The 71200-nt window shown below is 44.6% G+C and overlaps 3 protein-coding genes and 1 non-coding gene across 14 annotated transcripts in view; 2 read left to right on the top strand and 2 right to left on the bottom strand.

Annotated features, from left to right (window-relative positions):
• The window catches only part of NR2C2 (nuclear receptor subfamily 2 group C member 2), an 88479-nt gene extending 80185 nt beyond the window's left edge, over positions 1 to 8294 (top strand). For 10 of the 11 annotated variants that reach the window (XM_059663690.1, XM_059663696.1, XM_059663692.1 and 7 more), the window contains one exon: positions 2005 to 8294. In XM_059663690.1, the coding sequence (XP_059519673.1) occupies positions 2005 to 2179 (175 nt within the window). In that variant the 3' untranslated portion in view covers positions 2180 to 8294. Of the gene's footprint in view, positions 29 to 2004 lie in introns of those variants that run through there. The other variant, XM_059663695.1, reaches the window with a different exon arrangement.
• Positions 8295 to 10982: 2688 nt separating this feature from the next.
• MRPS25 (mitochondrial ribosomal protein S25) lies at positions 10983 to 22765 on the bottom strand. Its single transcript, XM_059663705.1, has 4 exons — positions 22494 to 22765; positions 17210 to 17316; positions 11950 to 12037; positions 10983 to 11264 (listed from the first exon to the last, which is right to left on the bottom strand). The coding sequence occupies exons 1-4, from the start codon at positions 22625 to 22627 to the stop codon at positions 11072 to 11074; spliced, it is 522 nt and encodes a 173-aa protein (XP_059519688.1). The 5' UTR covers positions 22628 to 22765; the 3' UTR covers positions 10983 to 11071.
• Positions 18411 to 18513, top strand: LOC132215979 (U6 spliceosomal RNA). The gene has a single exon (XR_009448668.1). It is a non-coding gene; the product is annotated as a U6 spliceosomal RNA (small nuclear RNA).
• Positions 22766 to 27628: 4863 nt separating the features above from the next.
• On the bottom strand, positions 27629 to 55878 carry RBSN (rabenosyn, RAB effector). Its single transcript, XM_059663706.1, has 12 exons — positions 55724 to 55878; positions 52778 to 53096; positions 47726 to 47866; positions 45917 to 46017; positions 44702 to 44747; positions 44424 to 44585; positions 42309 to 42550; positions 41052 to 41122; positions 34468 to 34554; positions 33441 to 33543; positions 32103 to 32213; positions 27629 to 31464 (listed from the first exon to the last, which is right to left on the bottom strand). The coding sequence occupies exons 2-12, from the start codon at positions 52923 to 52925 to the stop codon at positions 30337 to 30339; spliced, it is 2340 nt and encodes a 779-aa protein (XP_059519689.1). The 5' UTR covers positions 52926 to 53096; positions 55724 to 55878; the 3' UTR covers positions 27629 to 30336.
• Between the last annotated feature and the right edge of the window lie 15322 nt (positions 55879 to 71200).

Genomic DNA, 71200 nt, shown 5'->3' with positions numbered 1-71200 from the left:
AGTTAATAAAGCTATTTAAAATTAAAAACACACACATACAAAAAGCATGTTCACTGTAGGAAAAGATTAGAACATTCTGAAAAGCAAAAAGACATTTTTTTTACTCTGTAAATACCACTGTCTAGATCAGCCATGGGCAAACTACGGCCCGCCGTTTGAAATGAATAAAACTAAAAAAAAAAAAGACCGTACCCTTTTATGTAATGATGTTTACTTTGAATTTATATTAGTTCACACAAACACTCCATCCATGCTTTTGTTCCGGCCCTCCGGTCCAGTTTAAGAACCCATTGTGGCCCTCTAGTCAAAAAGTTTGCCCACCCCTAGATTAACATTTTATGTATTTACTTCCAGAAGTTTTGTATGTACCTGTAATTGGAATCATAAAATATAAAGTAAGGTTTGGTAACCATTTTTTAAAATTTAATATTCAATGAGTATACATATTCTTCATTTTCCAAGGCTGAGGAAATGCTGTAATTTAACATTTCCTGCTGATGAGAATGTAGGTTTTTTCCAGACTTTGTGCAGTGGCTATGGAGTGACTCTAGACAGTGGCCCATGGCCCCATGGCAAGGTCATGGTATGCCCTCCCATCCAGGGTTTCTTCAAAAGAAAAACAATTTTACTGTTTTATTTTAAACTAGAGGCCCAGTGCACAGGGTCCCTTGGCCTGGCCTGCGGGAATTGGACTGAAACCAGCTATCTAATATACCCGGAGGGGTCCTGGATTGCGAGAGGGCAGTTCTCGGGTGACACACCACAGAATTGGGCTCCCTCCTCTCTGGTTCCGGGTGCGTCACCCAAGAACTGCAGCTGCCAAGTCACCGCAGCTTGGCAGCTTCTGTGTTGAGCATCTGTCTCCTGGTGGTCATTACATGTCATAGCTATCAGTCAGACGGTTGCTTAGGCTTATATATATATATAGATTATAATGTTAAATACTGGAATATAGGAAAAGTTTTAATATGTAAGATCACTCTAAATCCCAATACCCAGAGGCTAACCATTAGCATTCTTGGTACATATCCTCCTGAGTACCATTTATGCATGTGTGCACAAATAAATACACACAAGTGCAACTGTGCTGTACTTGTTGCTTCACAACCTCCTTTCGAGTTTTTATTCAACTACATGTCATGGACTTATCAATGAATATGGATCTTTTTTTAATATATATTTTTATTGATTTCAGAGAGGAAAAGTGAGAGGGAGAGAGAGAAACATCAGTGATGAGAGAGAATCATTGATTGGCTGCCTCCTGCACACCACACATGGGGGATCGAGCCTGCAACCCAGGCATGTGCCTTGACCTAGAATCGAACTGTGACCTCCAGGTTCTTAGATTGAGGCTCAACCACTGAGCCATGCTGGCCAGGCTGTGGATCTTTATTACCCTTTTTAAATTTTTTTTAAATATTTCTTTTGTTTTTTTGTTTGTTTTTTGTTTTTAATATATATTTCAGAGAGGAAGGGAGAGGGAAGCGATAGAAACATCCATGATGAGAAAGAATTGATCGGCTGCCTCCTGCACGTCCCTCACTGGGGGTCGAGCCCGCAACCCAGGCATGTGCCCTTGGCCAGAATCGACCCCGGGACCCTTCAGTCCGTAGGCCGACACTCTATCCACTGAGACAAATCAGCTAGGGCTTTATTACCCATTTTAATGAGTATGTCTTGATCCATTATATGAAGACAACATTTTTTTAACCTGTCCTCTATTGATAGATTTCCACATTTTTCTTTTGGTTGGGGGTAGATAGCTCCACCCCCACCAAACAATGAAGGGAACATTATGTGTACATACATCTTTGCACTTTTTAAACTTTTTTTCTCATGAACTCCTACAAGAGGAACTGCTAAAATCAGAAAAAGAAGAGGTGGATAGTGGATGGATCTATTGTTAGGTTCAATTCTGAGCCGATAGGGCCCCCGAGAGCCTGTCCAGGATGAAGTCTGAAGGGCAGTGAACCCTCCTTTCTCTAATGACCCTCCTTTTTACAGATTGGCCCGGATTCTTGTCCGCCTGCCAGCACTCAGGCTGATGAGCTCCAACATAACAGAAGAACTTTTTTTTACTGGTCTCATTGGCAATGTTTCGATAGACAGCATAATTCCCTACATCCTCAAGATGGAGACGGCAGAGTACAATGGCCAGATCACCGGAGCCAGTCTATAGTGCACACCACACACCTGCTGAGGAGCAGAAATGGCCTCCCGGGACCGCTCAGAGAGAAAGAAAATGGAAGTAGTAGTATTTTGGTATGTGCAAATATTTCCAGTATGTCCATCATTTCCTACCTGGTTCCTTTGTATCTGTTAATCCCAGGCAATAGCAACTAAAAGACTAGTAGGATCCTTTCCTGCCATAAGAAATGTTTTAATGCCTTTTGATGAAGCAGTAGATTTTGAAACAATCTTTTAACTCAATTTGTATTTAGAAATTCTCAAAGGGCAAAAAACAAAGTTTTATAATGTCAGAGACTAGTATTAAAACTAAAAGAACCTAAGAAAACAGTATGTGTGTGTATATATTAAAAATGTCCTTGGAATTAATAGCTACTAATTACCAGGGTAATAATATTAGCACTTTCTAAGCACTTCTTACCAATACGTAATGTTAGCAACATCTTGTCTATGTGCAGGGCAAATGGAAAACAGTATACGTCTTTTGCCGAAATGCTAATAATTTCTGTGAAAATGCAATAGGGTATAGGAGACAATCATTTATGTTTAAGAAAAGGCATCATTCCAAATTATATGCATACTTTGATGGTATTGAACTGAATTCCTGTGAGCAAATGAAAATGTGGCTTATCTGTATCATGCAGTAAGTGGGAGTGTGCTAGCACAGTTGGTGGTGGCCCAAACCAGAAGCTTCCTGAGTCAAAGAGCTGATGCCTGTCAGATTCCCTGGTCTCTGGTCCTGGTCTGACAGGCATCTTCAGGCTCCTCAAAACCTCAGGCATCTTCGGGTGCCTGATGCTTAGAATTGGATTGCAACCAGTTAGACATTGCCAATTCCTGCAGCAATTAACATCCCCAAATTACCTCCACTATGGCAGATGGAGCTTTCTCACCAAAAAGTGCAATTCAGCATTTTGAACCCTTGACAGTAGTACTTCCTGAATACAATCTGGGTGGCTGCAGTTTTCAGCTGGAGGGACATGGCCTTCCTGGAATGTGAGGGTTCCTCTCTGGGGTTTCTATTCCAAGTGACTCTATGGGCCTGTGTTCCTGCAGTTCAGAACTACTATGGGGGTGGAGTATGTGTACAGGATCTTGCTTCCTGGCTAGGGCAGTGGTGGTGAAGCTGAATGGAAGGGTTCTCTGTTGATCTTAAATATCAGGGTTTTCCAAAATGTCTCCAGACCCAGTATCTCTGTTGGCAAGTTTTTGAATGGCACTGGCCCGCCGTGCACTTTGATTCCCCTAGGTGTGTGCCAGCAAAAACCCTGGAGCATTTAGGTAACGGATGCCGAAGCAGGCTGCCTGCTCCTTAAAAAATAACCCATAATTCCCACTTATCTCCTTTCTCATAACTTAGAGAAACCATCGTATACAAGGACAGAAAATGGTTATAAGGAAGTTCTATCTAGAGAAGTGCACCCATAAATTCCCATGGATGTGAGTTGCAGTGAGTATTTCCTTTGGGAAAAGTGGTGTGCCCAAGACTGAGTCAAGTACTTTGCATTTTCTTTTTTGTGTATATCAGAATAAGCAACTACAATGTAAGGTTAAGCTTGCATCTCTTTAATCTTTTGATCAGATATCCAAAAAGATCCCTGGGCACTCCCTGCCTCCCAGGCACTCCCTGGTCTGGGCCCTTAGTCATAGTAGGCACTTCACAAGATGTGCATGGGTGTTGGGCAAGCCAGCCACAGGCTTACAGCAAAATGGGATGCTTTAACCTGAAGTGTTAGCAGCACTTTATGAAAGTCATTATTGAGGATTAAGTGGGAACAGTTCAATTCTAGTTCATATCTTGCAAGCAAATTTTGGAGAATAGTGAAGGGTGCCCATTATAAAATGATGGAAAGGATAATGTCACCATCTTAAATGTTTGGTTTTCTAACTTTGAGTGATTTAAATCTTAAAATTAAGACCAAAAATTGGCCAAGACAAATGGAGTTAGGGCAAGTTTGTATCATTTCTGCTTGTGAAGGATTTTAGCAGAGGGCATTTTGAAGCATGTTCATGCATCTTACACAGCTAATTGTCTATTTTTCGCTTTTTAAATATAAGCATGTTTGTTGATCATAGAGTGGCTCCCTGAAAATATATATTGTGTTACATCTTTCAGATCTGAGTTCTGTGTTGGTGAAAAGGTCCGCACTGGCCAACTCCCACATTCCCAGGGGCAGGCCCTGTCGAGTCCTGTATCTATCAGGCTTTAGTCTCTGGTTGCCCTAAGATATTGGGGCAGCTTAGCTAAGACCTAGGCTGCAGTCCTGACAAACCCACTGCTTAGATAGGTTGGGAAGAGAAGGTGATAATCAGGAGGAGGACAGGGAACACTTGGATAGGGAAGTGTCATACCCCTAGCAAGGTAGCCCCTGAGAAAAGTCGTTTTAGTTAGGAGGCTGCTGGTTCGAACCTGGTCCTTTTCCTTGAGTCCCTTTGCTGGTGGTGGCTGATTTCCATGGACCATTTTGGGGTTTGTACACTCCTCTTTAGTTTCCCATATCCTCTTGGCCTTACTCTGAAGTGGCCTGTTCCTTCAGGATCGGGTCCCACACAACCTGAATTGTCGCTGCCCCAAGTCATTTCAAGTTTTTTACAGGTCTATTCCATCTCTTGTCAGATTGGTTAAAAGCGCAAAGTCAAGATTATTTAAAGGGATCCTAAGCAGATATTTGGGCTCAACTTTCACAAGGCTTTCAAACTCTAGATTTAGTGAAGTAGACCAGACCTCTGCCTGCTGAATCTCAGTGAAATAAGGTAGGAGTTAAATTCTTTGCCATGTAGCTATTCACACATACCCTTCTGCTGACTTAGCCAGTCCTCCCTCAATGGGGGAGGCTACACTGGCTAAGGGAGGTGGGGACAGACATACACGGTTGCTTTGTGGCTCTTTTCCAGTGGTATCTCAGATAATGTTGGACAGTTATGTATAGTTGAAATTTGTGGAGTTCTTTATATATAATAATAATAAAAGGACAGGAAGAGACTTAGAAAAAGACCAAATTACTCATGCATATAATACTTTCCAAGTTATTCCTGGAGAGTATTTTTAAGGCGGTATGTTACCGCCTTTCTAATTTGAGATTTTTGTGTTTATTGGGGATTACATTATTTATTGTCTAATCTCTGTGGTTGGGGTTCTTTTTTGGTTTTTGTATTTAATTTCAGGTGTAGTCACTAAGATGTGTTAAATAATATCCCTCGAGGGATTTTCTAGCTTGTCAGTGTCAGTATTAAATGTGGACTCTTGTTTTGAGGCAGTTGCCACCAGTAACGGTGATAGCAATGGACATGTCTACTCTACGCTCCCAAATGTATAGCAACACACTATAGCTTACTTAGCAGTTTTGCTTGTTTGGGGGACAGCCATGGCAGGGAGCCAAGAATTAGAAGGTTCTCTGGTTGTATCTACTGCTTTTATTCTGGGAAAACCACATCCTAATCCTTTGGGGTAGTTTCCAGCAGAGTAGTCTCACTCCCTACCTGCGCTCTGCCTGACAAGCAGCCCTTTGCTGTGGATCCAAGTACTGTGACCTGGTTAGATTAGAGTTTGGAAGTACATGGCCTCCTTTTCAGTGGAAATTGCCTTATGTGCAATGGAGCTATAGGTGGGACATTTGAACCCTTCTCTGAGCCCAGGTCATGAAAAGTGTCATCTTCTGATATTCACCTTTAACTTGGGAGGTCAGTGCCCTTCAGATCCTGGAAAGTCTGAGCAGGCAGGGCAGGTGACCCATGCTTTTGTCCCATGTCCATTCCCTAGACTGCAGGCTCTTTGAAAATGTTTAACTTTGATGTGAATTTGTAATTGAAGACAGAGTGGGTTTGGATCTCTTGTACACAGGGCTTTGGACCTCGCCATGTGCCTCCCACCAGTGTGGCAAAACTGTGTGTCTAGCCCTGAGCTCCCCTCAGCACATTGTGCGTGTACAGATTACCGACTTGTATGACTAAATGAATGTACATGTGTTTATATCTTCTATATATGTACAGTGTATATATATAGTGTGTATGTGTACATAGGTGTATATTATGTATACAGACATGTAGCCACGTATTCAAACTCTCCTTGTTTTAAAGAGAATCTATGATAAGAGTTACTAAATTGATGTGGGTACTCCAAGATCCCTCAGCAGGATGGATTTGCCAAGATTTTAACTCCATTTTCCTTTGGGTGTGTCTGGCTGAGGAAGGCCATGAAGTTAAAATGTTCACTTTGTACCAGGGAAAGTTCCAGACAGAAAGGTCCTAACAATGACCTTGCTATGTATTCTCTAGTGTGAGACAATGGCTAGGAAGCTGGAAGACAGTTTATCCTAACATCCAGAAACGAGGTGGGGATCTTTAACCTAGTTGTCACACACCTCTTTATGGCCTAACTGGAAGGAACTTGGTAGGTCAAGCTGTGGGCCTTCCCTGGACTCCTTGTCATGTGATCAGTTTCAGAATGGTCTGTGTCATGGGGCCTGGCTCCCAATTTTCCCCACTTGCTCTGGACTCAGCAGACGGTGGGCCCTGCACTGTGGCTAAACAAATTCCCATCTAACGCAAGTTGTAGGGGGGAGACAACCGACCAAGTATTCTTTAAAAATAAGCATAATTGTTGATGGCTAATTTTATGGCATAAGTTACAAATCTTAAATTACTTCTCCAACTATAGCATGCAAGTGAAATCCACTGACTTTCTCTAAATTATGATTTTAAAATCTCAGATAAAAATTGCATTTTAATATGGATATGCATGCCCTTAAAGCTACAGATGCCAAATGTCCAGCTCTACTCTGGTGAATTTCCCCCCTAAATCGGACTTTAAACTGATAAACACAGCGCTCGGGAGCCAGGCCCCAGCCCAGCTGTAGTTGCTCATGGACCTGGTAAGCACAGGGGCCTGACTGATGGGAAGGCTGAAAGCTGGCCTGCTGAAAGAGATCACTGGATAACTGCAAAAACATAATCCACAGGTGGTGGTGGTGGGTTTTTTTTTAATCTATTGAAATGTTTGAAAACACTTCATTGAGACCATAGTACTCAGTGCCTTTTGTGAGACTGGGCCATTCAGCCTCCAGCTTCCCCATCTGTGATGTAAAGCTCCTGTTGCTTCACTGGCCGCCCAGCAGTGATTGTCACCTTTCCCATGTCCTTGCCTGTCGTGACAATCACTATTGAAGGTAGCTTTCCAATTCGAATAATACAAATGGAAGCTTGACAGTCTCTAAGTGAATCTTTAAAATAAAACTTTTCATTTGGGGCTATTAGCAGCAATCTAAAACTAAACAGTTTAAAGGGAAAGTCTGAGATATTTTTAATGCCCAGCTATACTTTCGATTAAGCCAATAATTTTGGTGTTTCAAAATGTATATTATATATAATAGAAAAAAAAGTGCTATAAAAATGCTGAAAAAATGCTCAGCAACATTTATCAATTGTCAGGTTGTGGTAAAGCTTAATATTTGGATAACATTTGGAAATAGACTTTACATGAAAAATAAATGGCTTTTCTCTAGGAAAGTATAATCAGTTGTCATTTTAACAAGAGCATTCATGGACTCAATTGCTGCTGCCACGTACAACTCAAGTGCTGGAATATTTTTCTATATCCCCCCAATTATCTTGTAAACCAGTGTTCAACTAGTTTTATAACTGAAAAGCTGCACATTTTTCATAGTACAAACCATAGTTTTTACCTGTAGTTTGGAACTGTTAAAATGTAGCTAAGTATTACCAGCCCTTTTAAAAGACATTAAAGGAAAACTTGGGTGTTAGATTTTCTTGGGACCGTTTCTGTACCCTCTGCCCTTCTCAATATAGAAAATATTGTTTATGCCATTACATTTTAATTCCAGGTTTAAAACCTGTTAAAAGCTGTAGCTTGAAATCAGCTTTATGTGATGGCATTTAAAATAGCATGTTCTTTTTTAATTGAATTTTATATCTAATCAATGTCTTCAGTCTTGAAGAAGAATTTGCATTGTTGTGTTTGTATATAGAGTATTGCAGTGCATGAATTAGCTTTATGCATTTTATTAAATGCTGTTTCAATGTGGCATTGTTGTGGCTTAATACTACTACCTAAATGAGGTTTATACTATTAAAAGTTAATTAAAGACTAATGTGCATCTTGTTTATCCTTTCTCCTCACAATAGTAATAACAATAATGCCTGACCACCAGGAGTCCCCAGAGCCCTCTCACCTAAACACCCAGTAGGTGGTGAGGACGCACCTCAGTACAGTGGGGCCTTGACTTACGAGTTTAATTCGTTCCGAGACCGAGCTCGTTAACTCAAATTACTCTGTCAACTCAATGCAAAAAATCGGCCGAGACACAGCTGGTATCTCAAAAAACTCGTTAGTCGGGACACTCGTAAGTCAAGGCCCCACTGTAGTCAGAACCCTGTAGCTCTCATCTCACCTTAGCCAAAAGCGACTTATCCCCATCCATTGATGGCTCACTGGACTTGTTTCTGGAACAGGGCTTGGGTTGCCAAAACTCACAGACTGCCATCACAGACACAGAGCCAGGTCTCGGACCAGAGCAGACATATTCTTAAAGTTTCAGAAGTCATCTGACTCATTTTACAGGTGAGGATTCTCAGGTCCAAAGTCAAGATTCTTGGCAGAACCCACTGGCAGCCAAATAGCTTTCAAAAGGAAAAGGAAATTGGTCACTTCAGCAGAACAAGGTTGAAAACCATCTGGCGAGCATTGGTTATGTGAGTAAAATTAAGAAACTAGGTGAATTATAAAAATCCTCATAGCGATCATCTCCAATGAGTTCCTCCCATTTCTGTAAATTTTAAAATCTTTTATCATTGTTGAAGTAGGAAATGGAAGATAACTGTTTAAAGAGATAATGCCCCCTAGTGGTGTTCGTTTCATGAATCATTATCTGTCTATGAAATAGCCCATGAAAAAACAGTAATGGGGTGCTTTCCCATCAGGCACTGGACATTTATTCTCTCTCTAAAGAGGGGTCACTAGCTTGGTTTGGGGCAGTCCTGGCTAGCTACCTTTCTGGGCCCTGTGGACCAAGTAGGGAAGGAATACTTCCCTAAGGCCCTTTGTCTCACCAGCTGTGGAGACAGACCAAAAGGAACAAACTCTCGGAAAAGGCTTGGAGGCCCAGTAGGAAGTCCAGTCAGCCGGTGTGACGGCCATGCTGCAGTCAGCAGGTGGAACTGTTAGAAACACTGCAGGAATTGAAACTAGGGATTAGAATGGAGGATAAATTTTTCTAGCCACCCTTCAAAATGGTGATGGGGAGAGGGCACCAAGATTTTGAATTTCAATTAAACAAAATTGAAGTAAACCTGCCAGTTACACATTAGACCCAAACAGACCTCCCCTTCTTAATCCCTCCAAGGCTATCACCCTGAACACAGGTCTGGTGCAAAACCACAGGAAACCATAACCTGAGCATCAAATGTAAAAAGAGCCAGGTTTCTCAATTTAATGGGATAATCTCCCAACATTCAAATAAAACACATTCTACCCTTTCCAGTTTGGCTCAGTGGAAAGAGTAACAGCTGTGTGCTAAAAGGTCCCGGGTTTGATTCTGGTCAAGGGCATGACCTGCGTTGCAGGCTGGATACCCGGCCAGTTGGGGAACATGTGGGAGGCAACCAATCAATGTCTCTCTCTCACATCGATGTTTCTCTCTCCCCCCCCCCCCCCCCACTCTCTAAAAATCAATGGGGGGAAAAATATCTTTGGGTGAGGATTAACAACAAAACACACATTTTAGTTTGACATTCATTTCCCATAACTAACTTACCTCATGGAGTAATGCCCTTATTCCCATTTTACAGCAAGTGTTATGCCTTGACCAAAGCTCCCATCAGAGAGGAACTCAGACCTTAAACCTGCTCTTGTAAGCCCACCTTTTTTTTTTTTATAATCTTTAATTTCTTTATTGGTTAAGGTATTACAAATGTGTCCTCATCCCCCCATAAGCCCACCTTCTTGCTTGCATCCATTGGTCAAAGTCTCCTGGTCTGTGTTTCCACAGGTTTGTTTCCAGCTGGTCCTTTACTTTTGATTAAGTAAACCTATTCTTAAACTGACCCTAGAGGGCTTTGGTGTCGCCTAAGCGCTAAAACCAGCAAAACTCAAGTAGCAGCAATATCCATGTCCTAAGGAGGAAAGGACTAGGCAGAACTACTAAGTAACACCTCACACCCACTTCCAAACTTTAACTCAAGAACTGAACAAGTGCCCTAATCTGTTTGGCTCAGTGGATAGAGCGTCGGCCTGCGGACTGAAGGGTCCCAGGTTCGATTCTGGTCAAGGGCATGTACCTCGGTTGCGGGCACATCCCCAGTAGGGGGTGTGCAGGAGGCAGCTGATCGTTTCTCTCTCATCGATGTTTCTAACTCTCTATCCCTCCCTTCCTCTCTGTAAAAAAAATAATAAAAAAATATATTAAAAAGAAAAAACTGAACAAGCAAGAAGGTGAACAGGCAGCTTCCACAGCCAGGTCCCTCAGGAGGAAAAGGTCAGCTGGCTTTAATTTAAAAGTGAGCACTACACAAAGGTTTGCCCCGGGATTTCTGAAAGATGCCCAGAGAGCCTGAATGGAGGGAACATCCACACTGCCAGCCACAACTAGCTCCAACCAGACTCAACTGAATTTTCAGAGTAGGATCTGGAAGAGGAGTCGAAATCAGTGGAGACAAGGAAAAAGCCACAAGACCAAGATGTCAACAGGCTGTGGCCCTACACCTTCCTGATCCCAAAGTCCTGTTCCCATGCAGGCCTTCCTCCTGTGCCTCGCAGACTGGATACACACCATGCTGCTGGAATTAAGGAGCATTTTATTGGCAGAGTCTCTGGGGACAGAACCAGGATCTCCCTGTGGCCAAGGTAACCCTCGCCCACAGGCCTGGGGCCTTAGTCCTGGGCACTGGCTTTCAGAGTTGCTTTGTACTTCCCTGTCATCTCCTTGGGTAAGGGCACCAGGGCCGGGCAGGGCACCTGCCCTTCCACCTCACAGATGCACTCCCGCAGGCAATACTTTCGAGGTCCAAAGTGGGCTGGATGAGAAAGCTGCTTTTTCTCCTGCTCTTCTTGCTTGAGGGTTTCCCTGCCAAAGAGCACAGACAGCAACAAGGTGTTGGCAACAGTGCTCTGAGCCTCTGCGAAGCACAGAACTTCTCGGAGTGGGCGCCATCCTCAGCCGGGGAGACGTGGATCTCCTGTGTCTCCTAACACGCTTCTCACTCCTCAAACCTACCCCTGCCCTCCACAGGGAAGGCCTTCAGTATGTGAGCAGTGTCAGGCCCAGGGCAGGAGGCACTTGGAAAGCACACTCGCGCCAGGCCAGCACAGGAATAGTCAGCCCTCAGACAGCTGAGGGGCAGCTCCATTTCTGACAAATGAGACCATCAGAATAAAGGGGCCTGGAAATGCCTCCAGGTGCCTTCTCAAAGATATTCCACTTCCTTCCCTTCCCTTCCCTTCTTTCCTCCATGGAGAGAAAAGGGATGTGTCACAGCAGGCCCCAGGGTTGGTCACCTACCATCTCCAAACGGGTATGTTTCTGGCCACACAGTGCAAGTATTTTAGCTGCATCTCAGCTTCCCACTGACCAGGAGGGATGGATGACTTACTGTTACACATCTGGTGAGCAGCCAAGTCAGATGGAATGGACTCTCCAGCCCACACTCTGGTGAGTGTCTGGCTCACAGTCAGAGAACCTGTCCCTTTCCTCTCTCAAAATCTCTGGGCTAAGACCTCTGCTCCCCTCCAGGTCAACCCCAGCAACTCACTCATTCTTCCCCAGGATTTTTTTGATGTGCTCCATGATCTCTTTATTGCTCTTGGTCTCTACATCCACGAGAACCTGCTCACCAGTATCTGAAAACAGAAAGCAAAGGGGGTGTGGCTGAGAACTCAGAAGAGCGTTCCGCAGCCTCAAACGGTGATTTGCTGTTTGCTGAGGAATATTTTAACAATAAATATATTTGTTTACATAACCCATTATATACTACCACTTATTTTCCGATATTTCTTTGTACATGAGCAGATATAAATTTTAGGTATGTACAAAAGCATACTACTTTAATAGAAAAATTCCATGTTCATGGATAGAAAGATTCAATGTCATTAACATGGCCATCCTCCCCAAACTGGTCTGTAGATTCAATGCAATCCCTATCAAAATCCCAGCAGATGTTTGTGTAGAAACTGATAAATTTAGCCTAAAATTCATGCAAAACAATTTTGAAAAGAAAATGGAGGAAGGACATTCATTTTCCAATTTCAAATTTACTATAAGCTACAGTAATCAAGTCAAAAACAGACTACAGAGTGATAGAACAGAATTGAGTCCAGAAATAAACCTTTATATTTATGGTTAATTGATTTTCAGCAAAGATGCCAAAACAATCCAGTGAGGAAAAATCGTCCTTTAAACAAATGGTGCTGGGACAATTGGATAGCCACATGCAAATAAGTGAATGTAGACTTTTACTCCCAACATTAAAAAAAGAAACAAAATACTCAAAATGGACCAGGGACCTACAACTTCTTGAAAATCTTTAGAACCTAGGCAAAAATATGCCATCAAAAACATGATTATAGCCCTTACCCATTTGGCTCAGTGGATAGAGTGTCGGCCTGCGGACTGAAGGGTCCCAGGTTCGATTCTGGTCAAGGGCATATACCTTGGTTGCAGGCACATCCCCAGTAGGGGGTGTGCAGGAGGCAGCTGATCCATGTTTCTCTCTCATCGATGTTTCTAGCTCTCTATCCCTTTCCCTTCCTCTCTGTAAAAAATCAATAAAATATATTTAAAAAACAACAACATGATTATGGAAAAAAACCTAATACACTGAATTTAAAATCCAAAAATTTTGTTCTTCAAAAGGCACCATAAGCAATAGACTGGGAGATAATGTACAGAATGCATATATCTGATAAGACTTGTATGTCAACTATATAAAGAACTCAAAACTCAAGACAATCCAACTAAAAAATGGACAAAATATGTGAATAAACATTTAACCAAAATTAGTCATTAGTCATAACAATGAGCTATTAAGAGTGGCTAAAAAATTTTTAAGTGGGCAATACTAAATACTAGTAAGGGTGCAGAGTAATGGAACCTTTCTTACATTACTGGTAAAAATGCAAAACATTACAGCCAATTGAGCCAATGAATTAAGACAAAAAAAGAAAAAAGATTGATAAGGAAGAAATAAAACTGCATTTGCAGATGACAAGATTGTATATGTAGAAAATTCTAAGGAATTTAGAAAATAAACTATAATGTGTTTATAAGCAAGGTTGCAAGACACATTCCATATACAAAAATCAATTAGCCCTAGCCGGTTTGGCAGCCCACGGATTGAAGGGTCCCAGGTTCAATTCTGGTCAAGTGCATATACGCCGTTGCAGGCTCGATTCTGAGCCCTAGTCAGGATGCGTGTGGGAGGCAACCAATCAATGTTTCTATCTCCCCCTCCCTTCCACTCTCTCTAAAAGTCAATGGAAAAATATCCCCGGGTAAGGATTAACAACAACAAAAATCAACTATACTGCACTGGTCCGAATGTAGTGAGTTATCACAAATGACTGTATACAGTCTGTTACATATTGAAAAATCAACTATACTAACCAAAAAACTGAAACGAAATATGGTATTTAAAAATACCATTTACAATAGTCACAAAACATACTCAATTCAATATTGTTAAAATATCCATACGCCTCAAAATGATCTATAATGTAATTCCAATCAAAATCCCAACAAGCTTTTTTCCAGAAACTTGCCCAATTTTAAAGTTTACATGTAAATGCAAAGAACCCAGACTAGCCAAAGGGAGTGGGGAGCAAAAGCACAAAGTTGGACTTACGCTACCTGATCTGAACACTTATAAGACTACAAAAACCAAGGTGTGCGATATTAGGACTGCACTAGTGTAAGGACAGACATAGGTCAGTGAAAGAGGATGAGAGTTCAGAAAATTTTTAACGGACAAAAGACACAATTATACCCTTTACAAAACAGATATTTGAATAGCTAATAACAAAAAGTTATGAGAAAATGCAAATTAAAATTTCAATTAAAACCCACAGGAATGGCCAAAATTCTTTTGTATATGGTAAATTACATGACATAAAAATCACCATCTTAACCATTTTAAAGTGTATAGTTTGGTGGGTTTTGGTACATTCAAAATGTAAAACTATCACCATTATCTAGTTCCAGAACTTTCTCATCACCCCAAACAGAAGCTCTCTTGCCAATTAAGCAGTCATGTCCTATACCCCACACCACCCCAATCCCATCCCCTAGCAAACACCACTGTCTTGTCTCTATGGACTTGCCTGTTCTAACATTACATATGAGTGGGATCACAACCACATTCTTTGGTTATGGCCCCTTCCTCAATCTTCAAAGCCAGCAGTGTTTTATATCTGGCCATTCTTCATAGTCACATGGACCTCTGATTACAGCCAGAGAGGTTCTCTGATTTTAAGGTCCATGTGATCAAACTACTGCCTGGAGGTGAGATGGCTCAATCATTTTGGAAACCTATTAGGCAGTTTCTAAGAACATGACACATCTCTTCAGCATGAGGCAGAGGATCTGAAGAGCTGAGCGCCTGGGTCCACAGAGACAACTTGTGTGAGAAGATACTACAAGCACCTTATCTTAGTAGCCAAAACCTGGAACAACCCTTCACAGCCAGGGAGGCGCGCCACTCAAAGCTTCCTTTGAGGAAGCCCTCCTGCAAGGAGCAGCCAGCTGAGAGCCCAGCTGCTGTTTCTGGAACCCAAAAGAGCCACGCACAGGCTCTCCTTGGCCGAGGTCTAGGATCTAGCCATCTCTGCTCCGAGTGGAGCTACGACGTCCCCTGGGGCCGGCCCAAACCTCCTAAGAGCTACACCACCATCTTAGGTGCCTCCTGTCCAGACCGCCTTCCTTTTCCCTTTCCTTTTCGAGATGTCAGACCTGCTTTGCCATATGAAGATTTTCCCTACCCACCCCTCTTTTATCTCTAATAAATCTCATATTTCTGTCTTGGTAGTTAATAAAAACGCATGTGTTCATCAACAGGTGAATGGATAAATAAACTGTGGTATATTCTTATAATGGAATACTACTTAGCAATAAAAATGAATTAACTACTGATACACATAACATGGATAAGTCACAAAAACATGAGTAAAAGCCAGGCACAAAGTACATACTGTGAGATTCTATTTATATGAAATTCTGAAACAAACAACAATAAACTATGGTGAAAGAAATCATAACAGTGGTTGCTTCTGGTGGAATGGGGAATTAACTTGAAAGTAGCACTAGAGAACTTTCTAGAGTAATGGAAATGTTCTTCAGCTCTGGCCAGAGTGGTTCAGTTGGATGGAGCATCATCCTGTATACCAGAAGGTGTAGGTTCGATTCCTGGTCAGGGCACATACCTAGGTTGCTAGTTCAACCTCTGGTAGGGGCGCATGCAAGAAGCAACCAATCGATGTTTTTCTCTCTGTCTCTCTCAAAATAAAAGTAAAAAATTTAAAATCAATAAAAATAGCCCAGCCGGTGTGGCTCAATGGTTGAGCATCGACCTATGAACCAGGAGGTCCCAGTTCAATTTCCAGTTAGAGCACATGCCCGGGTTTTGGGTTCGGTCCCCAGTAGGGGGTGTACAGGAGGCAGCTGATCAATGATGTTTTTCTCTCTCTCCCCCCCCTCTCCCTTCCTCTCTGAAATCAATAAAAATATATTTAAAGCACTGGCTGGTTTGCTCAGTGTTTAGAGCCTCGGCCCACGGACTGAAGGGTCGTGGGTTGGATTCTGGTCAAGGGCATGTACCTCAGTTGCAGGCTCGATCCCATGAGCCAGTCCTGGAATGTCCAGGAGGCAACGAATCGATGTGTCTCTCTCACATCAATGTTGCTCTCTGTCTCTCCCCCTCCATTCCACTCTAAAAAATATCCTCAGTTGATAACAAGTACATATATATTTTTGTAATCAATAAAAGTATTTTTCATCTTCATTGGGAAAGTGGTGACATAAAACACAACTGTAGGAACTCATCAATCTATACACATTAAACCTGTGCATTTATTATGAGTAAATTATACCTCAATAAATTTTTTTCAATGCAAACACAATATATACACAAAATTGTCATACTACCCCTACTCTCTTCACCTACTTAGCTTGCTCTATTGTTTTTTCATCACACTTACCTTCTAGCATACTATCTTGTTAAGTTTCTTGTTCTCTCTCCTGCTAGAGTATTATTTCTACAAGGGCAGAGATCTTTGTATGGCTCCCTGACACCCAAGTACCTAAAACAGTACCTGGGTACCTAGCATATTTGCTAAATAATCTGGCCATTTGGGGCCAGAAATAAAATGGGAAGAACATTATTTTGTTCCCCAAAGCATTTCCCATTCTAGACTTCATTTGATTCTCTTAACCATGTAAGGTCGATGTATGCCTTTACTTAAGAAATAAAGCAATGGGAATGTTTCTTGCTCAGGGTCAGAATGACTGAGAGCTGGACCAAAATCTCTGGTCTTCTGACTTGTGGGTACTAAGCCATATTTAACTGAATAAAGTTCACTTGGTCCCAGGTGGACACACACAGACATACTTTTCAAGAGAATGTGGCCAGCCTAAGAGGGGCTTTGGGAGACAGGAGAGGGAAGGTTTCCTGGGAGAGGTGGTGCCCAAGATGAGTCTTAAAGGATTATTTTTTTAATTAAATAAGCAAAGAAAGTAGAAAGGGGATTTCATCAGAGGGCTGGCATGAGCAAAGGTATAAACAAAGGTGTGGCAAGGGAATTTTGAAAAATTAGTCTGTGTGGTGTGAGGCATATGAAGGCAACAGGAAACAAGTCTGGCAAAGGAGAGGGAAGAGGCATCCAGATCTCAATGGCCATTGAAGCCAAGGTGACAGGACAATGTTAGTTCACAAGAGCTTGTACCTCAGGTCACCTGACTGCTATGAAAGGAAGGACGGATGGGAGGAAACAGTCCTGGAGCCCAGCAGAGGCCCCCTTACTCACCTAAATAGAATCGAAGGAAGGGTGATGGTGTCATGTTCTTAAACATCATGATCTGCACCCAAGGGTTTTTGTATTGGATTTGAGGTATGTTGAAAAACACAAATTTCCTGCAAAGGAGGAAAAATTAAGCCCATGAAACAAGAGTTTTTAACCTAAAATTTTGCATACCTATGTATTCATTTTTCAAGGGAAAAGGTCTGGAACTTTCATCAGATTCTCAGAGGACTCTGCCTCCCAAAAAAGGCTGAGAAAAGCAGCAGCTTTCAGGAATGTTAGTGTGTTCTCTGAGTGTGGGTATTCAGACTCCTGGTTTGCCATCTGAGGGAAAAGAAATCTATATCCCTACCTCACACTGCACACTAACCTAAAACTCACCAAAGCAGAAGTATAAATGTAAAAATGGAACTATGAATATCTTTGATCTTTATTTAAATGATGGTTACACAGGTGTATTCATATGTAGAATTCATTGAATATATATACTTCATGTAGATTGTACAAAAATTTAAAAATATACAATAAAAATAATAGAATATTTTTATTATCTAGAAGTGGAAAAACCTTTCAGCTTAGAAGATTTAAAATATAAGTGTAACTACATTAAAACTTATGATGCCGAAGCCGGTTTGGCTCAGTGGATAGAGCGTCGGCCTGCGGACTGAGGGGTCCCAGGTTCGATTCCGGTCAAGGGCATGTACCTGGGTTGTGGGCGCATCCCCAGTGGGAGATGTGCAGGAGGCAGCTGATCGATGTTTCTCTCTCATCGATGTTTCTGACTCTCTCTCTCTCTCCCTTCATCTCTGTGAAAAGTCAATAGAATATATTTAAAAAAAAAAAAAAAAAAACTTTTGCGGTCCTGGCCAGGTAGCTCTGTTGGTTAGAGCATCATCCGGATACACCAAGGTTGCAGGTTGATCCTCGGTCAGGGCACATATAAGAATCAACAAATGAATAAACAAATGGAACAACAAATCTCAATCTCTCTTCCTCTCTCACTCCCTCTCTCCCCCTGCCAGTCTGTCTCTAAAAAAATCGAATTTCCTTGTCATAGAGTTTTACCCATCATTAGTTAAGATTTACAGTTCAACAAGAACATAGGGCAAAAGCCACAAGTAGGCAGACAGCCAAAAAACCTATGATCATATGAAGGGATTCTCAATATCTTTCCAATAGTCATGCAGATTAAAATATAATTGTATCCGTGCTCGCTTCGGCAGCACATATACTAAAATTGGAATGATACAGGGAAGATTAGCATGGCCCCTGCGCAAGGATGACAAGTTCGTGAAGCGTTCCATATTTAATATATATATATATATATATATATATATATATATATATATATATATATATATATATATATATATATATACACACACACACACACACACACACACATACTAGAGGCCCGGTGCACAAAATGTGTGCACTCGGGAGGGTCCCTCCACCTGGCCTGTGCCCTTTCACAGTCTGGGACCCCTTGGGGAATGACCACCTGCTGGCTTAGGACCACTTCCCGGGGGATTGGGACTAAGCTGGCAGTCAGACATCCCTCTGGCAGCCCAGGAACCCTCAGGGGATGTCCACTTGCCAGCGGGGAGCAGGCCTAGCTGCAGTTGGACATCCTTAGCACTGCTAAAGGCGGGAGAGACTCCCACCACCACCGCTATACTGGCAGCCGTCAGCCTGACTTGTGGCTAAGCAGAGCTCCCCCTGTGGGAGCACACTGACCACCAGGGGGCAGCTCCTGCATTGAGCGTCTGCCCACCGGTGGTCAGTGTGTGTCATAGTGACCAGTCATTCCCAGTCGTTCTGCTGTTAGGGTCAATTTGCTTATTACCCTTTTATTATATAGGATATATATATATATATATATATATATAAATAATTGCATTCACCCCTTAGATTGCTAAAGATTTTTTTGAAAGTTATAGAAGTTCCTTGGCTGGGTAGCTCAGTTAGTTAAAGCATCATCCCATATGCCAAATGGTTGCAGGTTGGATTCCCACTGGGCACATACTTAGGTTGCGGGTTCAATCCCCAGTTGGGGCACATACTGGGGTAGCCAATCGATGTGTCTCTCTCACATCAATGTTTCTCTCTCTCCCTTCCTCTTACTCTAAATCAATAAAAAAAAGTTACAGAAGTGAGGAAACATTTACTGAAGAGTATAAATTGGTTTAACCTCTTTAGAGGTCAGTTTGGAACCAGCAAAATTTTAAAAGCATAGATCTTGACTCAATTCTTCTACTGCTTCTAGATATTTTCACATTTGAATGTAAAGATATGGGTGGGGTTTACTATAGCATTATTAGTTACAGCAGAGGAACAGAAAAAACTTAAATGCCCCTCAACAGAGGTCTGACTGAATCATTACAATACAACTGTGTGTGTGGATCTCTCTCCACCTACTCTCCGCATTGAATGGTTAACCTACATGGGCTATGGAAACAGGATTCCTTGCCCTCTGGATTCTGTTGCATTCGGCCAACAGGGAGCACCGGCAAAACTGGGAGGGAATAAAGTCACGGTGTTTATTTCACCAGCATGTCCCCTGGCTGAGTCCCAGGCAAAGCAGCCCTCTCTGACTTCCCCTCACTTCCGCTAGCCTAGACCTGGAGTCTTGCACTGTTCCCTGTGGTTTCTTTTAGCCAATCCTCCCCACACCTTTGTCAGTAGTCCCTTAATTAAAGGCTCCCCAAATAACTGAATTTATTTATTTTTTATTGACTTTAGAGAGGGTGGAAGTGGGGGAGGGAGGGAGGGGGAGGTACAGAGGGATAGATGTGAGAGAGATTCATCGATCAGTTACCTCATCGACTGGAGATCGAACCCACGACCTAGGTATATGCCCTGACAGAGAATCAAACCCATGACCTTCTGGTGCAACCAACTGAACCAAACCAGCCAGGGACCAAATGATCTGAATTTAAATGCACCCTTCGCAACCTGCCCCATACACCAGAGGACAGAAAGATGTGAGTGGTACATAGGACAGAAGGACAATCACCCAACTACTATTTTCTAGCTGTATGACCAGGGCAAGTTAGTGCTCTGAGCTTCAATGTTGATGCCAGAGAGATGACAATGTAAGACAAGCGGTCCAGACTGCAGCCTGAAGTCTATTTTCAAGAAGATAAATTTGACAGAATCAACAGAAAGCCTGACTATGTGACCATTTATTTGGGGAGACTTCCATACTTGGGGCAAAATCTGAGTTGAAACGAAAGAAAAACAATGACAATTATTAATTCCAGGGAAAACAAAAATCTTTACAAAAACAAAAAGGAAAAATAATCATAGTACTCTATTTGGCTCAATTGTATGTAGTGTTTTCAAAATCATATTAATTTAAACGTTGAATATTCTATCCAAATTCTGAAATGACTATGTTGGGAAGACTGGGGAGTGGGAGGGCCGAGCATTATACATGTGTTGAGGTTGGGCAGTGGCAATGGTAGTGAAAGAGCTAAACCCACATCTTCCATCGTGACAAGGTATGATCATGTCTAAAGCTAAGAAAGTGAGAAGGAGCTCTCGAAGTTACTTAACTATATGGAGGTAAAACTCTAATGGTTCAAGTTGAAAGCTGCCGCTTCTAGGGGAGGAAGGGGAAATAGGGTGCTACTTATAAGCCTTGAAGACCAGGAGAGCACACAGGACTAGAAGCTCAAAGACTGAATTTACCTTCCTAGGCTTGACCTCAATTCCGGCCCTGCAGCAGAGAATCCCAACATCGCAAATAAACCAAGACATATACCGGTGTGGAATTTTTCACACCCTAAACTACGAGGACAAAGATTCAACAGGATCGTTAAATGGTTCTTGCTGCAGCATGGGCAGAGACTTAAGAACGGTAGGCAACTTCTAGTTGAGCACCGCACTTTATTCTCAAATCCCCACAGGCAGGGTTTTACAACTAAGGCGGTCAGAAAAATTAAGTAAACTGCCCTCAGTCAACAACTAGTAAGTGAAAGCACCAGGGCTGTGATTAGCATCTGGACTTCTTTACACTGTCCTGTCACTATCAAATTAGCCTAAATCCTGAGGCTCAGGGCAAATGCAGAACTCAATAAATACTAACGGTTGTTACTTCTCTTTCTGCATCTTAAAGGCAAGAACACCTGGCACAGGTGAGTAGGGACTTAGCCCTCAGTGAACAAACCAGTTCCCCACACACCCAGCAGACAGCCCAAGACTATGGCTACCCCGGGGCTGTAGTGCTGGCCGCTAGCACTTGAAATGAAGGGACAGCTGAAATGCTGAAGTCACACGAACAAGCAAAGAAAGTGCAAGTGGGGCTAGAAAGTGCAGGTCAGGCAGGTTCAAACCCAAGGGCACGAAATTACAAAAAGGGCACAGGTGGGAAAGGCAAGCCTTACCACTCGGAGCAAGACACACACATGGCTGGCTGTATCCTATTTACCTAGAGCAGTGGTTCTCAACCTTGGCTGCACATTAGAATCACCTGGGAATCTTTTTAAAATCCTGATTTCTGGGCCTCATTCCGGAGGAATCAGGATTTTGAAAAGATTCCCAGGTGATTCTATTGTGCAGCCAAGGTTGAGAACCACTGACCTAGAGGACATTAAAATACTTGAGCAGGTGAGAATAGGACTTGCACACTTATTTTGAGTGGTTGGCCTTTTAAAACACCAGAGGTTTACATATGAATCTGAACTTCTGGCTTATTGACAAATCTGAAATTCTCCCCGGAGCAGAGGTGGCAGGTTGCCTAGCCTCTCCGTGCATTTCCTGGGCACAACGGGGTTTCTGTACAGACCAACGAAGAGAAGACACACGCAGCTTTCAGAGCCTGCGGCGCATGCAAGACATACAACCAGCAGCTGTTACCGCTCTCACTGCATCCCCGCAGCGGCCCTGGAGCATCAGCACCAGCCCCTTTGGGACACTGACAGCAACGCGCCCAAAGCCAGCAGCCGGTGGGAAAAGGACCGGAACTGGTCCGCCGCCCCTGGGCTGGGCTCCACTCAGACGGCTGCCCCCGCCCCCTCCCCACCGCCGGCCTGGGGGTCCCAGGCGGTTATGGAGGCCGTGGCCCCCCGGTTTAGCCTTGTCCTCCCCCCGGGAGGAAGGTGGGAGGGAGGCTGGTCCTCCGCTCCCGACCTCAGCGGGCACGGCGTGGCCAAGCTGCTCCAGCCTCCAATTCTGTCACATGGACCAACCTCGGGGGCCAGACCCAGAATTCAGCGCTGTCCCGGGTCTCCCCGTTACCAGCACGTTGTTCTAACCACGGGGGACGCCCTCACGGGCGCGGACTGACCTGGCGCCTTCGCCCAGCTTCCCGTGCGTGTTGTAATTCACCGTCATGACCTTCACCGTGTCCTTGAACACCACGTCCCCCTGGCCCAGGTACTGCAGGGTGCGGCGAATCGGGAAGCGGCCTTTCATGGGCATGGCTGCGCTGGTCGAGCCGCGAAGCGAGCGGCGAGGAGTGACCAGAGCAGCAGACGCCGCCGCCGGCGGACCTTCCACAGCAGCTCCTCCGCGCAGTTTCCACTTCCCGCGCAGACTCACAGGAGATTCCTCCCGGCAGCCAACGCGGGTGCCGCAGGGCAGCCTGGAACTTGTAGTCCTGGGCTGTCGGTGCTTTGAGACGGGGTTGGGGGTGGGAGAACGTCCAGATTCGCTTTAGAGCACCCTCTTCCTGAAATGTTTCGTTTTCTATGTAGTCGTCTTCTCCCCCACAAGGAAAAATATTTTTAAATAGGATCAAACTCAATCACAGACAACAAAGTTACAGCAGAACATAAATCAGGAGAGCTGAGTTCCGATACCAAATCGGGGAATAACTTTCTATTCAACCTCAAATAAGTCAGTTTTCTTTCTCTCAGCTTCTCCAGTTTCAAAATGAAAGGTTCGAACTATGCAATATCTAACATTGACTTAAAAAAACTGATTTGCAAAAGAAAAAGAAAACTTTGGGTATACCCCTTCCAGATTTAACCACTTAACACCTCTGGACCTCAATATTTTTCATAAGCCAAATGTGAATGACATGCATTTCTGAAGTACTACTGTTACTGATCTGAGAACATTATTTCTCCTTCACTTTTGAAGGATAATTTTGCCAGATATAGGACTCTAGGCTCGTGGGGGGAGGGGGGGCAGTCTTTCAATGCTTTAAATTTTTCACTCCACTGTCTTTTTGCATAGTTTCTGACCAGTAGTCAGCTGTAATTTTTATGTTTCTTTATAGGTAAAATAGTTTTTTCTTCTAGCTTCTTTCAAGATTTTCTCTGTCTTCGGTTTTTGCAGTTCAAATAAGATACACTTAGGTGTAGATGTTTGGCATTTATGCTGCCCAGTATTCTATGAACTTCCTGGATCTCTGGTTACTGGTGACTGTCATTAATTTTGGAATGTTCTTAGCTATTATTGTTTGAAATATTTCTTCTTCATTCTCTTATTTTTTTCTCTCCTTCTGGCATCCCAATTTTACAGCTTTTGAGATTTTCCCAGAGTCTTTGATACTTTTTTTTCTTTTACACTTCAGTAAGGAAGTTTCTGTTGACCTATGTTCAAGCTCACTGGTTCTTTCCTCAGCTGTGTCCTGTTTACTGATGAGCCCATCAGAGGCATTCTTTGTTCGTTTTTTCCCCCCAGCATTTCCTTTTGACTATTTCTTAGAGTTTTCTTATCTCTCCTTACATTACCCATCAGTTTTTGCATATTATTTACTTTCACCATTAGACTCCTTAACATAATGTTAAATTCCCTGACAACTCCAACATCTGTGTCATATTGAATCTGATACTTTGTCTCATCAGACTTTCTGTTTTGTTTGCCTTTTTTGGCATGCTTGTTGTTTTGGTTGAAAGTCAGACAATATTGGCTGTATTGGGTAATAGGAACCAAGGTTTAAGAAAGCTTTTGGTATGTGGATTTATGATAATCTGACTAGGGGTTGAACTGTTTAATGTTTGCTGTAGCTGTAGGTCAAGCATGTCAAACTCAAAGGCTAACATGAGCCAAATAAACAAGGTTTAACTTTATGTGGGCCGCAAAAAAACAAAAGCTTCAATTTTCATAGAAATGTAGGTTTATTTCAATAGAGACATGCTGAATACAAAGGACTGAAATAAATGAGTAATAGTTAAAATAATACATTTTAATAAAAATTAGTATTTTTCTTGAACATTAACTTACCAGACACTGAATAACTGCACAAAAATTAATACGGGTAATGCAAACTTATTTTTCTTGTACTCCGAAAGTGAAATATTTTCTGTTGTGCACACCAAACAAGTCAGTACAAGACTAATGACGTGGCAATTGGTTGCTAAAATATTCACTGCTAGTATGAGTGGAGAAAAATGGTGCACCTGCACGTAAGACGAGTAAGGGAAATGAATGCAACACAATGATAGTAATCAGTCAATTAGCGAACACTGTAGTTTGTTATTACTAATTATGTATAACAGGATATTGTAAAAATTAAGTTATGAAATTTTTATTAAAACGTTTCTTACATGCTGTTATATTGGCTGGGCTACAAAAATATTCGTTGTGGGCCACATGCGGCCTGCAGGCTGCAAGTTTGACATGCTTGCTGTAGGTGCTAGAGACTTCAAATTCCTCTAATCTTTGTTTGTACCTCCCCTCTTGACTTTGGGCTTCCTTAGTCCTCCTCAAAGAGTTTGTGTTTTGTAGCTCTTTTAGCTATAACCCACTGCTATTACTAGAGCTCTGTTGGTATGGGGGAGAGAGAAATTGGTCTATAGTCTTACGATAAAATCTCAGTATTTTAGTGGGCCTGTGTCCCTGGGCTGTGACCATCATAAATGTTTCTTATCCCTGTGATACCTATATATATACATATATATATACATATATATATATATACATATATATATATATACACATACATATATATATATATATATATATATATATATATATATATATATATATATATATATATATAAAAGCCTAAGCGACCATTATGACTGGTCAACCGAACAACCAATTGACTGGTTGCTATGATGTGCACTGACCAACAGGGGGCAGATGCTTAATGTAGGAGCTGTCCCCTGGTGGTCAGTGTGCTCCCACAGCCAACCTCCCGAATCCGACCAATCTCCCACAGTCCCTCCCCCTGGCCAACCGGCCCCAATTGACCCTGATCAGGACTGGGCAAGATGGCCCCGATCAGCCCTGATCACTGTCCAGGCTGAGGGACCCCACCCATGCACGAATTCGTGCACTGGGCCTCTAGTTGTAATATAATACAATACTAGAGGCCCAGTGCACAAATTTGTGTACAGGTGGAGTCCCTCGGGGTGGCCTGCAGGAATCGGGCCAAAACCTGCTGTCCAACACCACCTGCAGTTCCTACCTGCTGCTACCACTCATCCTGGCCCCACTGCGCCTGCCGCAGGCTTGCGCCCAATCAGTCCTGATCGACGGAGGCTCGTGCCTCCACAGCAGCACTTGCCAGCCCTGAGCCCTGCATCTGGCACCCTCCTGAGGGGAGTGGCCTGTGGGATTGGGCCAAAACCAGCTCTCTGACATCCTCCAAAGGGTCTGGATTGCAAGAGGGTGCACGCCAGGCCGAGGGACCTCACCGGTGCATGATCGGGGCCAGGGAGGGACCATAGGAGGGCTCCAGGACATGTCTGGCCCCGTCTCACCCAGTCCTGATCGGCCAGACCCCAGCAGCAAGCTAACTTACTGGTTGGAGCGTGATCCCCCAGGTGGTCAGTGCACACCATAGGAACTGGTCAGCCGGTTGTCTGCCCCCTGGTGGTCAGTGCACATGCTAGCGAGCAGTTGAGCAGCCTTAGCATATCATTAACATATTATGCTTTGATTGGTTGAACAGTCGATCGTCACAGGAAGACCAGACACTTAGCATATTAGGCTTTTATTACATAGGATATGTATAGTTGGCCGCTGTTCCTCGTTTCCAGCTAGAGCTCCTAAAAGCCTGTAATTTTCTTAATGAGACAGAAGCATCTTTTGTCATAATCTCTGGATTCTGGCCCTCTCCCTGAAATGGCTCTGGTTAAAAGTGAAAGGAGCATCTTTTGTTGTAACAATCCCCAGTTCAAACACACCTGTTTATGCAAATGAAGTGACTTTCAGAAAGCCCCAAGGGATGGGGGCTGGTTACCAGGAGAACCATGTCATTAAAAGCGCTGGAACACTCAGCCCCAGCAATTTGTCAAAATGTTCCTAACAGGTATGGTTCCAATGGCTTTGCTCCAAGTAAGCAGACCTCGGCTGTGACTCTGAACTTACCTCTTTCCAGATTTTGGGGTGGCCATTTGTCCTGCGAAGTCAGTTCTCTGAGGGTCCAAGAAAAGTCAGTAATTTTCAGTTTGTCCAGCTTTTTCTTGTAAGGACAGGAATGACAACTTCCAAACTCTTGGTGTGCCTGAGCTAAAACCAGAAGTTTGTTCTGATAGATTTTTTAAACTGTGCTAGGCCACTGAAGAGTTTTAGGCAGAAGAGCTTTGACCTTAAAAGTCCACAGGGAACGCTTCCTATGGATGAAATACCCCATCCCACATTAGACACATGAGTGTCCATATGCAAAGCAGGCCAAGGCAGTTTGGGTTTTGGAGTCAGACAGACCTGGGCTGGAATCCCAGTGGTATAACCCTGAGCCTGCTTAATCTCACCACGTTCATTTTTTCATCTGTAAACTGAAGTTGTTGGGAAGATCAAGTGAGGTAATCCATGCATAATATGTAGCATTCTGTCTGGCCCACAGCGAGCACTAAATATTATCTCCTCCTGGTTTAGTAATCTATACAGGTCTTAGGAAGTTCCATGTCAAAGGCTCAAGTGATATCAGTATTAGAAACCCACTCAGCAGCTCTAACCTGCCCATCCCTGCCACCTTTGGGCCAGACACAATGCTTGTGCATTCCCACTGTGCCTGGCCCAGATCAAACCCTCCTTGCTACTTAGGGCCACGTGGGTCAGGCAGACCAGGCTTTAAATCCTCATTCCAGCCCTGACTGGCAGTGCGACCTCTTTCATTTGTCAGATGACTACCTGAATAAGTACCTCACAGGCCTGCTAGAAGACCTAAATGCAGACTGTGTGACTGCAGCAGGGCCTGGCACAAATGGCAGCGGGAAGGGTCCTCAACCTTGTTAGGCCTGTTTCTTCCATGGGGATAATAGGATTGTAAAGTTTTACACTGTGCTTGTGCGAAATGGTTCATCTAATTAACGCTGTAGGAGTAGCTGGGGATAGGGCAGAACTGGAACTCACATTTACCCAATAAGAGCCCAGTGACCTTGATTCTGTCTGGAGGCCTTAAGCCGACAGGTAAAACAGGAGCTAGGGCTATCTTCTGATACTCAGGTCATGAAGAAAGTGGGGAAGGTATCTGGTGACTCTCATGCAACACGCATGCACACATACATACACATCTCCAACCACTAATATTTGTTATTTTATTTTTTTAAAAAGGTTCCAATACCAGGCCCCAGTGCATGCAAATCAATGTCTCCATCATTGTCAGATGACCAGCATAATCTGCCACCACAGCCTCTAACCTGGTAGAGACCGGCTTCTCACTTTGAGTCCCAAGCTAACTATGCAAATGTTCAACCTACCGCATGGCTCATGGTGACTCAGGTACATTTTAGTGTCTGAACAACAAAAACACATTGAGTTGCAAATACACTGAATAAGTATCCTTAGTGTATTAGACAGGGAAAAATACAAACAAGGCATAAAAGGAAAAAGCCAAAGTCTCTTCCACATATGATCTGTTTTTGGGAGATCTGCCAATGCTATATCAAGAACTTGCTCGTTTTCTGATGAAGGACTGCAGGAGGTGAAATACCCACATGAGTCAAGAACTCGAAGTTGTGATTATAATTCATAGGCCGTCTTTTCCGATGTTAACCCACCTCTGTAAATCCAACTGTGTGCCTGTGTGAATTCTGGGAAATGGTCTGCTGAGCGATAGCGAATTCTAACTGCTATCATGTCTATGATCATAGGAGAAGAGAGCCATGGAAGGATTAAATTAAAGAATTTGTGGAAGAGTACGGCCACAGAAGAATTCAATCATATCAGAGGGTTTTAGTTTGATCTAGGATACTCAGTGTTTTGGAGGGAGGAGGGTTTGTGTACGGGTTTTTTTGTTTGTTTGAAAAATGTTTCCTATGTGTGGTTCTCAAGGCTTAGTTACGTACAGATTGCTACCTATGGTTGATTTCAAAGAAAGGGTATGTTTAGTAAACTAGTCTTAATTGAAACCAGCAGCTAATTGAAAGAGATATATTCTCATAAGGAAAGTAATTATGATGTCAAGCAGCTTTGGCAGCATTTAGGAACTACCTGCTTTTTGGCAGAGAGCTTCCTCCCCTTCAGTCAGAGAGAAAGGACAGAGTGAGCAGGGAGGAGCGTACAGCCATCCATGAAGCCTCCAGAATTACAGCATGAAGGGCATGGACCTCAAGGGAGAAATGACGCCTGTATGAGGCAGCGTTTTAAATGCCTGAATGCCAACTTCCCATAACTACCATACAGCAAGGTTGGTACTGGCTGACGTTAGTAACCACTCATGTTCCTTTGTGAACAGAACCCAAATGCAAAGAGCCTTCCACTGACTCCCCATTCCCACATCCCTATACACCCCCTTTTCATTCAACCCAAAGATCCAGCAGGTGCTAAAGAAATGTAAATAGTGTCAACACAAATACAGAATATTTTTATACCACAATGTTTTTCAAACATTTCCAAGATCAACAGGAGTCTTCCCAGAATGTAACAAAATGAAGTTTAGCTCTCACATCAGTAACCAGTGAGAGTATGGCCCAGAGTTAGTTAAGGGGTATAAAGTGACTAGTGGTCAGTTATTGTTCATTAATTAACAAGTGTAATTACAGGAACTCTACCCAAAGCTGAGCACACTTGGATATCATGATGTCAGATGTCAGTTAAGGGTTATGTTCCCATAATCCAAAGCACCAGAGCTAAATTAACAATTTCCCTTTTTGCCCTTAGTTGGTGAAGAGTTCAAGAACTGCCGTGTTACTAGAATGGTCCTGGGTTGTGCTTCTTCAAACATTTCAGTTTTTTAATGCTAAACATTGGGAAGAAAAATCTCACCAGCGCCACAGGTCAGGACAGGATGAACAAAAAGGGAAGAAGGCTGATCAACTAGCCTTGGAAATTATTTTGATTTACCTTTGACTTACGGAAGCTTCTATCTGACAATGTTCCACGAAAGCCTCCTGATCACTCATTCCTACATTACAGACAAGGCCTCTAAAAAAATCCCAGCTACAAGTCATTTTGCCAAGCTCAAGGAGGTTTCTCCAGGGTCAGACAATTGTTCCAGTAGTCAGAGAGAACAGACAACATTTACATGGAGACTCTTTCCCCAAATAATACGACCTTGATCAACCAAAAAGTTAACCACTCTATTTTCTAAAAAGCTCATGATCAGACTACAGTGATACCTCAGCACTGGGAGTTTAACTTCCTAAAAGAGACCAATGAGAACTTAAACTGAGAGGGAAACACACTCTGGTGCAACCTCATCCTCTTCACCCTCTTAAAAAAAAAGTGCTGGGATCTCCTGGGTCCAAACTGGCCCCTTCCTAGCATACCTGACCCCTTCCTTTGCACAGGCAGGATGTACCCAGCAGGGCAGAGGAAGATCCAGGGAAAGGAACCCACAGCCTAACGAGGTCAGGCTTCTGCCAGAGGAGAGTGCGGTTTAAAGAAATCCACCTTGTCAGTCTTGGCTAACGGAGGGCCCGCTATAAGGCTGCCCTATAATACTCATAATGACCAAAGACTAGACAGGACAAATGGACCCACGAGGTGCACACCAGGACCCAACAGAAATGCATTTAGTTATATCTCAGTAGTGAAAATTTTAAGTCCCTTCTAAAGGGAAAAGCCAATTTAAAAAAAAAAAAAAAGCCCAGGAAAAACAGCAAATGAATGCTGATTCTTCCTGTTCTAGATCCCATTTATTTTTCAATTGTAGTGAAAAAACCTCCAAGTACACAGCATGAAATAGCAGATTTCCTCCCCTAACGTGTATGCATCTGAATTCTCATCCTGCCTCCTGCCCATCAATTCCACCAACCCGCTCCTGCCAGGCCCCTGGACGCAAAGGTGCTCTACCTGCCCAGTGGCCAGCCAGAGCCCCCCTTCTGTTTGGCCAGGGTACACTTCAGTTCCCGCAGGTTCTCTGTCAGCACCTCCACCTCATCCAGGCGACCGCACTGCTTGGCATCAAAGATGTACGCCTTGATGTTATCGATCTGCTGGAGGAGGAGCTCCTCCTCTATGGGCTCCTCGCCCTCTGGCCCACTGTCACTGTCCATCTCGAAGGGGTTGGTACAGGTGGCTTCCTCAAAGGGGTTGCCAGGAACAGGACGCTCATCCTCCTCACTGAAGGGGTTGGGTGCTGGGCTGTTTGAGTTAGTGAAGGGATTCCCTGCCACTGCCACCTCTTCCTCCTCTTCCTCAAAAGGATTGTACTCTTTGAGGATGCGGGATGGAGGGCCACCGGAAGGCTCTGCAGCACGAGGGCTGGTAGAGCCCTCCGCTGTAGGGCTAGCGGAGTCTTCCTCTTCAAAGGGATTTAGGGAGGACACCTCGCGTTGCTGTGACATGGTGCTCGGGGGCAAGAATTCCTGGCCAAGGGCTGGGGGCCCAGACCGCACTCTGATAGGCTCAAGAGCAGAGCTGGGTGAAGGGGTCTTGGGAGTTGCACTGCTCTGAACTGGTGAAGAACCCAGATCCAAAGCATGAGCAAGGTGGGTGCACGGCTCCGTGCTGGGCTCCAGCTGAAAAGGCCTGATTTCTCGGAAGTCCAGGGACCGGGTCCGTGTGTGCCAGGATGCCGCCTGGAACTGCTCCCGTTCTCGCTCCCACTCCCGTTCACACAGCATCTGCAGCTGTTCGCGCTGCAGGGCCTCCTCCTCGGCCTGCTGGCGGGACAGCTCGATGGCCTTCTCTGTCTGCTGCTGGTCGTACTCATCCTGCAGCTGCCGCAGGTTCTCCTGCAGGGTGCGCACTTCATCTGTCCGGCCTGCGGCCTTGGCCTGCTTTATAAATGATGTGATGTTGTGGATCTGCTGGAGGAGGGGGTCCAGGTCTTCACTCTGCCCCTGACCTCCCGATAGGGGGAGCCAGCCCTCAGCCTTTCTCAAGGGGGCAGAGCCCCTTCGAAGGTACACCACCTCCCCATTGGCACGAGATGGCAGGTCACTCCGCCTTTCCTCGAGCCTTCGCTGGGATTCCTAGGGAAACAGCAGAACCAAAGAGAAAAAACAGTCACCAGGACATCAGCAGCCACACAACCAGCTGCCCTCCGCAGTCTCACTATTCCTGTACCTGTGAGACTCCAACTGCCCACTTCAGGACTAAGACAGCCAACTGCTAAAATCAAAACATGCTTTTGTTTCAGGGGGGGAGGAGGGACAAACCCTGATTCTCAAAAATAAAATAATAGTAAGTTAAAGGATAAAATTTTCTCAATCTTAGATCCACTGGCCATACACTTGTCTTAAAGCACTCATCTACACTAGAAACTCACACAGTATTACATTGAATATTGCATATTCTAAAGTGTTCTACAAAGAACTTCCTAATGTTTGGGTCCTCTGCAACCTGTAATGGAGGGAGGACAGTCAGTCTCCATAGTACTCTGGACAGAAGAAAACCAGTAGCACCTCTGAAAGAAAAATAGGACTTGCAGAGGAAAACAAACAATTCTGATGTCTACAGATGAGAGTGAGGCCAGAACAGAACAGAAGACAAATGGAAACTAGAGAGAGCAAGAGTTCTGGTGCACAACCGCACAGGAGCTCCTGGGAGCATGGGGAGGCCTCTGCTCAAAAGAGCCCCAGAGAGGACGCCAGATGCCGGATCCCTGAGCTTCACTCACCTGTTTCTCTAGCATCTTCTTCCTTTCCATCTCTTCCTTCCTTTTCCTTAGTTCCTCAAACTGTTCTTGGGTTGGCAGTGACATCAAACCAAGCAACTTTTCCTACAGGGATTCGTAGACAATGTTACATTTAAACCTTTAATGAACCTTAGCCCTGTGGCGAGAGTCGTTTAGGCTAAGCCGTTCCATCCGTGGACAGTCACATGAATTAGCAGTAGTAAAAAAAGACTAAACCCCTAAATGGGTCAGAGAGTCAGCTTGCAAATGGGCCTGCCTGTCCCTTATGAAATGACCAATACCAGATATCCCCGTTCTCACCTTCCCCATGCAGCCTTCTCCCTGCCCACCTGCCTAAACGTGTAAGCCTCCACCGGAGCTTCCCACCAGCCCTTCCAGGCTTTGTATTTGTCCGCAGCACTTTCCAACGTAAGCTGTATATTTTAGTTGTTTCTCATCTAACCCCCTCTCTAGAACAGACGCTTTGTGAGAACAGGAATGTTGCCTTTTTGCTCACGGCAGGATACCCAGCACCTAGAACATTGCCTGGTACACAGCAGACACTCACCAAATGACTGTGGAATATAGCCACTAATCAAAAGGAGAAAGGCCTAATTCTCTGCAATACAATGTTGGAAAACTAACCCAATAGGACTTTATTAAGTCTCTCTTTCATGGAGCCCCAAGGTGGTTAAATGTGACTCCCCGAGGAGCTTCCTGAGGTAGAAACAATCAGATCTAACCACCTAACTTTAGTCTGCCCTTGAACAATCAGCTGTTTCCTCCCAATGGCCCAGGAAAAGTCCCTTAGGATCTTATCCCAAGGAAGAAATACTATGTACACATATATCCAACAGGCAATACTCATAATGGCAAAAAATGGAAATCTATCACATGTCCAATGAAAAGGGAATAATTAAATAAAGGACGGTACATATATCAAAGCAGTACTTTGTAGCAGTATTCAAATGATAGCTCTTTGAGGACCATGTAAAAAAAAGTACTATGATATAAAATTCAGTGATAAAAAGAGAAGACACAAATGTGCAAATAAACACTAATTATAACAATTATATTATAAATGTAAAAGGAAAAAATATATATATGTACCAGAATAATGGGTGGTGGTATTGGGGACATTAGGATTAAAGTAGTTTTTCCTTTTCTTTGAAATCCAGATTTTTCTCTAAATGTGGCATAATGCATTTTTAATCTTAAAAAGTAATCCATGTCAAAGAGGAAATGAACAAGCCAGTGGCTTGGTCTGCCTCCCGAAAGGTAGAAGAGCAGGGAGGCAAGTGCAATGTTCCTGCCACCCCAGGATGGCTTTACCTGCACAAAAAGTGTAGCCGAGTATCTGATCATCCTCTGCAGCCGCAAAGTGTTTGGATGTGGTGGAGGGTCCTGGTTCAAGCCTAAGGTTAAGATCTTCTTACTGAATTGGAACAAACACATCAATGTAACCAGCGCTGTCAGCCTCAGAAACAAAGTCTCTGAGCTGCCAGGCTTGCCTGCTGGGAAGATTTGTGGAGGAGACAGATTAGAGGCTCCACCGAAGTCCTTGAAGGCAAAGCCCGTTTCTTACCCTTTGGCTGTATCCAAGGCCCCTAACACAGCACAGGGTACATGACAAACACCTGGCCATCGAGGGACTGACCATGGGTGCAGGGGCAGCTTCAAGGGTGAGTGATGAGCAACCACACATGGGTCTGGTGCTTAGAAGAGCCGCGTGCTTGGTTTAATATTCTGCTGTCACTGTCTTAAAATTCTTACAATTTTGAACAAGAACTTACATTTTCACTTTGCACTAGGCCCCACAAATTACGTAGCCAGTCCTGCATGTACGGATGAACAAGGATTCTTCACCTCAGTTCTTTCCCTGAGTCATTGTACTTCCTACATTGCAAAGGGCTGATTTAACCCCAACATCCAGTCCACAGTTAAAAAGTAGCTGTTGATTTGAAGAAAGAATCTGGGTTTCAATCCTGGCTCCACCACTTGTGCTAGCTGTGGTGCATTTTCTCACTATAAAATGGGGTGCTGATCCCTACTTCACAGGGTAACTTTGATAGGATAAATGAGTTGCACTCTATGAAAATATCCAGTGATATTTCCTGGCACACAGCTGGTGTTCAATAAACTCACCTTCCTTTATAATAATACTGAATACTAGAAATCCTTAACCAAAAGTTACTGAGATGTGTTGAGTGCCAAAGCTGACACCTTCCTCAGCCTCATCATTACAAATACTGCTCTCATCAGGACTCCAGGTAAGTTCAGGTCTGCTAGTCACCCACTACCTCATTAAAATAGCACCTCCTCCACTCAAGGCAGCAGGTAAGACATCACCAAACATTACCTTAAAGCGTCTATTAGCTCGTACACTTTCTGCACTTCTACCCGAAGGTCATTGGCATGTTCCAGCCTGTAGGTTGTCTCTCCAGCACTAAGGAGAAATCAGAGATTTTTATTTTAAGTTATTACATTTTTTCTTTTCAGAAAATATACAGCCAGGAGTCATTTTATTTCTACTGTGGAAACATTATCATGAATTATTTAATATTTAATTGCATTAAGATAAATTGGGCTTTCATAAGATTTAGATACAACTTATCTTTGAAAAGCTAAATTAGCTTACTGACTACTGAATCTGTTACATTAACTGAGTTTAATTTTCACATTACCAATTGTTTTTATGGCTTATGTGGGAAGCAGCTGTAGGGTTAAACCTCGGACTGACCTGTTGGCAAAGTCACAAACAAGTCCCAGCTTAGAGGGCACAGTCCCCTTAGCATAATTAGGCTTGACCTTATAATGCTCCCTAGATCTTATCTGGGAAGCTAATGGGCTGAGGGAGATGCAGCAATGCTGCCAAAACAAGTGAAACTCACAAGAACAGTGTAACTATGGTAACCACTACCTTGTTTACCTCTGACTATAAAATAAAGGCTCAGCTTGCCTTGGGATCTCTCTCTGTGGCCTCAGCCAGACACAAGGAAGATCCACAGAGACTAAAGAGAGCTGTGCTGATCATCTGAATGCTGTCTCCGTGTCCTTCATTCTTCGCCGACTCCGTCCACACCTTTGGGAACCCCTGGACCGCTGGGGCTGGACCCCGGCAGGCTTATACTAGAGGCCCGGTGCACGAAACTCATGTACAGGTAGGGTCCCTAGGCCTGGCTGGTGATCAGGGCCGATCAGGTTCCCTGCCTCCCCACCTCCTCCTTCCCTTGCCACCTGCACACCACCACCACACAGTTCCCCCCGCCTCCCCACTTCCCCCTTCCCTCACTCCTTCAGCACCCCACTGCCACCACTGGTCACCCACCATGTTCCACACCCCCCCGGTGGTCAGCGCACGTCACAGCGAGTGATCAAACTCCCGTTCTCCCAGTCGAACTCCCAAGGGGATACTTTGCATATTAGCCTTTTATACAGAGGGAGACTAGAGGCCGAATTCGTGCATGGGGGGCAGGGGGAGGGACCGTGAGAGGTTGGCTGCCAGCCCCAAGGAGGGAGCCAGCCCTCAGACCCCCTGGGAAAGGGGCAGCGCCCACTACCACCCACCCCCGGATCCTCATCCCAGCCCGGGCCCAAAGGCTCCAGCGGGGTCGCAAGAGGAGGCGACAGTCGCCGGGCCGGGCGCAGAAGGAACAGACGCTGACGCCGCCATAGGCGCCCCGCCACCGCACGGTTCTCCACCTCCCCCCTCTTCCTTCCCTTGCCGCCACACCGCCACCGCAGTGGGCGGGCGGCCCCCAGGGAAGGGAGACACAGGAGCAAGACAAACCCTTGTGTTGAGGGCTGACTTTCAATAGATTGCAGCGAGGGAACTGCTCTCTACATACGAAACCCCAACCCAGAAGCAGGTCTCTACAAATGGTTTAGCACCAGGGGCCCATGGGGGCCAGCCGGCCAGGGGGAGGGGCTGTGGGAGGTTGGCTGTGGGAGCGCACTGACCACCAGTGGGCAGCTCCTGCATTGAGCGTCTGCCCCCTGGTGGTCAGTGCACGTCATAGCGACTGGTCAACTGATTGTTCCAGTCATTTGGTTATAACTGTTGCTTAGGCTTTTACTAATACACACACACACACACACACACACACACTAGAGGCCCAATGCACGAGCCGCCTTTCCGCCTTCCCATGCTGCCCAGAGGCCCGGAGCGGCTGAGGCAGTGCGGAACCCCTGGTCCCGCCCCACCTCCAGCCGATGGGCGCCTGTGTATGCAAATGAATCTACCATCTTTGTTGGGTTAATCTGCATACTCACTCCTGATTGGCTGGTGGGCGTAGCAAAGGTATGGTCAATTTGCATCTTTCTCCTTTATTAGTGTAGATAGATACACACTGAACAATTTTTCAACATCATTTAAAATGACTGAAAAACAAAGGTCTCCAATATGTATGAATTAAGTAAATGTATATTAATTAGAATTTGAACACTTACTTTCTTCAAGAACAAAATGTTAATGGCATAATCATTACTTGTCCATGCATCAAAGTTGAGAAAATGAATTCACTTGGAATCTTTATTTCAATTTGCTAGCAAATATCATACTACTTAGAAGCCATTTCATTGCACTGACTATAGCAGCAGTCACCCACCTTTCGGACCTCACAGACCACCAGTGGTCCGCAAACCACCGGTTGGCAACCGCTGGACTAGAGAGTATAGCCTAAGACAGAGGTGGGCAAACTTTTTGACTCAAGGGCCACAATGGGTTCTTAAACTGGACCGGAGGGCCGGAACAAAAGCATAGATGGAGTGTTTGTGTGAACTAATATAAATTCAAAGTAAACATCATTACATAAAAGGGTACAGTCTTTTTTTTTTTTTTTTAGTTTTATTCATTTCAAACGGGCCGGATCTGGCCCACGGGCCGTAGTTTGCCCACAGCTGGCCTAAGAGGACTCTAAAATTTAAGGCCTCACAAAGGGACACACAGTTAATTCTCTTCAAGTGGCATTTCAGACTTTTGCACATAATGTACAAAAGTTTGCAAACACTATAGGCCTCAAGGACTAGCTCTTAAACTCATCACCAAAATAAATGCAACTTAACCTTCTTTGGCCTACTTCCCCTAAACAATTTCACTGTATCTAGTGAGATGCATGACATCGTTTACTAAATGAATTGGTTACACTACATCAGAGTGAAAAACACTTGGCTTTTCTCACTCAAAGGCTACCCAGACACAACAGGAACAACTGGAAAGCTGATAAGGGATCCCCAATAGCGATATGCAGCCCAGCATTGCATCAATTGCCCCATGCTCTTGGGGCTCATGAACAACTGCTCCCTACATGAGAAAGGCACTTTGACTCCAAATCCAGAAGGAGGAGGAGGAACTCTGCCCAGGGTGGAGCAAGGGATAACAGGGAAGGCCAGAAGCGGTTTAACTCCATCTCAGAGAAACAACAGCAGTTATTGTGTGGTCTTAGAATTGATCATTTACAAATCTGTCACCCCCACCAGACTTTTAAATTCCAAGTGCTGTGATTGTAGCTTTTCATTTTATGTCCTCAGTAACTAGCACATGGATCAAGCTTAATCAGTTTACTGAGAAGAGAAACATTTCAGAAGATCTTGCAGCTATTAATCCAGCCTGAGCATTGGCTACTCAACCCCACTTCTGAAGCAGCAGCAATTTAAGTTAAATAAGCAGAAAGGACTGCTGCGCTTACCTATTTTACCATCTATAAAACAATCCACCGAAACCGGTTTGGCTCAGTGGATAGAGCGTTGGCCTGTGGACTGAAGGGTCCCAGGTTAGATTCCGGTCAAGGGCATGTACCTGGGTTGCGGGCACATCCCCAGTAGGAGATGTGCAGGAGGCAGCTGATCGATGTTTCTCTCTCATCGATGTTTCTGACTATCTCTTTCCCTTCCTCTCTGTAAAAAAAAATCAATAAAATATATTTAAAAAAAAACAAACAACAAAACAATCCTAGCTGGAAAAATGTTGGTGTGTGCTGTAATTTGAGGATTCAGTAAGACTGTTCCATTATCTTTCACTACTTAATCTGCAAAAAAGAACATTGGACTAGAATTGAGAAGACCTGTGCTTTATTTCAATATCTCCAAGTCATGTGGAAAATAACAAGGTTGGCCCAAATCTGAAATCACTTCCCCTGGTTGCAATTATGTCAACCAACTGCATTTCCCTCAGAGCAACGATCACATCTGTAGTTATCCTGTTCCTTATTTGTTTACTTGGATAAGGCCTGTGCTCCTACAAAAATGAAGCTCCACAAAAGTGGACATGGTCTTCACTGTTCATTGCTGCAGCCCCAGCACCTAGATTAGTGCTAGGAATAGAGTTAGTGCTTGAGAACTATCCACTGAATGAAAGAGTAAGAGAATGAAATGCATGTAAAGCCCTTTAGAACCAGCCTTTCTAAGAGGAGAAGGAGTAGTTAGACATTTGGAAATGTGCTCAGTATGGTAGCTCCCACCTGGCTAGGAAGGCCCATGAACCACAATTGTGTCTGAGGAACAAAGCAAAAACCAACAGAACTCAGGGAGAGGAGTCCCTTGGTAACAATTTCATGAGGAAAACACTGAATGCCAGATGAAACTTCCAGGAACACAGCTCTCCTTGCTGACGTCCATGTAGAAGACAGTCCTGCTCTAATGTCAAACCAATAGGCAGGGATACAGGAGGGGTGCGGATTCCAGAAAGCTACAGGGGGAAAAGGATTCTCCATGCCAAGAACTTTCCATTTGGGGGGGGTATGTGTCAGAATCACCTGGGGTTCTGCTTCCAACCTGCTCACAGAGAGGGCAGACTGAAATTCTTGCTCATTTCCCTGCTGTTCTTTAGAAACAGTGCTCTGGCTAAGGAATGGAAAGAGAAAAATCAGGGTCTAGGAGGTACAAATATAAGGAGGAAGGGGCCATAGGACAGTGGTGGCTGAGAGGGCTCAAGAAATAGGATTTGCTCCTCTTCCACTGTCTGCTGCCAGGGGCTGCAGACATCTAGTTGTTAGGATGGAGGGAAACTGGGACTGGGCCTACAATGGTTTCCCTACCTTTTTGCTATTCTCTTCCCTGTGGGCTGGGAAACATTGGGGAAAGAACAGGGAAGGGAAGAAGAGACCCAAAGCAACAGTAGAGTCAGGAAGAGATGTAAAAGAAGGGGTGTTTTTGCCACAAAACAACTGGATTTAGTCTTTCGTGTTTTGTAAGTCAAAGATTTACAAACTCAAGAGTCAGGAAACTCTTTAAGGACTATACAAACAAAAAAGTTAATTTTATATATAAGTTCCACAATGAGCTTAGAACATGGTCATTGACATCATAAAGGTCACTGACACACTTTGTTTTTTGAAACCACTATACAATATTGCCACTGTATGTGTCCAAATAAAAATACAGGTTTATTCTAAACAAAGCACATCTAATCCTACATGCATCACTACAAAAATGACAGGTGGCAACACAGACTTAAAACAAAGGCAGACAATCCTCAAACTGAAAACACTGAATACCATAATTTTTTCTTCTGAAGGCTTGGAAAACACTGCTGGGATCTGACTTAGTAGTAGCACCTCAAATTCTGGCTCACACATCACTATCCTTCAGAAGGAGCAAAGCTCTTAAGAAAAAGTCAGCAATTTTTTTCCATAAAGGGAGAGGGGGAATGAGCTATGACTGCTAATAAGTGGGGAGTTTCTTATCCGGATGATGAAAAAGTTTTTTTAATTGACTTTAGAGCGAGGAAGGGAGAAGAAGAGTGAGAGAGAGAAACATCAATGTGAGAAACATCAATCGGTTGCCTCCCATATGCATCCCAACTGGGGACCAAACTGGCAACCTGGGCATTTACACTGACCAGGAATCGAACCAGTGACCTTCTGGTGCACAGGATAATGCTCAACCAACTAAGCCACACCAGTCAGGGCGAAAATGTATGTGTGTGATTTTTAAATATATTTTTATTGATTTCAGAGAGGAAGGGAGAGGGAGAGAGGGATAGAAATATCAATGATGAGAATCATTGATTGGCTGCCTCCTACACACCCCCTACTGGGGATCGAACCTGCAACCTGGGCATGTGCCCTTGACCGGAATCGAACCCGGGACCCTTCAGTCCATAGGCCGATGCTTTATCCATTGAGCCAAACCAGCCAGGGCAGGGCGAAAATGTTTTAAAATTAATGCAGTGGTGATGTTTGTGAATATACTAAAAACTACTGAACTGTATATTTTAAAGGAGTGAATTTTATGATGCGTGAATTTTATCTTCATAAAAAAAAAAAAAAAAAAAAAGAGTTAGCCCTGGCTGGTGTTTCTCAGTGTTTAGAGTGTCGGCCCACATACTGAAGGATTATGGGTTCAATTCCAGTCAAGAGCATGTACCTCAGTTACAGGTTCAATCCCCGCCCCAGTGGAGGTGCATGTGGAAGGCAACCAATCCACATGTCTCCCTCACGTTGATGTTTCTCTCTCTCTCCCTGCCGTTCCCTTGTTCCCTCTCTCCTTCCCTTCAACTTTAGCTAAAAGCAAGGGAAAACTATCCTTGGGTGAGGATTAACAAGAAAAAAAGCAGGAGCAACAGATGGCTAGCTAGATTTGGCTTATGGGCTGGCATTTGCCAACCCCTGCTCTAAAGGAAATGCCTGCTCTAAGCCCTGACACCTCAGTGTTACCCTGAAGTGGCATCTATCCAGGCATGAGCAGGAGACACACTGCTCTTCCTCACCTCCAGATGCTGCACTTGGCAATGGTGCCTGTCGCCTGAGGCCCTTCCCCAACTTGCTCATTCAGAGGACGGTAACAGTGCCACACGGAAAGAGACATGACAAAGATTCTCTGCGGTCGGTCACAGAAGAAAAGCACAGCCAGAGTTAAGATTTCCTTTTCAGCTACTAAAGATTTGACCTAAAATGCCTACAACAAGTCAGCACTGGTTCAGAAAAACAGAGACGAATAGCTTACTTTAATGATGCTGCCATCCTGATGTACTCGGGAGCTTTTTGGTCAACTTTCTCCATGCAAAGCTGTAGTTTCTAAGAACAAAAAAGAAGAGTAAGTGGTGCTCTCGGGGTACAGAAAAGCCTACCCAGAAGTTATGCTGCATCAACAAAGATATATTTAAACTGTATAGTTTTCTAAAATAGAAAAATGCAGATAGTGCATTTTTTGTGGGTTTTTTTGTTTCTTTTTACTGTTACCCATTTCCTGAGTCACAGACCTACTTTACAAGCAGAAAATCTTGCAGGAAGGAAAGAGGAACAAGGCCTTCCAAGACACAAGCCAGAGTTTACAGAGGCAGAGAAAAAGATTAGTTGTTTTTAGGTGGGAATTTCTAAATTACTTGAGTTAGTTGGACTTTCTCTGCTAAGGGAAGACACCAGCACAAGGCATCGCCAAGGCTTACTTCCAAAAAGACAGAAGCAAAAAGCAGTGGCAACTTACAAAATGAGTTATCAGGTCATGAACTCCACATAAAGGATGGATAATGGCTGCACCTGCAGCTCAGCATTGGGTTTAATTAACACCATTTTCAGTAACTTGAATATTTTCATGGTGGTTCCAGAAACACAGCCATTATAAGCTGCAGAACTGCTAACAGGGACCCTTCCGTGCCATTAGCCACTGTTCCTCTGCTCAGAGTTGCACATGAGTTGCCTCCTCTGCCAGGGCTCATCTCCCCTCATCTCTTCCCACTTCCCTCCCTACCCCCTCAGCTTGCAGGTCTCACCTGGCCATTGGGAGGCCAGCCTCTCTGACACTAAATCTCATGTGTTTGTACTACACTATGTTCCTCTCAAAGTAGCATCTACTAAAGGTGTTCTAGAACTGAGGCATGTGAATGGACTTAAATGGGGACAGGACTCTCCTGGCCCACTGTCACCACCAGCTCCAGCTTCCACCCTCACTCACAGAACCTGTCCACACCACATGGCAACAATCCTTTCTCCTCTTGTCCCAGGGCCACCAAAGCCTCCAACCTCTGTTTTCAAAAGGGCAAGAAAGTGAGGGAACAAGTTTGTGGCAACACACCCAGGATGTGTCTGTGACTCACCCAGGGCCCTAGTTAGGAAATCATGCCACAGAAGCCCTTTAGCAAAAACTAAAAATGAGTCCAAGAAACAACTTTCCAGATCATCCTCCCAAGTCTGCAGGCATGGATGTAATGAGCAGCCCCATCCGCCTCTCGAATCAGACCCAGGACTGCACTCGGCAAGTCACCTCATAGAGCTTCACAATGTCGGGGATGTGCTCCTTCTCGTCAATCTGCTGCTCTCTCTTGAGCAGCGTGCCCTTGCAATGGGTACAGCAGCGGATCCGGTCATCATCCTTCTCATCCAGGACGGAGCTCACACTGCTCACACTGCTGATGCTGCCCCGGCGGGAGCCATGGACACTGTTGGGTGACTGGCTAGGGCTCGTATGGGAGCTCAGAGAATCCTTGCTGGCACTGGTGAGCTTATCTGTAAAGCACAACACAGGACAGGCAGCAGTGAGCCTGAAGCCTCCAATCACTCCACTGCCCACGACAGGAGGGGAGTCCATGCTGCTGGCGAGATAAGAGCAGGCTCTGCCTATAAGCAAGAAGTACCCACATCTCTGCCTCCCTGGGGTCAGGTTCGGTGGCGGGAGGGACTCCCACTGCCATCCAGGAGAGGGCCAGACCACCTAGTCTGTCTTTGAGGTTCTAAGGTCCAGCCCTAGCCTAGCCTTACCTCCTACCGCCCCCTCCATTTGCCACGCCTCAGACACAACCCACATTCTTCCTGGACTGTCCTGACAGCCTTCCCCACTCCCAAACACCTGACTCCTACACCTTCCAAAGCTCAGCTCAAAGGCATATCCTCCAGGAAGGCCTTCCATAGTCCTCGAGGCAAAAATGATCTGCCTTTCCTATCAGTTCTTACCATGTTGCCCCTCATGGAGAACTTTTCACTTTTCTCCCTATGACAGATTATGTACACCCCTGAGCTGCACTAGGAATCTGTGACTCTTTCAGGGTAAAAATGACCCATTCATACTTAAATCCCTACATACACTACAGGGCCAATTCATAGCAGCTGCCCAGTAAATGTTGGTTAGTTAACCCACGAGGAGAGAGCTGAATAGTGTCTAACAGTGAGCTTATAAAGTCTCAGGTGAGACAGAGAGTCGATCTCAAGGAGAAAGGGAAAGTATCAAGGTAATGTGTGCCAGTGGATGTCAGAGTTGGACAGAGGAAGCATCTGCTTCTGCCCCATGTTGTCCAGATGCTCCATAACCAATAGCATATGCAAGGTCAGCGGAACTCTCCACTGTTGCAAAACCACCCAAATGTCCCAGAATTGGCCAAAAGCCCATAAGATCATCTCGAGCAACTTCTAACCAGCTGAGATTCAGAGTTCTGGACATCTGGTTCCACCTAACCTTTGTAGCTTCATTCCCACAATTCTCAAATGTCTTCCACACTCTCCCAAATATTCTCTTTGCTCACCCACTAACCTTCCATAGGGCCTTTCCAAATTCCATGCCTTTGGTTCTGTTTACCCAGGATCTCCTCCTGCCCCATCTCTTTGCAATCCTAGTCATCTTTCAAGGCTCTTCTTGAACATCACTTTCTGACCTTGAGGAGCCATGCTCTCGCTCTCCCCCAGCCTCCACAACACTCAGTGTCTCTTGTATTATGGCATTACAGCCTGTTCTTTATGACAATGAACATTTGTGACTTTTATCTCAAAGAAAAGGATGAGTCTGCTGCTCAATTTTTAAGACCATCTCCTATAGTCTCCGCTCAACCCCTCATCTGCCACTTCTAAGCAAAGCTGATAAAGATTTGGTCAGCTTCTCCTGAGTGCCTGATGCAACTTCTCTCATTGTACTCATCTCTTGTAAAGCAATTATCTGCTTGTGAGTCTATATCCCCTGCTAGATGCTGAACTCCTTGGGGGAATGAACAATGCCTTGTAGACCAGAGGTGGGCAAATATGACTTATAAGCCAAGTCCAGCCTGTTTTTGTATGGCCCTTGAGCTAAGTATGGTTTTTACATTTTAAAAAGTTGTTTAAAAAAAGAAGAAATGTCCCAGAGACCATATGTAGCCCACAAAATCTAAAATATTTACTATCTGAACTTTACAAAAACAGTTTGCTAACCCTTTTTGTAGACCATTGCATCCCTGGCCCTTAGCACAGTGCCTACCCTGTTCTGGGCTTCACTGAATCAACAAGTGCATGAATAAAGATCCCAAACACCACTAATTTAAACAAGAAAAGTTCAAAAATCACCCAGTAATAATTAACAAACAAGCTAGTCTCAGGAAGAGATGAGGGTCTAGGGTCCCGCTGCCATGTTACCTACTTGCCAAGGGAAGGCTGATGAGCTCCATGCATTTCTTGCACATTATAGACCCGCAGAGCCGGCAGTGGTGGCGGCGGTTACGGATGCTAAACTTATTCCCACAGTCTGGACAGAAAGGGACATCCTGGTCGTTGACCCAAGGCACCACAGACTTTTCTATTGCTTTGAAAAGAATAAAACAAAAACCAAACAAATGAAAAAGCAAGCCATTTAAAAAAGAAATTCGGTCAAGGGAGAAAGATAAATAAAATAAATGTGAGCAAAGTTCTTAGAGTTACCTCGGATCTTAGCTGACTCGGCATTCGTTCTGTCAAATGCAGTGAGCTGACAAGGAGAAAATAGTGCCAAATGTAATTATCAGGTGATGGATACACTTTTCACAGGCAAGAGGCATTAAGCGGAAATGACCATATCTGCATTTCTCAAGTCTCACCTCTCATCTCCAATCCCACAAAGTCACGTGCAATTTCACATGGGATAATCTAGAAGGCACCTTCCTTTCTATGACCCACTTTCAATCTCTTTATTGTCAGTTAGCCCTTTAAGTCTTAACCAGGGATAGGCAAAGATGTGATGGGGGTGGCTCCTGAAAGCAATGGAGAACTCCTGATTCTCCACAGTCCTACTGGACAACTAACCTAGCCACATATTTCCCTCCTTCATAGTACACATAAAGAACTGTACCAGGTCCTGGCCGGTGTGGCTCAGTTAGTTGGAGTGTTGTCCCATACACTGAAAGGTTGCAGGTTCGATTCCCCGTCAGGGCACATACCTGGGTTGCGAGTTCAATTCCTAGTCGGGGTGCATAGGGGAAGGCAACCGATAGATGTTCCGCTCTCACATCGATATTTCTCTCTCTTCCCTCTCCCTTCCTTTCTCTTTAAAAATCAATAAGCATGTCCTCGGGTGAGGATTAAATTTAAAAAACGTAAAAACAACTATACCGGTGTTTGCTGCCATGCCCACCACACAATCCAGCTTATATACAACAAGCATTTCTAGGGTCAAAGTAAAACAGAGTGATCGTGGCATGGGACACGCAGTCATAGAGAACAAAAGGCCTAGCCCAGATGTTTCAACACCAAGTTCTCCTCAGAGACCTAGTCACCAGCTCCTCTGTTTGCCAAGAAATGATATCACACACTATGCTCCACTGTGTGATTATGCAAGGTCGAGAGGCTTCTCCGGAGAGGAAGAGGAAAGGCTCTGAAGACAGAAAAGTTTTGCAGTAGCCAGGTGGGTTCATAGGAAGGAAAAGGGAAACTGGCTATGTGGCAAGTCTGTCAACCTGGGCTATTTCCTTCAGTAAAGCAGCCAGCGAGAACTGTCCCCACATTCTCTGTACCTCTCTAGGTGAGGCATTGCTCTGCCAACATCAGACACTGCCAGCACTAAATATATACAATCTACATAACACATGCTGCAGAAATGTAATTTTCCCCCAGAAAATATATACTTGCAGAAAAAAGGTGTTTTAAAACAGCAAAATTTACCTTTTCCAACCTGATTATTAATTTATTGACTTCAACAACATAGTGGTCAATCCTGGCAGCTCGGTGTTTTTTAAAGTCTGAAAGATGGCTTCTCACAGCACCTAGAAGGAGAGGAGGTGAGAGATATATGACTTGTCATTTCTCTGAGGAAGCCTCTCTACTTTGCTGCTTATCCTCAATAAATTTTAAAAACAAGTACAAATTCTAGGATTTTAGAATCTAAAAATTCAAAAACTAGGAAAGCATCCATGTATATTTCCTTCTCTAACCATACTCTAATTAAAATTTACTTTCGTGTTCTTAGGGGTGACTGTAAATATTAACTTCTAAAATTTGCCATTTGTTTAACCTTCCCAAAATTTGTGACTTCCTTCAGCTATTGAAACAGGCAAATTATTCAGAAAATCACCCTGATAATTTAACATTAGCTATCATGAAATAAGTTATCAAAAAAGCTAATAAGGCCTTGGCCAGTATGGCTCAGTTGTCTGAATGCTCTCCCATGTACTGAGAGGTCAGAGGTTCAATTTCCAGTCATGGCACATACCTGGAGTTGTGGGCTCGATCCCCAGTATGGGGCATGCAGGAGGCAGCCAATTGATGTTTCTCTCTCTCTCTCCTTCCCTCTCTAAAATCAATAAAAAACATATTTTTTAAAAAGCTAAAATAATTCACATACCTGAAATTTCTCTTTCATGTTTCTAATTGGCTTTCAGATATAACTCATAATTACATGTGTATAGTATTATTTTTAAAGCCATTTTCTCCTGACTTGATGAAAATGTTTCTACTTGCCAATATGGTAGCCACTAGCCACATGTGGAGATTGAGCATCTGAAATGTGGCTAGTGTATGGCTGGAAAACTCACTTTTAATTTTATTTAATTTTACTTAAATTTAAATAGCTATATATACTAGTAGCTAGTATATTGGACAGTGCAGTTCTAGAACTTTCTTCATTCAAAAAGACACATTCCGTAGTGGCACTATAAGAATATGATAAATGACCCTGGGTAAGTATTTCCCTTTTTAGAGCCTGTTTCCTCATATATAAGTGGGAATGAACGTCACTATGCATTCTATCTCACAAGGCTTTGGGTGAAAGGGGAACAAGATAATGAATATGAAAATATAAAAAAGCACATGTAAGATTAGCTAGTTCGCCTGGCGTGGCCTAATAGAAAGAAAGATTAGCTAGTTCATCTCTGTGCAGCATAATCTTTTGGTAACAGTTTTACTGAAATATTAGTCACCATTTGAAGTGTACAAATTCAATTGTTTTTAGTTTATCCAGAGTTGTGCCACCATTACCAAAACATATTTTAGAATATTTTCATCAACTCAAAAAAGATGATTATTTTTAAAATATATGGTACCATAATTATGTGTTTCATAAAATTAACTGCGCAAACCAGTGCCTCTCAGTAGGCAGGTAATGTCCTATGTGAGATGAGACAGTCCAGTCAGTGGAATCTGTGCCTGGACTGATGTCACAGACGTGGATCCCTACTCCAGTGTCTGATCCTGGGCAGGTGCCCAAGGGGTGTGATGAGTGTTAAATGAGAGCACTCATGGGAGCACCCATGGGAAGCATTTAATGCAGTGCCTAACACAAGGGAGGTGCTCAGCTCATTCTTGTCCATTTTCTCCCTCTCACTACACTAGACATAAGGTCCACAAAAAGCTTAGACCATTCTGGTTTGCTGATGCCTCTTCAACCAACTCTTAAGACATTACCAAGAACATAGAGATGCTCAATAAGCATTTGCTCAATAAACATTTGCTGAATGAATGAAGAGAGTTTCTTACCAAGCTCTTGGGGTTCCCACATGTAAGGATCAACCCCTCCATAACTGAAAGACTCATATCCTTGGGTCCCTGACTCTGCTCGGTCATCTCCTTCTCGTTTTAACAGCCTGTTCTTTGCTTTTTTAGCCTTCTGAACAAGACCTTGAAAAATAGAAAAAAAACACCATAAATGAGTCCATAAAAAACAGTCAGTAAAGAGTGGAGGGAGATCTCAAAACACAAGAGTTAAAGAAATAATTATGCTTTGTATAAAAAATGCTCAAGTCCTAGCCGGTTTGGCTCAGTGTCTGATAGAGCGTCGGCCTGTGGACTGAAGGGTCCCAGGTTCGATTCTGGTCAAGGGCACATGCCAGAGTTGTGGGCTCGATCCCCAATGTGGGGCTTGCTGGTGGCAGCAAATCAATGATTCTCTCTCATCATTGATGTTTCTATCTCTGTCCCCCCCCCCCTTCTGCTCTGAAATCAATAAAGATATATTTTTTTAAATGCTCAAGAAAATTCTGGATCCCAAATAAAATACAATAATAAGCATTCAACCACTATACTACAAATACCAGAGCAATCTATTCACTTCTCAGTATTAGCAGTAAATGTAAGAAGTCCAATTAAATGAAAGTGTTAAAAACAATTTCAGTGAGGGGACCAGGGTAACGGAAGTATTTTTTTCTATATCTTAATTGGAGAGGTGGTTACATGAGGATATACAATTTTCAAAACTCCCCGAATTGTATACTTAAAAGCTTATGTGTAAACTAAACCTCAATTAAAGTTTTTTAAATCAATACTAATGTATTTACCCTAGGGACTCATGAGTAAACACTTCTTGTTTACCTCCAGGATAAGATTCAGCCAAACCATCATCCTTGGGCTGTGTTCTCATAATGCTTAACTGTACATAGAATTCTTTTTCCTCTACTCACTTACCAAATGTATGTGTGATAATATTGACAAAAAGCTTCAAGAAACAGATATAACACTTAAAACACATCTAGTGGTAAAAAAGAGAAAATGAATGTTTCCTGAATTAATTCCTATATGTACCAGGCACAAAGTAAAGTACTTTCTTTCCTTTTTTTTTTTTTGGTTAATCCTCACCCGAGGATATTTTTTCCATTGCTTTATAGATGTTGATGTTTCTTTTTTTTTTTTTTTTTTACTTTTTTTTTTTTTTATTGCTTAAAGTATTACAAAGGGTATTACATATGTGACCTTTCTTTTTCCCGCCCTTGACAATCCCCTGGCCTCCCCTACCCCCCAGTGTCTTATGTCCATTGGTTATGCTTATATGCATGCATACAAGTCCTTCAGTTGATCTCTTACCCCCCTCCTTCCTGCCCCCCAACCCTCCCCAGCCTTCCCGCTGCAGTTTGACGATGTTTCTTTTTTTAAAAATATGTTTCTATCGATTTTAGAGAGAGAGAGGAAGGGAGGAGAGACAGAAACATCAATGATAAGAGAGAATTGTCAGTTAGCTGCCTCCTATATGCCCCCTACTGGGGATTGAGCCTGCAACCCAGGCATGTGCCCCGACAGGAATCAAACCGTGACCTCCTGGTTCATGGGTTGAAGCTCAACCACTGAGCCACACTGGCCTGACTTATCGAGATTTCTATCTCCCTCTCCCTCTCTCTCTAAAAATCAATAAAAACATATTAAAAAATAATTTTTTACAAAAGGGAGAGACATCAATTGCTTGCTTCCCACACATGGAGGGGATCAAACCTACAGCCCAGGTACATACTCTTGACCAGGAATCAAAACCACAACCCTTTGGTGGGAGGATTGATGCTCTAACCACCGACCACACCGGCTAGAGCTAGCAAAGTACTTTCAAAAATACCTTACGCCAGTTCATGCTCACATTATGAGGCAGGTGATATCCCTACTTACAAATGAGGACATGACATCAAAGAGGGGAAAAGATCAGAGCTTACAGGCACCAGGGTTAGAACTGGAAACCTCATGTCTGAAACAAGAGCCTCAGTTCTTCCGAGCCAGCATTGATTTCAAAACTGTGCCTCTGCAGAAAGGAGTTCAGCCACCTCAGTTGAGGTGAGAGGACCTGCTATCAAAATAGAACAACAGTCAACTGGTGGAAAAAAGAATTCTCAAATCTAAGTTGCTCTCATAATGCTCTTAAATCTTGGGTGCCTGCTATCCGTTTCTGCCACTAGAATCAAGTAGAAAATATCAGATTTAATACAATATGACCATAGCCCTGGCCGGTTGCTCAGTGGTTAGAGCATCGGCCCACATGGTTCGATTCCCTGTCAAGGGCAGTAACTCGGTTGTGGGTTCTATCCCCCACCCTGGTCCCAGTGCATGTGGGAAGCAACCAATTGATGTTTCTCTCTCTCTTTCTCTCTCCCCACCTCCACCCTCCCCTCCACTCTGTCTAAAACAATCAATGGGAAAAATATCTTCAGGTGAGGATTTTAAAAAACAAACAATCAAAACCACTCCCATAGCTTTTCAAATGTAAATGCAGATATGGAGGGGCTTGGGGAGGGGGGGCGGTGAAATTAACAAGGTTATAGATATGTCCATTCAGGCTAATAAGCTGATTCTTTATCAGTCACTCTGGTATGGCTTTCTCCAACTGGAAAAATAAGGTCCTCCAGAGCTAAAGGACACCTTCCAAAATATATCAAGTAGTGTTCTTTACAACAGGAGAGAGGAAAGTACCTGATGTAACAAAGGGTTTAGGAGACAGGAAACTGAAGTTAGAAAACATCAACTCGTTTTTGCAAACAAGACTAAACTGTATTGAATTAAACAGGCAGACCATGCCCTGTAGCCTTTAGGAGGCATAGAAAAACCTGGTGATCTCACCAGGGTAGGTGTAGCCCTTCAAGGGGGGCCAATTAAGAACAAGCCCATATGATTTTAAAAAACACTTACAAGGCAGAAGCCAAAATTAATTCTCAACCACCTTTTCTTCTATGTAGATGTGCTAAACTAAAGCTGAAACGGGGCTGGAGCCCAAACCCACTGACCACTTTTTAGTAATGACAAGTTTATATTTTATTTAAACTGCCTCCAAAACCTGAAACCAAGGTTCACTCTTTTGGTTTTAATATTTCATTTGCTTAAATTAGCAATGTCATAAAATTTCTAAAAAAATCAAAAGACCAAATGGAGAGGTGTTCCTCTTCTCAAAGAATTTCTCAAAAATCTCTGATATCCATCTTTAAAACTTTATTTTCCTGATTCTGAAATAGAGAAAATTACAACATAATTAAGAATTCTTCCCTGACTTGGAGGGGATGAGGACACATTTGTAATACCTTAACTAATAATAATAAAAAATAAATAAATTAATTAATTAAAAAAAAAAAAAAGAATTCTTCCCTGACTAAAGAATGCTTAACTCAATCTCTTAGTAGAGACTGAGCGGGGAGGGGGGTGGTGGAAGGAGAAAAAACAAGTGAATACTTTGAAGTTTCTTTCACAAGGAACGAAATTTCCACTCTATTTAGTATTATCTAGATTCTCATATCTATTATTCCCTAAATAATCTTAAATATTTTTCCTCTAATAAAGGGGGTATTATAAAAGAAATCTGAGGACATTCTATAACCTCTCTACCCACTGGCACCAAAGTATTAGTGATATCACAATATATGACCCAGTTCAGCTGATGCTACATCTGGACATGCATTGAAAATCATGGAGGCCCTTCAGTTGTCCAAAGGAAATTTAGATAATTTGTTTGTTTTCCAGCTGCAGTATATGCAGTGATGCCATGTGGAAGGAACAGCATTATTAGACTTAGAGGTGATAGAAGACCTGGGTTCAAAGCCTAGCTCTGCCAATTCCTCTGTGACCTTGGATAAGTTATGCATCTCTGAGCCTCACTTTTTCTCTGTAAAATGAGACCAACCACCTTGTTGCAGGGTTGCTAGGAGAGTCAAATGAAATAACGTATGTAAAAGAACTCTGAGAACTGTACGTGCAAAAGTTGGGTGTTGTTTTTCGTGGGTTTTTTTTTGGGGGGGGGGGGTTTCCTAATGGTTATAACTCTGCACCAGCCTCTACAGTCAGAATCCAGCTGGTCCATCACAGGCCTCAGGATTTTGAAAATGTTTTACATTGCAATGTATTTGGACAGAAGTTATAAGTGCCAATGGTTTCAGCAACTCTTTTTTTCTGATCTAAAACATGTGACATAGAGTGTGACTATTTGATTGGAGAGTGCATGTGATTCACATGTGTGGAGGCCAAAGTACACTTAGGAATACATGACCATTCCTTTCTCCCACCCAACAGAGATCTGTGAATATAGCATCCAGATCCTTTGTCTCATTGCCTTCAGAAATGCTACCAGCTGTAAGCAGGTTAGCGGAATCACTAAAAAGTGAGTTCCAGAGCAGCTGCATTGTATTTAGGGATTTGAATCTGAAGTCCAGGAAATGAACACTACATATAGTCAAAATTACTTTGAAAAATTATTTCTGCAACTCTCCAGGACCTGAGTCCTTGGAAGGTCAAAAACCAAGTTTTAACTTTTTAGGTTGTTTTTCTGTTTTTCAACTATGACCTTCCTTTTCCTGGGCTGCCGGGGACAAGGTCTAGTTGAAGAAAGAAGGATGGCAGGAAGGCTTGAATTTGTGACAATAAGTCAGTAATGTGCCTCCACTTTCAAAGCAAAGGAAAGGAATCCAACTCCAAAACCCTCATAGGCTGGCAGTTAGATCATTTAAACAGCCTAGCAGGAGACAGCAGAACACAGTAATTGTGTTTATTAGGTTCAAAGCCTAGCTCTGCCCAATTGTGTGCCTTTAGGGCAAGTTATCTAATCTGTGTCTGATACCCTCATCAGTAGAACTGGGTTTATAGGCACATAGCTATTGAGAGGATTAAATGAAGTTAATATACAAGGAGACTTTGAGCAATGCCTGGCACATGGTAAGCACTAGATATATGTTTGTGACTATTATTATTAATTTATGATGATCATGTTCTGGTGGCAACATGGAAGCTAATGAAAATTATCCCATGAGTTAAAGCTCCCACTGACAGAATGGGATAAGCAAGATCCTCCCCTCTTACTTTTAATTTGCCCTTTGACATCATGGTCTTCCCCGGAGTGTTCTTCCTCATAATGTGTCTGAAGCTGATAGAATGATTGCAGGTCCTTCAGGCACAAAGGGCAGAGGAAGCCTTCCCGCACTTCCCCTGGGTCATCCAGAGAAGCCATGGGAGTATCCCTCTCAACCCCCACAATGCAGGGGCCTCATGTCAAGAGTCAGCCTGATTCCTCCACAAGGAACAAGGCTCCCGCAGCATTAGCTTAACCCAGCAGCACACAGATGATGGGGAAGTGGCATCATGGCCCTGGACAGGGCTTCCTCTCTGGAACACGAGAAGCCTTAAGAAAGGAAACAAGAGAGGGGGGTTAAGTCAATCAGGCAAATTAGCAGGAATTGAGAATCCCCCCCCCCCAATTCAATAAGGGTCTTTAATGTTTGCTCAGCAGAAGTTTGAGAACACAAACTGCTTTCTCAAATCCTTAGATGAAAACACAAAACCTAAGATACGAGAACATCACAGGACAATGGGAACTCAATAAAGTGGGAAACACAGATTCTTGAAGCTAAGAAAGGAAAATTCAACTTCAACAGCAAACACAATACTAAGGCAATTCTCTAACATTTGTTCCAAATGGTCCAACGTCAGAAAAGTGTATAGCCACAGGGGAAATGTCTGAAGTATTTATCAACAAACAGAAGTTTTCGTTTGACTCTCTGTACCCTGAACATTTATTCAACCACAAACATCGAGCTCTTGCACCTGTGTTAAAAAAAACACAACAATTAGAAAGATTGTGTCTGCCCTAATAAAACCAAACTGAACAAAATTCCCAACATCAGTGTAAGGAGAGCATTAGAAACCTAGTGGTCAAAAAGAACAATCTTGCCCTCACTGATTTGGTTCAGTTGATAGAGCGTAGGCCTGGGGACTGAAGGGTCCCAGGTTCGATTCCGGTCAAGGGCATGTACCTTGGTTGAGGGTACATCCCCAATAGGGGGTGTGCAGGAGGCAGCTGATCGATGTTTCTAACTCTCTCTCCCTCTCCATTCCTCTCTGTAAAAAATCAGTAAAATATATTTTTAAAAAAGAACAATCTTTTTAAAAAACATTTTTTACTGATTTTTTTTTTTTTTTTTTTAGAGAGGAAGGGAGAGGGAGAGAAACATCAATGTGAGAAACTTCGATCAGTGAGAAACTTCTGCCTCCTGCATGCCCCCTACTGGGGATCAATTGAAACCCCAGCATGTGCCCCCGACTGGGAATGGAACTGGTGACCTCTCTGTGCATGGGACGATGCTCAACCAACTGAGCCACTCTGGCCAGGGCAAGAAAAATCTATTTTGTGTTTTCTATTTGTACAGCACTTTCTTTCCAGTGAACTTACTAGATTTTATAAACCAGTAAGTGACAGTTGAGCAGGCAGCCTAATGTTCTCACTGCCTCAAAAATAAAAAGACCAGCCCTGGCCAGTTTGGCTCAGTGGATAGAGCATTTGCCTGCAGTCTGAAGGGTCCCGGGTTCGATTCCCGTCAAGGGCACATGCCTGGTTGCGGGCTTGATCCCCAGGAGGGGACGTGCAGGAGGCAGCGGATCAATGATTCTCTCATCACTGATGTTTGTATCTCTCCCTCTCCCGTCCTCTCTGAAATCAATAAAAATATATATTTTAAAAAACCACACAATAACGATTTTAAAGACTAAAAAAACAAAAAGACTTGGTGCTTGAACAATTTAAGGCTTAACAAGTTACATTCTCATGGCAAAGTCACCTCCCATGTCACCTCAGAAAGACACCCGGCCACAAGGAGAACCCAGACAAAACCATTCCACAAATGCAGAGACATTCCTCCCCCAGAGAGAGAGAGAGAGAGAGAGAGAGAGAGAGAGAGAGAGAGAGAGAGAGAGAGAGAGAGAGAGTGAGAGAGACGGAGAGAGAGAGAACGGTCTGGCGGGTGAAGCGGGGCAGGGTGACAGGGACCCAGAAAATAAACAAATGGCACGTCGGGCCCCTGTGTTTTCCTTCCGGTGAAGAAGCCCCGTGACTGGCTGCACACAAGCCGATCTCGGCCCCTCTCCCCGGCGGTCACCGACACATCAGCCCAGTCCCCTCCCAGCCCGGGGGTCCTCTGGGCTTTAACCCCGAGAGCCCCTTCCTTCCGGGGCGCTCTCCCCGAACGACCGCGAGTCACACACACAACCTTCACCTCAACCCAGCCCCAGGGTCTCAGGAAATGCCCGTCGCCAGGGCCTCCTCCCACCTGACAGGGCAGCCCCTGCCTGCTTCACAGCACTGAGCTCCGCCTAAAGAGACGGCGGAAGTTTTCCCCACCAGCACATCCGCAAGGTCTAGCCCAGCGCCTGGCACAAATCGCGAAGAAATTCGGTGAAACTCTAAGATCCTGTGACCAAACATCACCGCCAACCAAACTCTATCACAAAGCCCCAAACCAGACCCCACAACCATAACGTATGCGCGTCCTCAAAATAACGCATAGCCGTCTGGCTCCTATCCCACCAGCTCGAATGCTACGCGGCCACATGCCCACCAGGCTGCACATCACACAGCGGCGTTCACCACGGCCTCAAAGTCGCACAAAACCCGCCTCCACACGAGTAGGCACAGGCGGCAGAACCACCCGCAACACGGGAGACTCACCCCACAGAGCAGACATGACAACTCCACACACCACACAGACCTCACAAACTCAGGCCCCAACACACCGCCGCCCCTCAGACACACAACCAAACACAACTGCACACGCCCCGCGTCACCACACTGCCCAGCAGCGCCCACTCAAGGCAAGCACCCAGGGGCGAACCGTGCGGCCCGAAAGCCACATCGCCCACCAGGCGCGGCACACCCACCACAGCCACACCATCCCACATCCGCGCGCCCGCCCGCCCCCGCGCCTGAGGGAGCCGCGCCGCTCGCCCCTGGGGCCAGGCCTGGCCGACCCTCTGTACCCGGTCGGGCTTCCGCGGGCTCGCCGGCCCGTCCAGGTCTCCGCCCAGGCTCTGGGCCTCCACGGTTTCTCACACAGCCGCGGACGCCATCTCCATCGGCGGCTCGGCGCTCGACAGGAGCACCTGCGGCGGCGCGGAAACCGGAAGGCAGGCTGAGCGAGGAGCGCCGAGTCCTCGATGGGCGCCCGGCGGCTTCCGCGCAGGCGCCGTAAGAAGACGTTTGGGCGTCCCAGGTGCTCACGTTCAGTGCGTTCAAGTCAGCCCCTACCCCTCCTCCCCTTGAACAGGTGGGGAAACTGAAACGGGGGTGCAATGAATGAGGCAGCAGGGGTTGGGTGGGGACTTAACACCTCCTACCCCAACCCCAACTACAGTTCTAAATTAATTCACGTCAATTAAAGTTCCCGAGAGCTAGAGATAAAAGGAATATTCCGGAGAGTGAGAGGATGCGGTGTTGTAATGTACCCCGCGAATCACAGAAGGATGCCTCAAGAAGTCGAATTAAAGAGTCACATTCCTTGCAAACCGGGACTATGAGGGGCCATTCCCCAAATCTCATAGTAACAAGATGGTCGCAGCTCCAAGGTTATATAGGCAAAAAATCACAAAGGTATTGATTACATCCCAGGGTTTGGAATGAGGAACCTGGCTCACAAAAAGCAGTTTACAGAAGCAGAAGCAGCATGTTAATTATAGTTTTGGGTCTGGGGGAGGGGGGGTCACTGAATTGACAGAAACACATTATCTAGAGCCCTCGGGTCTGGAATGAGGAACCTGGGTTAAACTTAGGCATGTTATCTAAATTACAGTTTTGGGTCTCTGGAACACTGAGTCAACAAGGATACGTTAACTGGAGCCTTCTGACCTTGGGATAACTGTGCTGTCCTTCCCAGGTGAAGGAAAAATGTGCTTTCTAAGACCAGTATGACCACAACCCATGGGATATTCACAGTACAATCAATAAGGCATTTAATCAAATGGGATGATTTATATAATTCAGAAAATCAAAATAACCTGTCCATTGTTAAACAAAGCAAATTGGTACCATACTTCAGTGGAAAGAAAGACCCGTGTTAGAACCACAGGAGAGTGAGGACTTAGAACGAGAGGGAGTATCCGTCTGCAGGTTGTGCAGTATGCTCAGATCTGGCATTTTCAAATGCAGAACAAAACCATGAGGGGAGGGAGAATTGGAGAAAGGTGGTCAAAAGGTACAAACTTCCAGTTATAAGATATATAAGTAGTAGGGGTGTCATGGGTAACAGGATGGCTGTAGCTAACACTGCTGTATGGTCAGAGTAACCCCTAAGAGTTTTCATCACAAAGAGATAAAACGTTTTTTGGCTTTATTTTTATTGTATCTATAAGAGAAGATGAATGTTAGCTGAATCTATTATGGTAATCATTTCACAATATAGGTAAATCAAGTATATGTACATCATGCTGTATGTCTTAAACTTACATAGTGATGTATGTCAGTTATTTCTCAATAAAACTGGGGGGGGGGGCACAGCATATGGTGTAATTGTCACATGGACAAAGAGCAAACAAAACAACCAAAAAAAATCTACAGTGAAATATCACCTTACACCTGTTAGAACAGCTATTATAAAAAACACAAGAGATAAGTGTTGGCGGATGTGGAAAAAAGGAACACTTGTGCAATGTTGGTGGGAATGTAAATTGATATAATCACTATTGAAAACAGTATGGAGGTTCCTCAAAAAATTAAGAATAGAACTATATGATCTAGCAATTCCACTTCTGGGCATTTAGTTGATGAAAATGAAAACACTACTCAAAAAGATATAAATTACCCTCTCCCTCATTCATTGCAGTATCTACATAATAAAAGCCTAATATGCTAAGTGTCTGACCAGTCATTCGACCAGTTGCTATGATGTGCACTGACCACCAGGGGGCAGATGCTCCAACCAGTAGGTTAGCTTGCTGCTGGGGTCCAGCCAATTGGGACTAGACTAGACAGGCTGGACACACCCTGGAGCCCTCCTGCAGTCCCTCCTGGCCCCAATCGTGCAATGGTGGGGTCCTTTGGCCTGGCCTGCATCTGGGACCCCTCAGGGGATGTCCGCAAACCAGGCTGAGGGACCCACCGGTGCACAAATCCATGCACCGGTCCTCTAGTTATTTATAATAGCCAAGATATGGAAGCAACCTAAGTGTTCATCAGTGGATAAATGGAAAAAGAATATATATACATATATTTTTTTAATATATATTTATATATGAATATTATTCAGCCACAAAAAAAGATTGACATTTGGGACAACATGGATGGACTTTGAAGGCATTTATGCTAAGTGAAGTAAGTCAGACAGAGAAAGAAAAATACCATACAATCTCACTTATATGTGGAATCTTAAAAAAAAAAAAAAAAAAAAAAAAAAAAAACTTGAGCTCATAGACACAGAAAACAGATTGGTGGTTGCCAGGGACAGAAGAGGCTGGGGATGGGGAGCTGGAGTGTGGCTCTACCTCTGAGCAGGAGCACTGATTCTGCTGGGCCCCTATCACCTTCCATTTAAGGACACGGGCTCTCAGCATGGGGAGCATTCAGACTTGGGAAGGCAATTGCCAATGGAAGGGCAGTGAGCTAGGGGTCCTGGGCCCTGGGTTCTAGCCCTGACCACACGTTACCGTGTGTCTTTCAACAGGTCTCTTCCCCTCCTTGGGCCTCAACTTTCCCATCTGTACAGATAAAATGGTTTCCAAAGACTTTCGTGCTCTTTTATTTCCTCAATCTGATAGCCCCCCCAAAAAAATTTTTTTTAACTTTATAGGGTTGGTAAGAGGGGACAGTGACTCGCCTTTGTGTACAGGCACAAACAAGAGACTTTCCAACCTGTCAAAAGCAAAACAACAGACCCAGCTCTGCCTCTATCACCAGCTCCTGCCTTGGCTCCCGGTAGCCAGTTCTTGGGGAGTGAAAACACCTTCTTGAGTGTCTGGAGCTGGGTAAGTCCCAGAACTGGCCATGCATTTAGCCAGGTGATGAACCTTTTATTAAACCATCATGATTTTGTCTGTCGTTGTATCATTTAGAAAAGCCAGTGTCACATTCACCATTTCATTTTCTCAAAAAAAAGTAGCAATGTGGCCTGCAGCTCAGGAATTAATTCTGGAAATCATGTTGGATCAGCCACTGCTATTCGACTGAGATTTTTTAAACTGGTGGTGGCAAAGACCTTCCTGTGTGCTTTACAGTTTATCAAAATCACTTTTGTTACTTAAAATCTTTAGGCAATTCTGTTACTAGTTTCATTTTAATTAGAACAGCAGCAACTAATGTTTACTGAGTGATTTGCATATGCCAGTCATTGTTCTATGTGCTTTACATGTCTTAGTTCATACAACCCTATGTGGTACAGACTAATATTGTTCCCATTTTATTTGTGAGGAATATGAGGCACAGAAAGGTTAAGTGACTTGCCCAAGGTCACACAGCTGGTAAGTGCTGTATCCAGAGTCAGCTCATCTTGAGACTTGCATAACCCCCACTTTTCCTTCCTTTGTGAAGGCATGGTCTTTGAGCCTTCCTGTATCTCTTAGCATTTTCCAGGGACCAACCATGTACCAAGCATAGAGATAGAGGGTGTGAGGAGAGTCGGCATCAGCAAGATGGTCTGTCTTCAAGGAGGCTATAGCTGGCAGGGAAGACAGCAGTTCATAAGGCAATTGAGAGGGAGGGAGGGAGGAGAGAGAGAGAGAGAGAGAGAGAGAGAGAGAGAGAGAGAGAGAGAGAGAGGCGCACATGTGTGCAGATGCTCTGGCATCAAAGGGAAGGCTGAGGAGATCCCCTGTAGGAATTCAGGAAAGGTTTCCCAGAGGCGGCAACACATGAGCACAGCTCTCAGGTAGAGATGGTCAGGAGGGCCCTCCAGGCCAGGGGAACGGCTATGCAGAGGCTTGGTCATGGGGAAGGACATGTGTCCTTTGAGAAACTTAGAAAAATTAATTCACACTTAGAGTGATGTTATTGAGGCACTCCTCCTTTTTCCCAGCACTGCAGCGAGCCACTTCTAATAGTAGAACCTTGGGTAGCTGGCTCTCTTCACCTTTGCCTTCCAGCTTAGTGTTCTCTCTCTCTCTCTCTCTCTCTCTCTCTCTCTCTCTCTCTCTCTCTCTCCCTCTCCCTCTCCCTCTCCCTCTCCCTCTCCCTCTCCCTCTCCCTCTCCCTCTCCCTCTCCCTCTCCCTCTCCCTCTCCCTCTCCATATCTCTCTTTCTGACCCCCTATTATCCAAGTTTTCCCCAAGCAGCACAAGAATTACATTAAAATCCCTGAGCGGGAAAGAGAAATCATGATGTGGATACGTGTACGTCAGGGGAAGGTGTGCAGCACAGCATGTAACTCCCTGAAGATCTGGCTTCCCTCCAGGCTGGCCCAAACCCCAGCTCCCCAGGCCTCTGCCAACTGCTGCTGCAGTCGTGAGCAGACGGGTTGAGGGGGTAGAGGTTGGCATACCCCATATGCTGGCACAGGGAAATGAGAGTATTGACGGAAGGACTGGCAGGGCCCAGGAGGGCAGGGCCTGGTCTAGAGAATTGACAAAGGGTGTGCCAGGCTGGGTGGTGGCCAGGGGAAGCAGGTGGCAGCTGCTCAGGGACAGGAAGGAAGCAGAGAATGGAGGAAAGGAAAGGAAAGAGAGGGAGAGAAGCAAGAAAGGAAAGAGGGAGAAAAGAAAGACAAGAAAAATGTTCAGAGATAGCCAGGCTTCATGAGCCAGTTATAAGCACAGACTCCAGAGCCAGCTGATGGGGTTTGAACCCCAGCCCCGTAGCTGTGTGATCCTGGGTGAGTCAACTTAAATTCTCTGAGCTATAGTTTCCTCATATGAAAAATGGATAATAACAGGACCTACCTCCTAGGCTGGAGGATTAAATAGGTTAGTATTTGGAAAGTGCTAGAACACTGCCTGGCGCATGGAAGGGCTATGTAAATGTTTGTTAAATGAAGGGAAAGCGAAGGGAGGTGTCACTCAATGCCTTGGCAGTTGTGTCAAGCTGAGTCAGACCCTGCCATAGGAGGTGTGAGGATCCAATTTGGTGTCGTGGACATAAATATCTCTGAGAGTCATGGCCCTGCCAGATGGGAACTGAGAATAGGATCAAATAGTAACTACATTTATTGAACCCAGTGGGGCAGTGGGGTGGGGAGTGGCAGCCTCAAAAAACCTGAAAAATAGGAAATATGGGATTGATTTGGGGAATGTGAGCTGCAAGGCCATCCAGTCTGCAGGTCATGGGCTGGCATCACCTTTGACAAAGCAGTGCCACTGCCAGCCTAGAGGGGCTCCTTCCAACACATGCAGCCCGTGCCAGGACTCAAACCATATGCCTCATGAGTTGGTCATGAACTAGATTTCTGCCCCCACGCACCCCCTCAGCTGTGCTGTACACACCTACAAGATGGTCAGGGCCAGGGACCAGAAAAAAAGGCTCGGCAAGGTCACGAGAAAAAGTCACACTGGTTGCCCTGGCTGGCGTGGCTCAGTTGGTTGAGTTTCATCCCTGTTTACTGAAGAATTGCCATTTGGATTCCCAGTCAGGGCACCTGTCTGGGTTGCGGGGTTTGGTCTCTGGTTGGGGTGCTTGGGGTGCGTGTAGGACTTGGGGTGCATGTGGGAAGCAACTAATAGATATTTCTCTCTTACATCAATGTTTCTTTCTTTCCCTCTCCCTTCCTCTCTCCCTAAAATCAATAAAAGCATATTTTTTTTAAAAATCACACTGGTTGCCTGCAGCTTCAGATCTCCTCATTCCTCAGCCAGTTGAGAAGTTAACCCCACTTCTAACCCAGATTTGTACATGTGGTATTTTAAATATTTAAGGCATTTAAGAGAGCTTGATGTGTAGAGCATCGAGCACATTTGTCTTGTGACTCCAATTTAAAATGTGTAACTCAGAAGTTGACTTGGGCCTGTGATTTTAAGTTAATTCAACAACCTATGTATTGAGCACCTGCCTACATGGCTGCCTGAGCTAAACCTGACAGCAGTTCTTGCCCTCATGCAGCTGACATTCTAGTGGCAAGACACAGACACTAAAAAATAAATATGCTAAGTACATTATATAGTATATTATAAAGTGGTAAGTGCTATAGAAAAAATTTTAAAAAAATTGAGTAAAGGGGATGGGAAGTGCCAGGTCACAGTATTTAGTAAGGTGGCCAGAATGGGCCTCACAGAGAAGACACCATATGAACAGAGAACTGAAGGCAGAGAGGAATTGGCCATGTTGAGCTCTTGGGGAAGAACATTCCATGCGGAGGGAACAGCCAGTGCAAAGTTCTCAAGGCAGGGGTGTGCCCGGCAGGTTGAAGAACAAGTAATGAGGCCAACACCCACGTGCAAAGCTGCATTGTTCACAGTAGCCAAGAGGTGGGAACATCCCCAGCGTCCACAAAATGCAATGAAATATTATTTGGCCATAAAAGCAATGAAATTGGGGTATACACTACAGCATGGTTGGGCCTTTTCCATCATGCTTAGCAAAATAAGATAGACACAGAAGGACAAATACTGTATGATTCACTCACATGAGGTACCTAGAACAGGCAAGTTTACAGGGACAGAAAATGGAATAGGGGTTACCAAGGGCTTGGGGGAGGGGAGGTAGGGAAATGGGTGTTTAATGGGTACAGAGTTTGGGGCGGGGGGGGGGCGATGAGGAAAAAAAATTTGTATAGAAAGTGGTGCTGGTTATACTACAGTGTGAATTTATTTAATGCCACTGAATTGTACACTTGCAAATGGTTAATATGATAAATACTATATTGTGTTTATTTTACCACAAGAATAAGTGGTAATTAGGCCAATGTAGCTGGAACAGAGGGAGCAAGGGAGGGAGTTAAGGAATATCCAAGAGATCAAGGGGAGAGGGCAGGTCCTGGATATTGTAGGGACTTTGGCCTTTACTCTGAGTGAAGTGGGGGTCTGGGGAGAGTTTGGAGTAAGGGGGGAACAGGATCTCACCTCTGGCTTCGGCGTTGACAAGAGATTCGGAGGACAAAAGTGCTAAGTGTGCTTGGCACACAGTAAATCCTCAGTAAGTATCATGTTGAGTGCACCTCCTTTGGAAGGAAACACGAACTCTACTAGTAATAGTCATTGCCTCTGGGGCGGGGAGCTGGTGTCTGAGGGAGACCTCCTTTTCACAACACATTGTGGGCTGTGTATGCAAGGTGAGCAGAAGGCTATGAAAAGCCTAGTTAGCCACCAGGGGGCGCCATATGGCCACATAAAAATCATGCAGACACTCTAGGTTTTCAAAGCCAAGGTGGTTGTGCTGGTTCATGTCTAATACCTTCAGAGGCTCCCACCTGCTGTCTAGCAGAGGAGGGTGAGCATCCCACTGGCCTGGGGCGGGAGAGTCAGTTCCTCCTACCAAGCACCTGCACTGAAGATTCCATTCCCCTTTCTCTGGCAGGAAGGAGCTCAACTGAGCAGTCAATGACAGTATGGAGCTCAGGTGGCATGGCACTGGACTGATCTTGTGCCTTCAGCAGGGTTCTTTTCCCTTGGGAACCCACCCCTAAGCCTGCTTTTTCCACAGCTCTTTCATTCGAATAAATGGCAGGTGCTCCAGCCAAAACCCTTGAGGTCATCTTTGACCCCTCTCTTTCTCTCACAGCTTACTTCTAATCCATCAGCAGGTCCTGTCAGCTTTTGCTTTGAAATGGATCTAGAATAGGCCCACCCCTCCTCACCTTGCTGCCACCCATCTCTCACCTGGATAACTGCTGTAGCCCCCTCCCTGTAATCCCTGCCTCTGTTCTCACCCCCAATCCCAGCCTCTGCTCCCCATGTTCCTCCTCTGCCTAGTACACTCCCATGGCTCCCACCAAAGTCCTCACAATGGCCCACAGGGCCTTGCATACCTGGCCCTTGTAAACCGCCCCCACCCCCCCCGCCCCCGACTCATCTCAGCACCTTCCCCAGGCCCAGTATACAGGCACAAGGGCCTCCTGCTCCTGTTCTCACAGGTGGATGCTCCATCTCTGCTGGTCCCGTGCATGGAATCACCTTCTCCCAGATTCCTAAATGCCTCTCTCCCTCACCTCCTTAGGCCTCCACATAAATGTTACCTATCAAAATAGCACAACCCAGGCAGGTCAGAACGGGCTTTCTCACATGTTTGGGAGTTGACTGGTCTGGAGTGGTTTTGACTGGAATAAATTAAATGAGCTCTCCTCCATGTGGTCTCTCATTTTCCAGCAGGCCAGTCCAGGTTTATTCATAAAAGGATAGCAAGCAGAAGCATGCATAAACTCTCGAGGCCTAAGCTCAGAATTATCACACTGTCACTTCTAATGCCTTCTAGCCTTCTATTGGCCAAAGCAAGTCACAAGACCAGCCTAGATCCAAGGATGGAGAAATAGACCCACCTCTTTCTGGGAGGAATCACAAAAGGGTAGGTGTCAGTTTGCAGGCTACCATAACAAAGTACCACAGGCTGAGTGACTGAACCAACAGAAATGTATTCCTTCCAAGTTCTGGAGCTAGAAGTCCAAGATCAAGGTGTCAGCAGGGTTGGTTTCTGCTGAGGCCTCTTTGCTTGGCTTGCAGATGGCTGTATCTTCACACGGTCTTCCCTCTGTGCATGTCTGTGTCAAATTTTCTCTTCTCATAGGGACACCATATTGTGTTAGGGCCCACGGTAATGACTTCATTTTAATGTAATTACCTCTTTAAAGACCATATCTCCAAATACAGTCACATTTTGATGTCTCAGGAGTTAGGATTTCAACATATTAATTTTGGGGGAACACAGTTCAGCCCATAACAGGTAGAGACTGTGACTTTTTTTTACTCTGACTATTTTTGTGCTCAATCTACCACAAACGCCTAGCTGTATCCTGAATAAAATGATGACCCTTCAAGGTGGGTGTTAATCACCAATTCACACATCCGGAGCTGAGCTGCCAAGAGGGTAAGTGACTTGTGGAGCCAGTATGAGAATCTTGGTCCTCTTGACTGAAAGACTCTCTCATATTTTCTTTTCCCCATGAAGGGTGTGTACTGGGGCAGGCCCCAGGCTGGACACAGGTCATCAGGAAAACCAGTTGTTCCTCTTTTATAAAAAAATTAAAAAAAATTTTTTTCCCCATCACCATTTATCCCCTCTATGCCCTCTCTACCTCCAGTTGTTCCTCCTGAACAGGCTGATGTGAGAAGCAGGGAGGGGGCCAAACACATGGTGTCTTCAGGCTCCTTCCCTCCACCCTGCCTCATGGTGGAACAAACACAGAGAACACCCAGGTCTCCCTTCTCTTGCCCTGAAAACATGCTGGTTATTGCTTGGAACCGTGAGCCTTGAATTCAGGATGCCAGGTGCACTGTCAAACCCCCCTGTACCACCACCACCCCCCCATCCCAAACAGAGGTGGCACTTCATCTATGGCGAGTCCCTAGTTACCTGTATGTTTCCCGGGCTTGTCACTCCACTAGACTGTGAGCTTCTCAAAGGAATGACTGCTCTCTTAGTCACATGCCAGTCACGTCCTAGCTGTGAGATCTCGGACAAGTTCTTTAACATCTCTGTGCATCCATTCCCTAACCTGTCAAGTGAGAGTAATAAGGACCCTCCTCAAAGGGCTGTGTGAGGATTGAATGAGTTAATACATGCAAAGCACCTAAGGCAGTAGCTGACACAAAGTCAGCACTCAATAAATGTGAGCTATTGTTATTTTTTTAAAATATATTTTATTGATTTTTTACAGAGAGGAAGGGAGAGAGATAGAGAGTTAGAAACATCGATGAGAGAGAAACATCGATCAGCTGCCTCCTGCACATCCCCCACCAGGGATGTGCCCACAACCAAGGCACATGCCCCTGACCGGAATCGAACCCGGGACCCTCCAGTCCGCAGGCCAACGCTCCATCCACTGAGCCAAACCGGTTTCGGCAACTATTGTTATTTTTATTATCCTCCAGTGCCTTACCTAGGACCTGGCCCAGGAATTATTTGCTGAATAAAATAAATTGATAAATTATGAATGACCTTCAAGTTCACAAGCAGAAGATTGGTGCTTGAGGATGGGTAAACCTTTAGCTAAGACAAAAATAGGAACGTCACCAAGCGCATTAAGCATTTTAATTAGAGCCTCCTCCATGCCTTGATGCTGGCTGGTCGCTGCCTTCGCCTCCTATTTTTGTTTGGCCTGGGCAGCACTTGGAGGATCAGCATTTGGGCCATCATCCTCTGCCGGCTTCCTGAGCCCCGGCACCAGACCTGGTGGCCTCCCACATGCCTCCCGGCCGCCTGCTTTAAATAGCCTCCTCTTGCTAACCGTTAATAGGAAGCCTGGAGCAGAGCTTATATAAGCGGGCCAGGCTCTTACCCCATTTAGCCGAGAGACCCCAAGCCCCCCAGCAAAGCTCACCAGAGTGGGCCCTTGCGGCTCCTCCCACCACCAGGGGGCGCCCGACATTTGTCTTCTCCTGAGAGGCTCAGAGGAGCTCTGGGACCCACTCAACTGTCCCCGGTGAAATTTACGATGCTGGTCCCACACCCTCAGATTGATCTGGAACCAACCTAGACCTCGGGATTTTTTAATGCTCCCCATTGTGAGGCTGATGTTCAGCTAAGTTTGAGAATCACAGCCCGAGAGCCTCTGTCTTCCTCTGCCAACTGCTGGCGGGCTCTTTCTAGGTGCTAAGCACCAGTCCCCCCTTCTTGATCCACTTCTTACAGGTGGTAGGGGCATTTCCAAGCTCTTGAGTTGTCCCTGTACCTCCTGTACAATTTCCCCCCGTCTACAAACTGAGTGTTATTTACTTTGAACACAACTCACTTTTAAATTTTAACCACATTCTGTGCAGATATGAAATTATGGATTGGATGTACTTGTTTGTTTTCTTTAATATGCATTTAAATAAATGCTAAACTGTTAAAAGTTAGACCCATGTACCACTCAGAATCATTCTTTGCAGAACCAGAGGTACATTCACCACATCTGGGAGGGAGTATGTGGGATCAGGGAATAGAGATTGCCCCCTGGGGTTGCACATAAAGGGAGGCATGGGGGTCCTCTCCCAAGTCAAGGACAGCACATACATGCTGAAAATGCTTAGACTATCTCAGAACTCTAGCTTTGTCTGAGAGTGTCCAGCCCTGTCCGAGCAGGAGAGATGCAGAATTGGGGTGGGGGCACCCAGAGTTTGGGTCATGGGAGACCCACTATCCTCTGGCATCAGCGAGGGTAGGCCCAGAAAACAAATGTTTCTCTGAGTTTCAGCTGAGAAGGTGCTTTCTGAAGATATCTTGGCTTTCCATCCCATTCCTAGATGCTGGGCCCTGTGAGAGAGCCAGGCTGAGTGTGCCCAGGGCAAGTAGGAGGCCATGAAGTCTCCGAAGGAGCCGGAGGAAGCTTCATGGGGACAACTTTGCAGCAAGCTAATGGGGTCTAGGGGCCCAGAGGACAGAGCAAGGACTCATAGGACATCATGGGGCACTCACGGGGCACTCACAGGGCACAGGTCTCAGCTCAGAGAGAGCAAATACTTTCTTCCTCGCAGAGCTGTGCTGGTTAAGAAGGTCATTCCGGAGGGAGCAAGATCCCCATCCCTGGAGGCAAGCATGGACTGAGGAAACGGAGAATTTTCCTACCCTCCCTTACCTTTAAGGGTCTTTGAATGCTAAGCTTCTGTGACTCCAATTCCCTGACATGAGTCCTGCTTCCTCCGCCCCTGGTGGGCGAAATGTGAGGGAAGGTGGGAGGTATTTTCTTGCCTCCATGCCAATCTCCTTGCCTCCCAAAGAAGAACTTAGGTGGATGGAGAGCCCTGAACTGGAATGATTGGGGAAGTCCTTAAGGTCATCTAGCATCAAAGGCATTGACGTAGGAACTTGGCTTTGCAAAAGCACCTTCAGGAACAGAGGAGATGGTGGGAGCTCTTGCTACCTCCAAGCCAATGCATCTCAAGAGTGATGTGGGTTCTTGGGCAGTACAGTGGCTTCTGACTCAGGCCTCCTGAACAATTTGGGTCTCCAAGATATAAAAACTGCTATGAACTTTTAATTTAAACTATGTTTAAAATTATGTAGTTTTCACATGGCACAAATTCAAAAGGTGGGTGAGATCATTTAGTGAAAAGTGAATTTCCCTTTCTTACTTGCTCTCCATGGCAACCAACAATCCTTGGTGTCCTTCAGAAATAGTCTGCAAACATGCAAACAAATACATACATCTCTCATGAAATGGGATTTGAGCACCTAATAAGTATAAGGGTGGGGATGAGGACACACAGGCTAGGGAATTAGACAGGCCTAGGCTCACACATCAGCTGGTAATATTTGGCTGTGTCTACCTGCTAAGAGCAAATCTTTGCTTCCTGGGGACCAGATCATTGTTCTGTGATCTTTTTGTATGTTTGTTCATATAATTCTCACTCAGTGTCCTCTGAGAAGCAGACACGAATATGGAGTTAGACATGAAAGAGATTTATTGAGAAAAATACCTGTGAAGGAAAATGGGGAAGGAAATAAAGTAAGGTCACCAGACTCAGCAAACAAAAATATGGGACACCTAGTAAATTGGAATGTTAGATAAACAATTTAAAATTTTTTTACTATAAGTATGTCCTGTGCAAAATGTCCCATGCACACTCACATTAAAAAATTATTTGTAAAAAAAATTTATTTGGTCCTGGCTGGTGTGGCTAAGTTGGTGGAGGGTTGTCCCATGTACCAAAAGGTCGCCAGTTCAATTCCCAGCCAGGACACATGCCTGGGTTTCGGGCTTGATCCCCAGTAGAAGGCATGCAGGAGAGACCCGACTGATATTTCTCTCTCACATCAATGTTTCTCTCTCTCTCTCTCTCTCTCTCTCTCTCTCTCTCTCTCTCTCTTTCTGTAAAATCAATAAAAACATATAAGAAAGAAAATTATTTAGTCCAGCCAGGATGGTTCAGTGGTTGAGTGTCGACCTATGAACCAGGAGGTCACGGTTGGATTCTCAGTTAGGGCATGGATTGTGGTCCAGATCCCCAGGAGGGGTGTGCAGGAGGCAGCCAATCAATGATTCTCTCTTATCCTTGATGTTTCTATTTCTCTCTCCCTCTCTCATCCTCTCTGAAATCAATAAAAATACATTTTTAAATTATTTGTTGTTTACTGTCATTCAAATTTAACCGAATATCCTGTACTTTATCTGGAGGCGACTGAGAGAGTCTCCAGACCACGCACGATGCAGTCTGACCCTGGAAGAAAGGAGGAAAGGCGGGTGGTGTGATAGGCTGGCAATGGCCCCCAAGATGCCCGTCCCCGGGACCTGCGAATGTTACCTTAGATGGCAAAAGGGGCTTTGCAGATGTGATTCAATTAAGGACCTTGAGATGGGGAAATTATCCTGGATTATACAGGTGGACCCTATATGTAATTGCAAGGGTCCTTATAAAGAGGGGCAAGGAAATCGAAAAAGGAAATGAACGGTGTAAGATGAGGGCTGTGGGGAGTTCTGTTTCACAGGACGGGGCCTGTTGATCAGTTGCTCAGTCGCTCAGCCGCTGGCTGGGAGCCGCTGAGCCAGTCAGTGACACTCCCCATCCCTGAAACCCTCAGCGGCACGTTTATATGGCTGCCATAAACCACACCCTTCTTCTTCTCATTCTGCCACAACGAAGCCAGTGCACAGAGAGGTTAAGAAACTTGCCAAGGTCACACAGCCTTTAAGTATTGTTGCTGGGATTTGAATCTAAGTAGTTTGACTTTAGAGTCCACACAACTTAACCACCATTTTAGAACGCTTTCCTCACGCACCTTTGAATAAAAAAAAAAAATCTGCCTCAAACCGCTTTTGGAATCAAGTAGAATGTATTTTAGAAATAGGTTAATTAAAAATTAATATCCGGGATTAGAAATTATGTGGGGAAATGTGTACTCTCAAATCTCATGCACTATAGGGGGAATATAAATTGAGTACAGCCTTTTGTACAGCAATTGGCAGTATCTACTATTTTAACTTCTCGTGCCTTTTGCCCTAGTAATTTTTACTTTCATGTGTTTTGTCCCACAGAAACGCTCACGTCTACACAAAGACAGGAACAAGACTGCCCATCATGGTATTATTCATAATGGGGAAGCACTGAAAATAACCTAATATCCATCAGTAGGGGAATGCAAGATGATTATGATGCATCCACATATCAACCTTCGCACTGATTAAAAAAAGAACAGGGGAGAGCTCTGATGACCAACTTGAGGGTGTCATGTCATGTTGTGGTATTAAAAGAATCTTAGGCCAAAGAGCAGAGTAGAGGGACCGGGCATTTATGTAAAACAACAGGAAACAACAGTGTGAGAGTGTGCGTGCGTGTGATGTATGCAAGTGTGCAAATGCAGAGGCAACTGCTGTTAGAATTTGTGTTTATCCTTTCACACCTGATACGTACTGAGTGTGCCAGGCACTCTTGACCGTTTTGCTCTCTGCATCTCTTTTCAACTCAGAGGCTAGAGGTCCTGTTCCTCTGGTGTTTCCCTGTGTGGCCCTGCATGGGCAGCTTGTCCCCTCTTCTGGGAACTGTGAGTCCCCCGAGTAACAAACTATCTTTTCAATGGCAGCCTCTCCATCTGTTGGCCTCACCATATCGGACTAATAAAATCTACACGCTGAAACACTGTCCCACTTCCATACTTCAAACACCGCCCCTCAATGTGTGGGGCATGTGGAGACCTGAGAGTCCAGCTTCCTCCTCGCTCACATCCATTCAGAGCTGTACTGTGTGAGGTGGGCACACCACATGAGCATCCTGCTAGGATGATTATGAAGCAATGGCCAGTGGTAACACAACCCTCTGTCACCTCCCCTACCCGCTTCCTCATCCTTGCTGGCAATGCCCAGGGCTAACCACCTTCAAATTGTGGACTTCGGCTGCCTCTTCAGAAGGATGCTGGATAGTGGGAGTTATACAAGGAGATTAATTTTTGCTCTGCATAGCTGTATGTTACATACACTTTTAATGATGTTCTATTCATGTGTTACTTGAGTAAATTTAAAATATTAAAAATAGTGATAGGCTTAAGGGGAAAAAGAAAGAACAAGGCATACTGAGTCAACAACTGTGTTTTGGCAGCAGGGGGAGGTGAGGGCTGTCTTTTGCTGGCTTGTCATTGTTTTTTGTTTGTTTGTTTGTTTTGTGTTTTGAAGTTTTGCTATAATAGAAGGCCCCAGCCTGGCGATGGGAAAGGGGCCTCTTCTCAGACCTGTTGGCACTTATTGCCTTTGACGCCAACGTCGCCTCCAGTGAGCTCAGCCCCTGGGGTCTTCCTCCTCCTCCTCTCCAGCAGTCTTCAGGAGCCTCTCATCAAGACACAGTTATGGGGATTATTTGTCTCTGCCTCACGCCTTGCCCCCACTCATCATGAATCTTCAGGAGCTAGATGCTTCTTCCTGTGACAGCTGCCCTCTCAGAAAGCAGCACTCAAGGGACTATCCAGGAAGCGAGTCCCCAATTATA

Source organism: Myotis daubentonii, chromosome 14 (assembly GCF_963259705.1).
Source record: "Myotis daubentonii chromosome 14, mMyoDau2.1, whole genome shotgun sequence".
Taxonomy (NCBI): Eukaryota; Metazoa; Chordata; class Mammalia; order Chiroptera; family Vespertilionidae; genus Myotis; species Myotis daubentonii.
This window is presented reverse-complemented; position numbering and strand designations above follow the sequence as displayed.

Bases quoted from the DNA above. Each gene is read 5' to 3' on its own strand.
- MRPS25 (XM_059663705.1), bottom strand. From the start codon at position 22,627: ATGCCCATGAAAGGCCGCTTCCCGATTCGCCGCACCCTGCAGTACCTG. The intron at 12,038-17,209 runs GTGAGTAAGGGG...TTCTGTTTTCAG, and splicing joins CTTCCTTCGATTCTATTTAG to ATACTGGTGAGCAGGTTCTC. The intron at 11,265-11,949 runs GTGAGTTGCTGG...GCTCTTTGGCAG, and splicing joins AAAATCCTGGGGAAGAATGA to GGAAACCCTCAAGCAAGAAG.
- RBSN (XM_059663706.1), bottom strand. From the start codon at position 52,925: ATGGCTTCTCTGGATGACCCAGGGGAAGTGCGGGAAGGCTTCCTCTGC. The intron at 47,867-52,777 runs GTAAGAGGGGAG...CTATTTTTCAAG, and splicing joins TGTCAAAGGGCAAATTAAAA to GTCTTGTTCAGAAGGCTAAA. The intron at 33,544-34,467 runs GTAATGTTTGGT...GTTCCAATTCAG, and splicing joins GAGCTAATAGACGCTTTAAG to TAAGAAGATCTTAACCTTAG.